This window comes from Hyalella azteca, unplaced genomic scaffold (assembly GCF_000764305.2).
Source record: "Hyalella azteca isolate HAZT.00-mixed unplaced genomic scaffold, Hazt_2.0.2 contig9536, whole genome shotgun sequence".
Classification (NCBI taxonomy): domain Eukaryota; kingdom Metazoa; phylum Arthropoda; class Malacostraca; order Amphipoda; family Hyalellidae; genus Hyalella; species Hyalella azteca.
Genome location: NW_025939605.1, coordinates 65,786 through 128,708, shown reverse-complemented (window position 1 = coordinate 128,708; position 62,923 = coordinate 65,786). Strand labels below are relative to the sequence as shown.

At 40.2% G+C, this 62,923-nt stretch overlaps 1 protein-coding gene across 2 annotated transcripts; it reads right to left on the bottom strand.

Annotated features, from left to right (window-relative positions):
- Positions 1–17,857: 17,857 nt before the first annotated feature.
- Positions 17,858–35,932, bottom strand: LOC108665397 (phenoloxidase-activating factor 1-like). 2 transcript variants are annotated; one of them, XM_047882036.1, is made up of 8 exons: positions 35,816–35,932; positions 28,347–28,464; positions 28,059–28,183; positions 25,301–25,502; positions 24,658–24,778; positions 24,126–24,328; positions 22,624–22,826; positions 17,858–18,653 (listed from the first exon to the last, which is right to left on the bottom strand). In XM_047882036.1, exons 2-8 carry the CDS (start codon positions 28,441–28,443, stop codon positions 18,450–18,452), a joined length of 1,155 nt encoding a protein of 384 aa, XP_047737992.1. In that variant the 5' UTR covers positions 28,444–28,464; positions 35,816–35,932; the 3' UTR covers positions 17,858–18,449. The 2 variants fall into 2 exon arrangements, with proteins under 2 accessions (XP_047737992.1, XP_018007636.1); XM_018152147.2 differs by lacking the exon at positions 35,816–35,932 and having other exon boundaries at positions 28,347–28,540.
- Between the last annotated feature and the right edge of the window lie 26,991 nt (positions 35,933–62,923).

Below are 62,923 nucleotides of genomic sequence, written 5' to 3'. Positions count from 1 at the left end.
ATCTACTACACGAGCCCAGGTCCTACACGAGCCCATCTACTACACGAGTCCTGGTCCTACACGATCTCATCTACTACACGAGTCCAGGTCCTACACGAGCCCATCTTCTACGCGAGTCCAGGTCCTAAACGAACTCGTCTACTACATGAGCTACGGTCTTACACGAGCCCATCTACTACTCGAGTCTAGGTCCTACACGAGCTCATCTACTACACGAGTCCAGGTCTTACACGAGCCCATCTACTACGCGAGTCCAGGTCCTAAACAAGCTCGTCTACTACACGAGTCCAGGTCTTACACGAGCCCATGTACCACACGAGTCCAGGTCCTACACGAGCTCATCTACTACACGAGTCCAGGTCTTACACGAGTCCAGGTCTTACACGAGTCCAGGTCTTACACGAGTCCAGGTCTTACACGAGTCCATCTACTACACGAGTCCAGGCCCTACACGAGCTCATCTACTACACGAGTCAAGGCCCTACATGAGCTCATCTACTTTAGAGCTCAGGTTTCTGCCCGATAGACTTCCTATAAAACCATGAAAAACATTTGGGTAATTATAATAAAATATATTTTAGGAATTTATTTAAACCGTGAAACGAAAGCGAAAAGTTTGAAGCAAGCTGTTATCACACAGAAGACGAACAATATTTACATAAATGTACGATTTACTGGAACATTGCACAATATAGTCTTGCCAGCCTGCTATTTCTGAATGTTTTGGTTGCAGCTCCGCTCCTCAATAATGACAACATGCTTTTCAAGAAATGATATGCACTTCTAATCACTAGTCATGTTCGGGGAAGTACGGTGGCTTGCAAAAAAAACGCTCTTCACTTCAAGCGCAAAGTGAAAAGCGTTTTTTTTAAAGCGAAGTGGAAAGCTGAAGTGAAAAGCGCGCTCTTAACTTCAGTTGTCCTTTTGATAAAAAACGCTTAATTCATAGGCGCATTGCAACATCAATCTATAGATACGTTCTTCAACCGTATACGGGGAATTTGTTTTCATATTATAAATTATCCGACGATCCAGCTTTCCTCGCGATGCATTATACTTGGGCGTTAAGAATAACATCAATTCATTTCACAAACTTTAACTAATCTCATGGTAATTCTAAAACTAAAGTTATTTTGATCATGGATGCACTCGTCCACAACTTGAAGGAAATACCTCTCTACACATCAACCTAAATAAATTTAGAATTGTATTGAATTTAAAATTAAAGTAAAGTTATAATTTTGAAGCAACCCCGTTTAGTTACGCCTCGCAAATCCCTCACTTGAGGTGCAGGGATTATCCCGATACGAAGAAAGATATTCGTATAGCCGCTCGAATAGCTGATGAATATACTGGCACCAGGCTCACAACACGGAAATAAACTCTTAAATATACTATAGATTATCGACCTTGAACTCGACAAGAGAACTGAGAAAAGTAAGATATTAATACTGGGCAGGCAATAGACTTGAACGCAGAAGCTCGTGCAAAATTCACTGGAATATATTTCATGAAAATGAGCGGACGCGGAGCCTCGCTGCTCGTCTAACATTATCAACGATCTTAAAATATCAGAGAAATAGAAACTGTGATCACATGATGGGGTAAATGACAAGAAAAATATGTTGAAAGTAAAAATATGTACGTGGGGTCTGATGTGCGTGGGGTCTGATGTACGTGGGGTCTGATTTGCGTGGGGTTAGATGTACGTGGGGTCTGATGTGCGTGGGGTCTGATGTGTGTGAGGTCTGATGTGCGTGGGGTCTGATGTGTGTGAGGTCCGATGTGTGTGGGGTCTGATGTACGTGGGGTCTGATGTGCGTGGAGTTTGATGTGCGTGGAGTTTGGTGTGCGTGGAGTCTGATGTGCGCGGGGTCTGATGTGCGTGGAGTTTGGTGTTGTGCGTGGAGTCTGATGTGCGCGGGGTCTGATGTGCGTGGAGTCTGATGTGCGTGAAGTCTGATGTGTGTGAGGTCTGATGTGCGTGGAGTCTGATGTGCGTGGAGTCTGATGTGCGTGGGGTCTGATGTGCGCGGGGTCTGATGTGCGTTGAGTCTGATGTGCGTGGGGTCTGATGTGCGTGGAGTCTGATGTGCGTGGAGTCTGATGTGCGCGGGGTCTGATGTGTGTGGAGTCTGATGTGCGTGGAGTCTGATGTGTGTGAGGTCTGATGTGCGTGGAGTCTGATGTGCGTGGGGTGCCACATCGCTAATTGGCATCAGATTGCGCAGAAATTGAAGAGAAGCAACTAGTTCGAGATCTCGGAGTGTTGATAAGTACCGAAGTCACGTTCGATGCCCACATCAAGGAAATAATCGCGCGGAGCCGACAACGGATGGGATGGCTCTGGCGGACATTTCGAACGAGAGAAGCGACACAAATGATTACACTCTGCATAGCCCTCATGCTCCCCAGTCCTGGGTACTGCTGCCAACTTTGGGCGCCGCTCGAAGCGGGTCTAGTGCCGAAACTGGAGTCAGTCCAGCGGACCTTCAATAGTCCAGGATCAGCGGTATGAGGGAACTTGAGATGAATTACTGGGACTGGCTGAAAAACCTGGGACTGTACTCACTGGAGAAGAGAAGAGAGAGTTATATCATATTGTACACTTGGAAGATGATAACCGGACAGGCTCCCAACTTTGAGAGTGAGACCTCAATAATAGTGACACATTACAACAAAAGGAGTGGGAGACTGTGTAGGATTCCCCAATTTAATAACCGAGCTGCGGCCAGGGTACAGACTCTTCGTGAGGGATCACTGTCCGTGGCAGGACCGAGGCTCTTTAATGCCTTGCCAAAAGTGCTGAGAGGAGGGGAGTTCACCCTTGCAACATTCAAGAGGCGACTGGACAAGCGATTGAGAAAGTCCCGCATTGTCCAGTTATGATAATTTACCCTTAGCAAGTGACAAGCAACTGCATCATGCATCAGCTGGCCCAAAGCAGGACAAATATACGGAACAGGTTCAACGTTACTTCCGGGACCCGAGGACCTGCCAAGCGACGACTCGGAGACGGAGGACAACGAAGGCGATGCATCAGCATGACCGGGGACTAAGAAGTCCCAATCTCATCATAAGGTAAATTAAGGTCATGTACGTGGAGTCTGATATGGGTGGGGTCTGTTGTGATTGGGGTCTGGGGCTGGATTATCAAAACTTCGTATCTTTTCAAGGAATTTAAAAGCAAAGAAAACGCCAAGAAAATTCACCATATCGATATTGAAAACGTTTCGGAGTCCAGCTCCATCATCAGTTCGACTAAACTAAAAATGAATAAAATCACTAGAATCACTAGAAATGAATCACTAGAAATCACTAGAAAATCACTAGAAATGAATAATTTTGGTTCCCGTTTTGAATTGTCTAACTACTAACCAGTTTACTGATGATAATACGTACTCCTTTGTTGACCGTTTAAAAGATTTTACCGATGTTCAGCACCTGGCTATGGCTTCATTCGATGTGGAAAATTTGTTCACTAATATTCCTCTTGCAGAAACTACTGAAATCTGCCTCAACTCTTTGTTTAATGATGTGAATGATCTGGAGATCGGTCTTAACCGCAATCTTTTCAAAAAGATTTTGGAATTATCAGTCATGAACTCTTTTTTCATTTTCGCTGGTAAACTTTATAAGCAAGTTGATGGTTTATAGGAATGGGCCTTCCCCCTGGTCCCACTCTCGCTAACATTTTCATGTGCTTTCATGAAGTTTCTTGGTTGGCCGATTGTCCCATTGATTTCAAACCGATTTTTTATAATAGGTATATTAATGATACATTTCTGATCTTCAAGCATCCCTCTCACGCGGGCATCTTCTTTCATTATCTAAACCTCAAACATCCTTCAATAAAATTCACTATGGAATTAGAATCCAACAATTGCTTGTCGTTTCTCGATTGCAAAATCACAAAGTCGGGCGGTCGTTTTCAGACTTCCGTATATCGAAAACCGACATTTACCGGCTTGGGTATGAGCTTCTTTAGCTTCTGCTCGTTTCGTTTCAAATTGAATGGTCTTCAAACTTTGATATACCGTGTTTATAGGGTGTGTTCTACTTTCCATGATATGCATTTGGAATTCGATTTCATTCGTAATATATTTCAGCTTAATGGTTTTCAATCGTGCCTTGTGTATAGTAAAATCAAACGCTTCTTATCTAACAAATTTTCTGAAACTGTTACTGAATGCGATAGTAAGAAAATTATTTATTGCACATTGCCTATTTGGTAGTGCGTCTGAAACTATGTCCAAAGAACTAAAGATGTTGTGTTTGAAATATTTCCCGAATATTAATTTGCATGTTTTGCTGGTAAATAATTTCAAAATTGGTTCTTTCTTCAGGTATAAGGACGTTATTCCTGCTCGGATGCGATCAAACCTGGTCTATGAGTTCTGTTGTGCACGCTGTGCATCTACGTACGTTGGAATGACGTCGCGTAACTTCTACATCCGGGTTTCTGAACACCGTGGCAGGAGCTATCGTTCTAACTTGCCTCTCGCCAATCCTCCTCATTATTCCGTGCGCCTCCATGCTGAACAGTTCGACGAGGCTGTATCTGAGAGTGATTTCAGGATACTCGGTTCCACATCTGGCTGCTCGGATTTGAGAATTTTGGAGTCTCTGCATATCTTCAAACGAAAACCGTGTCTCAATAATGCGTTTAGTTCATATAATCTGGAAACAGTAAATCGCTAGGATTTTATATTCTTGTCGTACCCCAAGGACTAAGTTGTTCTAAATTAGTCCTGGTTATTTCGATATAGTGTTAGGTCTTGTTTAGGTTTTATGTCTGTCTTTGAATTTTGTCTTTTATAGCGATTTTATTCATTTTTAGTTTAGTCGAACTGATGATGGAGCTGGACTCCGAAACGTTTTCAATATCGATATGGTGAATTTTCTTGGCGTTTTTTTGCTTTTAAATTCCTTGTGAACTTGCGATATATAAGCAAACTAATAATATAAGTATTCGTATCTTTTGATATGTACGTACAAGAAGATACGTGTTACGTAAGTACACCCTAATTTTGGCATTATCAAAACTTTCGTATGCAAGCCTCATCAGGATAGCTATTTCCTGATTTCCTATTAAAATTTCCTGATTTTCTATTTCCTATCAAAGCCATCTGGCTAACTGACCAATTAGAGGCTTTGAATTTGCCATTCCTGGCTCCTGTGGACTCAGTGCGCAGTGCGCGTGGATGAAAGGAGGCTGTGTCATGTCAGCAGAATCTGCGTTGACTGACTAGGGAGCATGTGGAGAAATGAGTGAGAAGTCCAAATAGCAATTAAAACGCCTTGATTGCAATTTTTTAATTCAAGGCAAAAAATTACATTATTCCCATTCAAAATTAGAGGACTTTTTAGAGATCTACCTAGAATTTAGAACATTTTGTGAGTTGAAATTGCGACTATCAGCGGAGAAAGAAATTTGTGTACGTAGCTAAAAAAATGGTTGGCTTGTCAACCTCCACTTAATTTTGAATCAAAAAGTCATGAAGATGTTGTTTTAGTGAATGATCATAAAATTCTTAGATATGAATATCAACATTTGCTTCAAAATTATAGCACAAAAGGAAAAGAAATTAGCTGGTGTAAACTCAATTAAAATTTTTTCACAAAAAGCACCGTATAGCACGATCACATATTATGTCTATGTTGGATTATTGACAAAATTCTATCACAATTCACCGTAGTGCAAGTAAATCAATAGTTTTATATTGCTTCGGCACACTCAAAACTTGTACGTAACTCCACTCACGACACCTCCGAGCAGGCGTAGAGCTACGTACGGCTTTTTGTACGTAGCTTCCCGCGCAAATGTGTTGATAATACCGACGCTAGAGTTACCTCTTCATATCAGCACTTACGCCATACGTAAGTCGCTACGTGTACTTAGCGATGTTTTGATAATCCAGCCCCTGATGTGAGTGGGGTGTGATATGTGCGTGTGGTCTGATGTGCGCGGAGTCTGATGTGTGTGTGGGTCTGATGTTCGTGTGACCTTATATATATAACGTACCTTATAAATATAACGTACAGTCTTTTATATGTGACCTTATAAATATAACGTAAGTCACACGCACATCTGTTACAAATTCGAAATTGCGTTAGTAGTATTCCGAAACACTTTTATAGCATTTCAACTTTTCGATATGTATAAAATCATTGAACATCAGAGCATTAGTTATTAATGGTGTTGAATTCCATTTATTGTATTGAAGCCCAATTGAACCTAAACTAACCTGACCTAACTTGATCTAACATAACTTGACCCAATCTAACCTGACCAATCTTAATCTAACTTGAACAAACTTAAAATAATCTAACATAAAATAATGTATACTAATCTCACCTAAATTCTCCTAACTTAACCTTCTCTAATATAAACTGGCCAAACTTAACCCAGTGAATAAAATCACAGGCACATCGGTCTTCCTACCTACTCTTCCATTGTTAAACTACCGCCGCATAATTTACTAATGATTTTTCATTGTAAACACGTGAAATGAACCTGGAAATAGATAGCGAGGTAATTGAACTATTCTAGGCAATATTTCAAGACATAGAAAATGAACGTGCGTGGTGTTATTGTGACAACTCTGACCTCACTATATATAGATGGCAACCAAATTAAATTGAAAAAAAAACTTTTCTATACTCTGACCCCCCCGAAAGTGTTTCTTTTTGATCTAGAAATATAGACAATCACAATTGAATGAGATATTTCAATATTTACTATTTATTTATTCAATATTTACCTATCGTTTAGTCAATTTCACAACTAAATAATAATACAAATATTCAATCAGAAATCTTACCAATTCTAAAGCACGAACAACATTCGTGTAATTTCTGAATAATAAAAAATTCAGTAAATGACGAAAGTATTCTTATGTTCGAATCGCATCGCGCAAAAATTGTGAATTCTCTTTAGAGAACGCCAGCGAGCATGCAACAATTTGTGAGTCACGCCCCAGCGTCCTTTCTGTCCATCGTCGTCGTGTGAACAAATGCTAAGGAAAAGCAGCCAAGTCCCCTAAAGAATTAAATTTTTATAATTGTACTCACAATTTGAAAATAGAATTGTTACTGAATAAACATAATTGGTTCGACGCATGAAATGTGTATTAGGATAATGTTTGCATGCTTACTATGTAGATCTGTTCAATAGCAATGCGTGTGAACTCGCTCCTGAAATATTTCCTGATTGGGGCGGTGAAGAATGACTTGATTTGCTCTTCTAAAGCTCATAATAGTTGAGGTTCAGTTCAAATGCTTCCAAGCCATTCAGCTGCTGCGCATTGAATTATGCTATATTGAATATGGCTGTGTCCTGTGTTTTCTTCAGTCCAATACATAAATCCAGGCAATCCAACACCAATAAAATGAGCCTACCATCACGCCCTCTTAAATACCAATCTACTTATCTATTCTGATTAATAAGGAGAGGGACTATATAGGCAATACGCTCAATAATGCGACATAAAACCCCGTAGCAACCGTCTTTCTTTAGGAAAAAATGATTCCTGGAAAGAAAAAAATATGCAATGCCGCAATTAGCGAATGATCGTGGAAATATGCAATACAAAAAACCTATTTTTAGCGCATTTTCTCATTTATGGAAAAGGCGCTATATTGTGCTCGCAATGTCCGTCCGTCCGTCTGTCTGTCTGTCCGTCCGTCCGTTCGTGACCACGTTTTCGTCGACGAGAAAATGCGCTCTCTGCCACTCACTGCAGTGAGTATATTAATTTTTCTATTCTGTTCGGATTAATTGCCTTCATAAATTCCTGAATAACAGTTTGTTTATGCTTTAGCCTTCAATTACATGTAAAAAATTTGAAAAACAAAAGAGAGCACTGTGTCAGGCCATGATGTCATTAGTGACTATTACGTCACCTTCCGTGACGTCACTATTCGCGGGTCACCACGTATATAAGCTCGGAGAGCGCACTGCCAGTCAGTCGTAGTCGTAGAGTCTCAGTCATTATAGGCAGTCATCGTGAGCCTGCAAACTCTAGACGATCTCACGTCGTCTTAGACTCCGGCACTCGCAGCCAACACGCAGTGTCGTTATACTCAATCTCCAAAATTACTGCACATACTGTGCTTTGATCCTGTAACTTCTATCCAGTGTATCCCGTGAAAAATACTTACGCTTAGATACACGTCTTGTCATTATCCTTCCCTGGCCAATGAATATTTAATACTATTCGGACAATTATAAACGAACCAAAACCTCTCAGGTTTTAAATAATTGATTTACTAGATCAGACAGATCCTTTCAAGGTTATGACTGTTAACCAGAATTATAAACTTGGACAGTGGCACACCCGAACAGTGTCCCTATTATAAACTTGGACAACTGTGCTGGCCATACGACTACGTACCGAGAGATGAGTCGGGCGAGATGATTCATTTATCATGTGTCATAGCCCAGGATGTGTTTCCCAAAATCATAGGTTGTGTAACAGCTGTACAAGGTTGTACTATTATTTCCATACTTCGAGTACCATAAATTCGTAACCCTCTTCCCCAGGGTGTTCTGGATTATTTTGTAAAGAATACGTTTTGCTGCCCTAGGGATGAGCCTCAAACTACTGTCAGTGTTTAGGTTCTTAGTTTTAAGTATACTGGTGTTTGTATACTTAAAATTTGCCTGTGTGGTGTATTTGCCTCTTTTTAATTGTCCAAAATTCAGTCTAATCATTTCGTGTGGGGTAGTATCTTGGGGAGAGTGGGCTTATATCTATATATTTTTTGTGAACCCTATAGTTAATCGAACCGCTACAGCGTCGATCTAATGAAATCTCATGCAATCCAATGCATTCTAATGCCTTCGTCGCTTTTATAGAAAATATTGAACGCGAAATGTTTTACGAATAAAAACTTCACGTCAACTCAGAGGATTGCCCGGGAAGTTGGAAACGACACCGACGCTCCGATTTAAAATTGTGTGCGTCGTTCCGCTGGAGACGCTGTATATATAGCTGTTATATGTTCCCATATTTAATTATAAAGAAACGTGCTTTATTGGTGTATACTTACTAACATCTAACGTGAAATCTTCGTGATTAATGCAGAGCATTAGTGGAGAACATTGTGTTGAGATTAGCTAGCCTTGTTTTTAGCGCATTTTCTCATTTATGGAAAAAATGCACTATTGTGCTCGCCATGTCCGTCTGTCTGTCCGTCCGTCCGTGACCTCAAGTTTTTGTCGACGAGAAAATGCGCTTTCTGTCACTCACTGCAGTGAGTACTGAGCTATTTTTTTGTTAAATAACTTGTGGTGACTGAACTCCATTTGAAAATGTGAATCCAAAGCTCGTTATGAGTATGCCAGCAGTCAAGTGTGGAAAATTGAGTTAGTCTGAGTTCCGGATTCAGACCTACATTGCTCTTATATTTACTAAAAACTTAATAGCAAAGAAAACTCCACAAAAATTCATAGTATCTTTAAAGAAAACGTTTCGGAGTCCAGCTCCATCGTCAGTTCGAAAATTCTAGAACACAGATAAATCAGTGATTAGTACAAGTCAAAAATACAACGAAAATCCTAAGCTGCAAAACCTACCTATTTACAATTTCAAGCGGGTAAGAGCTAAAAGCTAAATTCAAACTAGGCCTNTATGCTGCCCATCTATTTCATTTTATATCATGTTTGATATGCCTGAGTGACATGCTTCTCTTAGTATGCTGCCCATCTATTTCATTTTATATCATGTTTGATATGCCTGAGTGACATGCTTCTCTTAGTATGCTGCCCATCTATTTCATTTTATATCATGTTTGATATGCCTGAGTGACATGCTTCTCTTAGTATGCTGCCCATCTATTTCATTTTATATCATGTTTGATATGCCTGAGTGACATGCTTCTCTTAGTATGCTGCCCATCTATTTCATTTATATCATGTTTGATATGCCTGAGTGACATGCTTCTCTTAGTATGCTGCCCATCTATTTCATTTATATTATGTTTTATATGCCTACTGACATGTTTCTCTAAGAAATGTTTGAGTCTCCTTGATTAAATCATTCAAGTGGTCAAGTGCTAATAAAGTGGATAATATGTAGTAGATTACAATTCAATCAGTATCAGTTGGACAGATCCAGTCAGAATATCTAGAATGATTGAATTTAAGCGAATTAATCATTCAGCTAGTGGACGTGAGGATATCAGTAATTTAACAGAGAAGCAAATTGTATTTTTAATTTATCGTCTATTTTTTAGCTATTTTTTCCATAATGTATGACAAACTTTGTTCTCACGCAGGTATCGATTGATTAACAAAATGTAATTCAATTTTAGTGCATTTCAGAGCCGTCAAAATAACGTGAGTAATCAATGTTTGACCAGGGTGTAATTTCATGTTGAATGCGATAATATTAACAGGAGACCAATTTCTTGTCCAAGCCGATCTAAGGCCAGTATAGCACTCGAGATTACTAGCATTAGTAACATATCATAAATAACTGACTTTTGCCTTTAGGAAATAAAATTTAAATTGGCCTAAGCTGCTAGTTATCACCTATAACTCATGTTTACCCATTATACCCCATATTGTACCTTAGATTTTCGCCCTATTCTGCTGATATTGGCATTGAGAATATTTAAGCTCACGTTGATTAGTGTCAAGACTTGTCTTCATATCTAGGCTTTCAATCGACTATATTCATTGAACAATTGATTTTTACAATTGCTTTTTTTACAATTGATTTTTAGTTGCAGCAGCAATAGTGAACCATGTCCTTTTGAAATTTTTAGAATTATAATTTTATATCTAATTTCATTTGTGTTTGGATTATTTCCAATAAAATACTGAATGTGTAGGGTTTACGGTGGCTTTATAAGGTAATTATTCACTGAAGTATCGACTTTCATTGGTCTTGTACGGAATTGGGGCTATCGTTAGGCAGCTAGATTCTTACATGATCCGAGTAACAAATCGATCCGTGAAAGAAATGACAGAAATAATACAGGCGTTTAACTTTAAGTTAAACTGAGTTTAAGCTCTGCTGTTCCAAGGCGCAAGCCTGCACTCTAGCTTATTCCTTCCGTTAAGCAAAACTCTGCAGTAATGTCAATAGATTTCAATTCACGAACGATAGCTAACAATTAACATGTAACGAAACAACTTAAGACTTCAATACTCAACAGTGGGGACCGAACTTTCAAAACATCGCTAAGTATTCGTAACGACTAGAGTGCAGCGTAAGTCCGCTTATTGCGAGTAACTCCAAATGATGATATCTTCAAAACATTCTGCGTAAAGTTACGTGCAATAAGTTGTAGGTAACTTTGCGACAATTCAGAAGTCATGTAAGTGGAGTTACGAACAATTTTGAGTGAATGACGTTATTGTGAGTTACTCATGTCTAGACTCTACTAGTTTCTAGATTCTAGTACCATACTAGTGTCTAGAAAAAAATTAGAAAAATATCTTAGACATTAGAAAAATATCTTTTTTAAAATCTAAGGAATTAAATCAGTCTTGTATCTGACGAATTTTTCTCTGTACATGTCGATAGAAATCCAGTTTTATTGATGGAGCTAAACAACAAATTCACAAAAACTTTACTCTCGTTGTTCATTATGTCATATTGATCGTTAGCTACTAGTTTTGCTATTTTGGAACGGCATTTAATTGTCATTGAAATTTTAGAGTAAAAACGTCTAGAATTCTTTAAAAAAAAGTTAAAAATATTTTAATAACTGATCACAAAACTGTGGCATGATGTGACTCATAACGTACACAAAAGGTGTAAGTGAGCATCTGATTGGCTAATATGAAACGTGGTTTGATAGTTCGCTTTTAGCTAAGTCTTGTGTACGAGTTCGCAGGTGTCAAAAATTGCTGTGCGTGCGATGGACTTATCTTCTTGAGTGTAAGTATAAGAAGATAAGTACACTTAGCTATGTTTTGAAAGTGCCTGCCAATAACACCAAAAAATGCACTTTGTTTACGTTTAGTTGGTTGAGTTACAAAAACTCAACAAAAGCCGGCAGTGCGGAACAGAGAGCATTCTTAGGAAATTCAAGCATTCTTCTTCGTGTTGCCGTACGTGTTATCTCCATAATTGAAGAAAAGATCCACTACAGGGGCCATACTTTCAAAATTCGCTAAGTGAACGTAAGTACTTACGCTCTATTTTCTTGTCTATGATTGGTGGATTTTGCTTGAAAGGCCGTCAATGATTGGCTGATGAACTTACGATCTCTTAACTTTTTTTTGAAAGTATAGGCCCTGGAAGCGATCATGCACACGGCTGCAAAAGGTCTTGAATAAAGCCGGCTGCCCTATGTTAGCCTTGTATGGCTGACTGGAAGAAGATCGGTAGGACTGTTACTCTCACGGAATTCAGGATGTTCCATACTCTGATGACCGAAGGAAAGGAGTGTAGGCCATTTATTCTGCTGCTTGGACTTGGAGTTTCTGTTTGTGCCACCGTGTTGTTCGTGCGGCTGGTTGGCATAGACCCGACGAAGGTTGGATATCAACCAGGCGATGCAGCATTCTTTACAGCAGGCACGGCATGGCTGCTGTTCTCCTGAGATGGAGCTGGTTTCATTCGATTCCAGACCGGTAATGCATAGTCCAGCACCGGCCGTGCTATTGTGCGATGATGAATTGAAATTAGGTATGACCCGAGGGTTGGTTCGGTTGTAGCGTGATCCGAGAATATTGAGGAACAGCGTAAACGATTATATAGCATTATTTAGGATGTTTGGCTAAAAATAATGCCAGTTTTATTGAGGACATCTTTTGAGTTTAATCTCTCAAGCTTTCTGATAAGAGGTACAGTAATAGGATCAATTAGTCTTAAAATTTGTCCAAATGGAAGGTTAGGTAAATCCTGCGACGCGTTTCGCTCATCACTGAGCATCTTCAGGCAACGAGGTCGAGCAGCTGAGTTGCTTGCGGGTTGGCTGCAGAGTGCGTTCGGATCCAGTCGGAAGTTTCAGAGTGCGTTCGGATCCATTCGTTTGGTTGTCTAGGTATGGCTTTTTCCGTTGAATTAGAATTGCTTCCATTATTTGTAGTCTGTTATATTCTGGTTCGTGATGAAGGATTTTTGTATTTTGTACCAGTTCTTCCCGGGTTAATTTGGTGTTGTGGTTGTCCATAGCGTGCGTTTTTGATCCTCCAGAAACTAAATACATTGTGAGCCGTCTTGATAGGGTTGCAGTAGTCATGCCAATATACGAATTGTTGCGGGGCTCGCACTCCCCGCGGTTACACGTGTATTCGTATATGACTTTTGTTTGTTTCAGGGCTGGTAGTTTTGAGGCTGTGTTGTTCTTTGTGATTAAACTGGTTACGTTAGGGCTTTTGTAGTATATTATCAGCTGTAATAGGTGGTTGTCGTTTGTGCATTCCACGTTGTTTCGAATCATCTGCTTGAGGATTCGTTCGTCAGTTATGTATGCAGATGAATATTGGTTCTGATAGTAGACATTATGGACTTGATACTCGGGGTTTCTTGCATTGCTCGTTGGGTTTCCTGTTTTTTTGGCTGATTGTTGCGAGGTAGTGACTCAAAATATTGTCAAAGAGTGAATTAGAGTAACCCTTGTTGATGAACCAAACATGTTTTAATGAAGGGCTCTATCCTAAATATTATTTAGGATTAAACTTCGGCTTACAGTTTAGGATGAAATAGGGTTATTGTTTGGAGTTTTAACACTGGTGTCTTCGGCGTCCAGTTGAAATAAAGATAAGGCTAGAGTATATCCGCGTGTTCTCGACTCTGACGTTGAGTTGCGTTACTGTCCTGTTTGATATGGACAGGAGCAAGTGGTATACCGACAGAGGTCCTCGCCAATATACATGAGGTTTCAGGGTCTGGGCAGAGCTCATATATGTAGCTTCGCCATTTGACTTCACCAATAGCATGACTTGATAAACAGGGAAGGCTAACACAATGAAATGTTCATGAAACTATCGCAGTGAAGGAGATTGTCTATCAGCTAGGAAGATTTTAATGAGGAAGTATCCAGGGACGAATGGTATTAACATTGTCATTTTACACCTTCCTCCCTACGGGGAAATTTTAGATCGTCCTCGAAATTCTCAAATAATACGAAAGAATTAACGCTCCTGAATTTAGTGCTATCCAAAATGCACATAATGAAATATTGCGGAATGTCGATAAACCATGCAGTTGGCAAGAATTAATAATTAATAGAATATTTCCATAGCTAAGAGATCATAAAAGTAGCAAATTCCCTACGGGAAATTGGTCCCTCAATTTGACATGAACGAATTTATATACTGAAAACATCAGATCAGAGTCTGTGAATCATTTGAATATTGCTGGCAACAGAAATCATATGTAATAGGATGTTAGAAACATAATGGAAGATCATGACAAACAATAAGAATTTCACAGCTCAAAAATACATGAAATCACAAGGAATCGTCGATCAAGATATTCAAATAGGAAAATGTGATGACGAAAATGGAATCGTTATGAATGCGTTAAAAAACAATCTTGGCTGTCTACATATACACAGCTTAACACTTGAAAGTAGTATCAGATCATAATTAAAATTATGTTACAATATGCTGCGTAACAAACTTGATTTACATCAACTATTTGTATCAACTACATTAGATACCGTCAAAGTCGCGTATCTTTAGCACCTATAAAGCATAGAATGTATGCAATCAGACAAACTAATGCTTAGCCTATTTTAAAAATATATATCTCGTCACAGAAATGAGGCCGCTGCAGAGAATGAAAAATATAGTAATACAAAAATTTGGCTCGGTAGCACTGATCTATATTCTATAGTAAGCATCAGCACTTTTGCCGAGCTTGACTGCCTGACTGCTTTGCAAATGCTCCACTCATGGCGTTGGAAGCAGGCGATACTGGTAATCTTAATCTACCGTTTATGATTAAAAAGTCTACATTCATAAATTACATAGACAGGCTTTCGCATTCATTACTATTATTCTTAATACAATTGCGTAGATGAATTATAGAGTATAATTATTGTGTATAGAAATCTCTACCATTATTGCTTTCACCCTTTAATCAACATCGCATTTTAGAACATAACTTGATTGTATTGAAAGAGCAAAGTTATCATTAACGATGTATGAATAGAATCGCGATAGATTCATAAATTCTTAAGTTCCCAATAGGGAACTACTTTATAGAGCTTCAGAACACGGAACCATCGTGGAGCTCTTGCGGCCTGCGCCTGAGGTATGAAAAATATCAGCGCGTCTCTGTGACATACTTAATTTATAAAAGGCGCACATTGTATAATTAATGTGATTGTTTATAGGCTTAGGACTTTTGCGGCCTTTTCTTAGGCAAAAATAGTTTAAGACGTAAAGTTAAGGTCTACCGAAGCCACACTTCGTCTGCCGTATTTGTGCATAAAAATTATTGCTATTTAGGGCCTTTATATATGAGATTCAATAGCACACATGTGTTGGGAGCATGAATGTCTCAGGAAACGAAAGCCTCGGCAATCTATTTTTAAGTCTCACGAAATACAATTATGAAATGGGGGCAACATTTGATAAAAAGAAAAGGTCGCCCATATTATTTCTTTGTAAATGGCTGCAAATAGTTAAATATATATGTTAATAATTAAAAAATAAAACTCATTCGTATAAGCGTCTCCGCAGTAGTTATCGGTTCCGGTAGTTGGATCAATTAGCTGTGATAACTCATGATATATCTATCACTTTCGTGAAAAAATTGTTTCCTTTACAATCAATTCTTATATCAAGGTGAAAACATTATAATCATAAGTTAGCAAGTAATCATAAAGCAGCTTATACGCGATCATACCTTCTTCGCAGTAACAGTTGTACGCCGGTAACATTAATTTAGCATCTCATATTCAAAATGGCTGGATATAATACGGGTTCATTTAATTTCTCATTAAAAATGACACTTTCTGAACCTTTATATGACGTAACAGTACAGATCAATAAAACGTCTAGGTAACCATTTGCTCCAGCATTCAACAATGTACGCTCTGTCAATGCAAATATTCATCCATGCAATTTTTGTAAACGCTCGCATTTGTCAATAGACACATTTGTCAATGTACATATTTATCAATGCGGGTACCCGTCGATACATGTATACGTCCATACACATCAGTCAATGCACGTAACCATCGTTAAAGTCATCAAAGTTGTTTATACAACCGTTTCTGTAAGTGACAGCTTACAATCGGATATAATTTTAATAATAGTATTTATGAATACTGAATCGGTTTGCATCCGAATTATTTGATCATAGTCAAGAAACAGTTGTTCCAACGCGCAATAATATTATTATTATTTAAAATTGATCGCAGTATTGTGTTGATTTTCTAAGGAAGGTTGCAGTATTAAGTTCAATATTGAATTGGATTTTAATTGCATAATTGCGCCCATCAGCTCCTTAGAGTTGACTCGATTGAGATTAACGTTAATGCGTCAGCCTGTTGGCATATATTCATTAGCACGGCTTCCCATGAAGTCGTCGTGGCCCCTAGGATTAATTATAGGTCGACCTAACAGCGAGTAGCTTACATTAGACAAGTGAGGTAGCGAAAGAACTTGTACCGTCTACTTTGCAACTAAACACTTTTAATGAATCGAAACCACTATCGACGTTTGAAATTTGAATGGAAGCACACACGTTGTGGTTGCACAAACTTATGTGGTAATACACTTTTTAAAAACCATGCCTAAAAGAACGTTAATAATTAAATTGATCATTTAGATAGTGTTGTCGTTCACGTTGCTGGTAAGGCTTTACTTTACACACATTTTTTTAAAAAGAATTTTTGAATCAGGCTAATTTATAATGGTATGCTCAGCTTTGCTGCTTGAGGAGGTTCCAGACGCGTACACGCGTAGAATCTGTGGAGTTTTGTGTGGCACGCGGAGATAGATGCGTAGCCTCCTGTGGCACGGACATCGTGGCACTTGGGTTTGCTGCTGTCACTTTCTTTCGGCGTAAGGTTAAAAAAAGTGACGTAGTACAGCTCATGGCTGTAGTACGTCTCTTCGCGCCTCCTCATCTTCTCGTACGCCTCCATTCCACGGGCCACGTGCAGAGAGCGTGATTATGCATGTCGATCGTTGCGCAGATCTTATGGTCGCTTATTGCTTGCGGTTGATGGTGCCCTGTAAACATTGCGGACAGGAGCAAGGGGAATACCGACATGGATAGGAGCAAGGGGTATAACGACAGCGGTCCTCAGCCTAAGACTGAGGTTTCCGGGTCTGGTCAGAGCTCATAAAGCTTCCCCATTTGGCGTCACCAAAGGCGTGACTTGCTAAAAAGGGTAGGCTGACACAAGGAAATGTTTATGAAAATATCGCAGTGCAGGAGATTATCTTTCAGCAAGGAAGACTTCAATGAGGAAATATCCAGGGACGAATGACAATAACATTGTCACCTTACACTAGACCAATTGAAAAATTACCAAACTAACTAGACTACTAAAGATTACGACGTCAGGCCGTTAGGCCTGCCGACGATTCGCAACATCGCAGAGCATTCACAGCTCGTTTCTGTAGCGGAAATGCAACGCACTGCTCCAATTCTGCCGTGTTAAACTGCCCGGCCTCTTCGCCGGTTCTTACCAGACACTGGCGCATAGAGCTGGGATCGAACCCGCAACTCGCTGCTCCAATCCTGGTACTCTGGCCTATTACCACTGGGCCACTTTGCCGAGTGGCAGTATACATATAATAACACGCCAGATTTCACGGGACCGTACACGTAATCCGATAATATAATCTTGAAGGTAAGAATATGGTTTGAAATATCCATGCATTTTATCCAGGACAACTGTGTAACCCAGCGGGTACTGAAACATTTGGGCTGCAAGTATTTTTTAATATAATGAAAGGTTTTATTGAATAATTGCTTGCATTTTAGTCGTATAACTCAGAAATAAATACACATTGTACTGGATTAGAACTATTTAGATGTCAATGCAATGTCATAAATAGGATGCTATCATTACCCAAAGTTGAGATTCAAATAAATTCTATCGATGCCGACCCTTTTCTACCGATGCCGTGTTTTCCCAAACGTCATATATATATGTATATATATATAGTTTGGAACTTTAATCCCTGGGTAAGCATGTTAATTAGGAATGCTTTCTTAAATGCAGCTCGCACTCGTCTCCGTCCAGCCGCAACGGACCTGCAAGTAGCGAGGTCACCCAGCAGACTAATAATATCATAACATAGTACAAATATACTAATAATGATACACTAATACTGTACCATCAACGCGGTATATTCAAAAGCCAGAGATCTGGCTATTAGGAAGTTGTTCCTCATTTGGGTCAAAAAATTTTAGGAAATAATAGTTCCAACCTTCACAGTCAAGCCAAAAAAACTTATCTATTCAAGGTCTTTGGTTAATCCAAAGACACTGAACATTCAGGGTATCCTCCAGATCCTATACCGCGAGGGTCTGGACGATCCAGTCCCGATACTTGTAGACGGCCGTGTAGACTCCGAAGCTGCCGTTGCTGCCGCACCGGTTACGGCCGAAGGAGGTGAGTCCTACGAGGATGAATTGCCTTTGATTGTTCGTGGTCACCAAAGGGCCTCCGCTGTCCCCCCGGCACGTGTCCACTCCCGGTTCACCCCCCGCGCAAATCTGAAGGTACGAGTAAAGGTGTAAGAAGAGGCATGGCTAAGGCAGTTAAGATGTCAGAGTAAATGGTAAGTGCGGTGACATCCAAGAAGGAAAAAGTTTCAAACCATAGTTCGCACCAATTTTACCTTGTTTAAGGGATGATGCTAGCTTGCAGTTGGTATACCGGAATAGGAGGTGAGCGAAGTGACAAGGAACAAGTTTCAGATGGAACAAGTTTCAAGATTGAACAAGTTTCCAGATGGGGTAAGTTTTAAGATGGTTTAAGTTTTCATATGGTACAAGTTTCCAGATGTCCGGGTTCTATCTGACGTCTCATTATATTCATTATAATTACATTAGAAGATATGATCATCTGTTATTGAGACGTAATATTCACTAAACGTGATAGCGGTTGATGGGAAAGTATCTGAGTCAGCGTCTGGAAGCAACACATGATAGATCACACGATAGCCGTGATTCTATAGAAGGGTTGGGAACATTGGTAAGCTTCCCGAAGCTGACGAGTACGCACGCCGCGATGTACCGTGCGTAAGAGCTAACCCCGACCTAACAGTCGACGCAGTAGCCTATATAACGTAGCATAAAGTTTCTTTACAGGGTCCGCCATATTCATGGCAACGCATGTTTGCTATATAAAAATAAATTGATTTCTAGGAGACTTTTCTTTTATAGTGGAGCTTAATATCATCGATTAATTCATCTATTTTATATTGCAGAAGTCTAAGGTGTCTAAATTTACTATTACTTCTTTATTCTTTCTTTCTTTCTTTATTCACACAGGAGCATACAAAAAAATTCATAACAAGAAAATGGCAAAAATTTGGAGAAAAAAAAGACAAAATGCTTCGATGCGAATGCCCATATAAGCTAAAAAGCTTCACAGGCGACATTAGCGATATTACAATCGAAAAACAATAACATATAATGACGATGGGATAAGGGAACTGAAAGTGACTAAATTGAATACATCCTGATAAAAACTAACCTTTAGCAAAACTGATATAAGAATAACTTGAGATCTTGTCACTATCCATAGTCTTAGCACAAACCTTACCATGCCATGCATATACCTTCGCTATAGACTCATTGCATCTCTTCAGCGTTCTTAGCTTGTAAAGGAGAGCAGCTCGTGTTTTGGTCAGGTATTCGTTCACAAATAGGTTGTCAGGCTTCTTTCTCTTCACTGCAATCAAAGTCCTGTTCCTCGCCTCCCTGGTGACTTATGGCAGTAGATAAAAATGCAATTGTAACCCTTCATGAAAAGGGCGAGAGTAATTCAGTCATTGCAAAAAAGCTCCAAATTCGTGTGGGAGGTGGTAAAAAATTCAATGAAACTTGTGAAACATGCAATCGACCTGGTCAAGGAAAGAAACGAAGTGTCCGAACAAAACAATTGGTCAAAAACGCCAAGGAGAAGTTGAGAAACCCTCGTCGCCCAGCTACAAAATTGGCTGCAGAAGCAGGAGTCAGTCAGACATCAATGCGTAGAGTCCTCAAAGAGGACCTAAAAACCTCCCCTTACAAGATGCAAACAAGGCATGAACTAACAGGCCGTCATGAACGGATGAGGCTCGAAAGATGCCAGCACCATCTGGATCTTATATTGCGGATGGCACGCTGAACAACTTGGTGTTCAGTGACGAGAAAAAATTTGACATTGAACTAAGCGTTAACCGTCAATGACAGAGTTTAGAGTCGAGATGGATCCGTGGCAACCAGAACAGCAACACGACGTCAAAATCCTATGTCCGTGATGGTTTGGGCCGCGGTAACTGCCACTGGGAGGTCCATTCTCGTTTTTGTCCCTTCAGGAGAAATTAAACAGTCAGCGATACATTTCGGACATTTTGAAAGCTGTGTTGTTACTTTGGGCCCGTAAACACTTCAACGGCTCACCATGGAGTTTTCAACAAGACTCTGCCCCAACACATGGCTCAAACATGACCCTAAACTGGATTCAGTGTCACATCCCAGCGTTCATTAACAAAAATGAATGGCCCTCGAGAAGCCCTGATTTGAATCCTCTCGACTTTTCTGTGTGAGCTATTTTAGAGAGTAGGGTCTGCAGAACACCTCATGGTCCTTTGGATAGTTTGAAGTATAAATTGACACGAGAATGGGACTTGATCCCTCAAGAAATGCTGGGTGTCTCCTGTGGAGCTTTCCCGCGTAGTTTGGAGGCCGTCATTAAAGATAAGGGTTGTCATATTGAATAAATATGTCTGAGAATTGTTTAGGTAATTCCTGGCTACTAGCTCATCCAATAAAAAAAATTAATGCACCTGTATGTTTCCGTGAGAAATAACAAAAAACATGCGTTGCCATAAATATGGCGGACCCTATATAGTCATGTGGTGCTATACTATATTTCTAATAAAAGTGTCTTGCTGACTGTGGCACCCGAACAATGTGATAACAGCCTTGTTTTATTAAAAATGAAAATCGACTGCTCGACTATTATTGTGAGTCTTTAAATCAGCAACATTGTCGCATTGTGTTTTATTTTCATGCGGTCAAGCCTTTCAACGGATTGTTTCGGTGATGTTAAACTCACTAAAACGTCTGATCAACGGATAATCCAAGAAGACATTCGTTTACTAATCACACTATTTCAGCAGCAACCGAAAACTGTAAGGAGTTTTGCCTGGCGTGCTTTAGTATTTACCTGTAACGTCAAGACTTTCTTATTGAGCCTACGACTGACGCAGAGACAGATTTGAAGCGTTCACGCATTGTTTTCTGCGTTCTTCGCAATCCGGTACGACCATAAACAGATTAAATAAAGGCGGTACTACGGTGGCAAGCGACTCCACGAGCCAGCACCAGCTGAGGGTGACTACGAGCGTTCTACAAGTCAGGGGTGTCGTGAGACAGTGGCAGCGATGTGGCAGTGACTGTCAATGACAGAGAGCAAAGGAATCAACAAGAAGAGACTGATTTACTGGGTCAGTTCATTAGCAGATTGATTAGCTAGAAAAACGCACTGAGAAAGTCAGTATATAAACAAGCGAAAGTCGAATGCAGCGACTGAAAACCCTCGAGCCACAGACAAGGCATCTTGAGTTGATCTACTTGGTTTGGATGGCTTGCAAATTTTAAGCAAAGCCATGAATTCGTTAGTGGAGTATAATTCTACAATTTTGTGAGTCGACCGCAATAGCAGTTAATCGAATTGATTATGGTGGATGTAGCAGAGTATTCCCGACATTTTGTTATATTTTACCTGATCATGTAATGATATTACTCTTTTGTGAGGTAACCTAAGCGAATCTCTAAGTTTTACAATGTGCTGTCAACTTTACGAGTTCCAAGACTGTGATAAAATCCTAATCTGTAATTACAAATAAGTAAGGCTGATAAAAAGTAATGTTCCGTTGTAGCATAAAGATAGGGGAGGTAGAATTTTGAAAATAATCCTGACCAAGTTCATTAAATACCCGTACTATTTAAATTTATTTTCACTTAGAGTATTAATAACATTTTAGACATACATCTAATCATATAACGCATGAACAACGACAATATCTACCCACCGACCTAATGGTCGACGTCTTAGCTTTACCTGAATCGTATCACTCGTGTAGAACCATTCTGTAATATAAGTTCTCTAGATAGTTGGAGTCTTACTTATCTCTTATGACCTTAGTTTCGTATCCTGATCCTCAGATGACACGTAATAATAGAGCGCTGACACAGATGGAACAAGTTTCCATATGGAACAAGTTCCCAGATGAACAAGTTCCCAGATGGAACAAGTTTCCATATGGAACAAGTTCCCAGATGAACAAGTTTCCAGATGGAGCAAGTTTCCACATAGAACAAGTTTCCATATGAAACAAGTATCCATATGGAACAAGTTTCCATATGGAACAAAATCCCAGATGGAACAAGTTCCCAGATGAACAAGTTTCCAGATGAAACAATTTTCCGGATGAGCAAAATTCCGAACCTTAAATTGCACCACCATCACCTGGTTTTCACTTAGGATGCCCAGGTAGGAGGCGTTGCAGCGCTGCATGTCCACCAAAGGGAGCCTGATCTCCTGCAGCACTGGGGAGGAGACAAGTGTCTCAGTCGCCCCCCAGCCTACCGCCAGAGCCATTTGGTTCAACACCGACGACGCCGAGATATTCAGGTCAAAATTGTTCGGGATGCAAATTGGTTGTATGAAAACTGTGGAGATAAAAAAGGTATGAAGATTGCACCCTAAAAAAATTATCGTGTGGGTGCCATTGTCTCATTTCTTAATTTTCAGGAATTTTTTAGAAAAACATTTAAATCAAAAGAAAGATTATTTCAATCAAATTAATTTTATTTAATTCGAAGCAAATAATTAATTTTTTCTTAGCTAGCCTTGAAAGTTATTTCTGATTGCAATGCAATTTCTATCCTTATAACAAAAAATACAATTGTGTTTTGAATAAATAATTTTCACTTTCAGTAGTACGACACTAACCACTCACCTGGGGACACTAACCACTATCTGGGGACACTAACCACTATCTGGGGACACTAACCACTATCTGGGGACACTAACCACTCACCTGAGGACACTAACAACTCACCTGGGGGCACTAACCACTCACCTGGGGACACTAACCACTCACCTGGGGACACTAACCACTACCTGGGGACACTAACCACTCACCTGGGGACACTAACCATTACCTGGGGACACTAACCACTCAACTGGGGACACTAACCCTCACCTGGGGACACTAACCATTACTTGGGGACACTAACTACTCAACTGGGGACACTAACCACTCATCTGCGGGGCACTAACCACGAACCCGGGGGCACTAACCACACATGGAGGCATCTTAAAATCTTTGTAACGAATTTTGCAGTTAGATGCCGGGAGCATTTATAGGTGTTCAGGAGTTATTCTTTATTTTAGCTGGTCATACCTTTCGACGGCTCAACTCCTCGGAGCGGAACAGTACGGCATTTTCAAAGTTCGAGAAAGATAGTTCCAGAAAGATGACGTAGCAGCCGGCCGAAGCCGGCTACTGTCACGGGAGCTCAGCACAAAGAACCTCATGCCTCAACGGTTAGAATAGAACTCCGACGACTTCTTGAACCGCACCATTGAGATTCAAACGTACCGATCACAGCAGAGTCTTGACGTATGATAATGATGACTGAACCTTCCCTGACGTATGATTAAACTGAACAAATTCACCTGAAGAGCGATCGCCATGAACAAACGTTCCATCACAATCTAAAAGACGGTACGCTAGCTAAGCGAAAAGAGTTGAGTCTGAAGTTTAAATTTGTGTATATGCTTTAAATCACTTATAATCACTTACAGTTACGTGACAGATATCTTTACCCGACGGAGCGATTTCTTAGTACTGTGAAGTTACACTTCGATTTCAAATATACAAAACTTACCGGTGCATGATGTTAACGATAAGATGTGCCATAATTACGATTAATAATTGAACAGTTTTTCTGAACTAAACTCACGTCCAAATGTAACAGGCCTGTCAAGCCTGACGACAGCGATGTCGTTGTTGTATCTCCCGTTTGAGTTGTACTGCGGGTGCCAGGTGATGGCAGCGATCTGACGTACGACAACGGGCGGCGCGCAGAAGCTTCTGCCGCTGACTAGAGGCGAAATGCAGTCGGGGTCTGTCTCTGTGTTCCACTCACCGATGTTCGCTTGTGTCCTTTGAGCGAAGACATCAAAGAGCAAGATAAGATGACAGAAATGGGTAGTTGAAGAAACAAGATAAATATACTTCAATTCAACACATTAAGTTAACGAAATAAGCTGAAGGGCAGAAAAATTTATTACATAACTCGGCATCGGAGGAGCCTCCCAACAGGCAGATAATAGGAGGGAAAAAATCACAAGTTGGCAATCAAGATAAAACAATACATTATTTGAAGTACGCTCACGTTTCTTCAGTCAACTTAACATTATTTGACAGTAAATGTTGAATCCAATTATCAATATTTGGGCCTTCGTGACGATACTTAAAATGACAAAACTAACAGGGAGCGGAATCCTAGGTCGTCAGGACGGACGCAATGGGCGGCGGTGACGACGTGCTGGCTCGTCACCAGCGACGCCCCGCACTGGAAACTCAGCTCGAGCTGACCACGCCGACCCGGCACTGGAGGAGGGGGGAAACTATTATAGCGAAGGAACTAATGCAATGGAAGAACTTTTGTAGTTAGGTTACTAATGATATGGGAACTATTGCAGTGAGGGACATAATGCTATTGCGAACCATTGTAGTGAGGTGACTAATGTTATGGAGAACTATTGTAAAGAGGTTACTAATGTTATGACGAGCTATTGTAGTGAGGTTACTAATGCCACGGGGAACTATTGTAGTGACGTTACTAATGTTATGGGGAACTATTGTACAGAGGTTACTTGAGGTCGACATCACCAGGACTGATGACATCAGTCGAGGTGATGTCATCAGTCATGGAACTATCTCACCATCATTGTACCAGAATCCGTATTTGATTCCAGGAAATGCCACATTTTAGAATTGATTTCAGAGTCTGTAGACAAACTTATCATGGCGCCTTTTAACAGTTCATACAAAATTCACTTCAAAAATAACCATTTCATCATATTTTAATTGCAGCTATCAAATGTTTTCGCGTACAAAATAGTCACGTACCCATGTACCCCAAGGCAACCATCCAGGGGTTGCTCCTCAGGGGGGCGTTCTTTCCCCCTGTAGTGAATGTTCTTTCAACGAAAAATTGGTTGCCGCAGGTCAAGGGCAGGTCGGTGGGGTGCCCGCCCTTTTCCCCATCAACTCCAGCAGGAGAAGAAGTATCCTCTACAGTGGGTGATGGCTGCCCTCCCTCGCAACACACCTGTGGGGGAGGGGTCGTGACCTTGTTTGCAAAGTATAGGATTTAACATTTTGTAATTTCAGTTTTCAGTTTGTAAATGCGGAAGTTAGATTTTTAGCTTATGGTCCGTGTTAGTCAGTCCTGCATTTTAACCCAAATAGTCTATGTGTGCTTCACCACATTGAGTGCGGCACGACCTCCCAGAACTGGCAGATGGCCTAAAAATGACCAATTTCGCGGATAAAAGGCCCTATTATTCTAAATATACTAGTAAATTTGTAGGTTACGGCGCAATAATTAAATAAATTTTTTAAATTAGTTTTTGAAGTCTAATGTGGTAGTACTGCCATCAGAAATATTTGTCGACAGACGCGATTGAAAAAACTAAATCGCGGAATTTGTCCGGAAAAAATACCCTGCAACCCACCGGGGGGGTCGTGCCGCACTCAACGTGTTTACCTGGTTATTTGTTTGTTAATTCGTTCAACACAAGAAGTTTTATTAATATACGCGAAGTGCTTATTCATACCTTGTCTTTCGTTCATTTATTGTTAATGCAGGTTACAGATTTAAGAGAGTGGATTTGCGGAAGCGTCTTTTATTGCACGCCTTTGTTGTGTTCCATGTTAAAGTATTTCAAGTACGGCTGACCGAACCTGGGGGACCTGACCGAACCTGAGTGACACCAGCAACATAAAAAACATATATTACATTCTACATCAGTCATCACCAAGACTGATGTCTTCACCATGACTGCTGTCATTGCCAAGACTGATGTAGTCACAATGACAGATGACTGGAAAGACTGGAAACCCATTTTCCTAGAGTTTGGAAATGCCGTGTGGTCACCAAAGCTATTAGAGGACAAAAATTTAGTGAAGAGTGTTCAAAGACGTGCAACAAGGATGATTCCGGGATTAAAAAGCAAGCCCTATGAAGAAAGATTAAAGATTATTAAACTTCCAAGCCTCTGTTATCGACATCTGCCTGGTGACCTCATATAAGTATACAGGTATACCCACGGTTTATACAAGGTCCCAGTGCTGGGGGACTACTTCTTCGTCAGTGTACTCGTATCTTGACACGGTCATGAAAGGGTTTCCGTTTAGATAAAACACTGAGTATTCACATTGTATTTAGTAAATCATGTCTATACGATTGCGTTATGCAGAGCAGCAATCCTTTCCAGCTCGTGACTAAACCATGAAAGAATGAGTCCTGGATGTTTGCATAACATAAAGTATGGAACGTTCTAAATGAAAATGGAAAAATTGTTACTAAGAAATATGGACAAATATATGGTATTCCCTAACACCAGAAGGAGCCCTAAATTTAGAAACAAGAACCAACACCAGGGTCTAAGGCTATAAACTAAAAAACTGAGTTGTTACATATCCTTGCGACAACATTTCTTCTCGCTTCGAGTCACGGACATCTGGAACAGTCTCCTTGATGGCATCGTTGACGCTTCTGGTATGAACGCCTTCAAGAACAGACTAGACAAAGCTATGCAGGAACATATGTTCAGCCTTGAAAGGCCTAGCACCTTACGAACCTTGCAATAAGTCCAGCAGCTATCCCAATCAATAGTCAGTTATGGAAAGATCGGGTTAAAGAGGCCAGACCTCTTGTGAATAAAGTCACGTAATGCACAAGAATCGGCAACAGGCCATGGGCCAATTTCTTTAGTCCTATTCAGGCAATGGGCCTATTTCTTCAGTCCTAGAAATAGGCCGTGGGCCTATTTCTTCGGAAATGTAGAAATAGGCCATGGACCAATTTCCACACTTCTATTTTATTCTATTCTATTCCTGACTAATGTCATCACCTTGGCTGCTGTCATCAGTCATGGTCATGATGTGGGAGTTGTGAGTCAAATTCAAGGCCAGATCTGGTGCTGGTAGGACACTGCCTTAGTATGCACAGGTCTGGTAACACTAACCAACTAAAAGGTCGCTTGAACAACCCAAGTGCAGAAGGTACACGGTGCACTAAGGGACTAAACAATTCGTATATACTTCGAAGCGCACGAATCAGCTTGTGTGTTCTCATGTTCTTATCTTTTATTAGTTTCTGGTAGCTCTTTGGTGTGGCTCGTACCTGCATCACTCGCACATTTTTGTTGTATATTGATGCTCGTATCCTCGTCTGTATGTAATAATTATAGCTCGTATTTTCAACGCTTCTGACAGTATTGCAAGTCAGCCTGATAGAGAAGACGATTGTCTGGGAACATTGAATATGAAAAATGATAATTATCTATAAACATATGCTGTCATTGTAAGAAAACTCGTGTAAAATAACAGGGTATTACCAGTATACGCCGGACAATAACTGTGTTCATTTCATCAATTTCATCCTCAATCAACGCTAGAATGTCAAGACCTCAACTAAAGTGTCTATATCTCTTTAGCCTCTAGCTTGATACCTTAGCTTTTTCACTTCGTGGGGAGTTTGATGTACAAAATTTGCTATGTATGAAGTTACAACTCACTAACAACAATAACCCAACTCGCTGGTAACGAGAACCCACCATGCGGTCATCGTAACCCCCCTTCTGAGGCAACCACAGCTCACCTTGATGGTTCGGTTAACAAAGCCGCATCTTCGGTGCCGCAGGGCCGCCGCTTGCACGTACGATAGGCGCTGGCCCATAGGCGGCAGAAGCTGACGGCAGTCCGTAAACGGCACGCAGTGGCACCCTGAAAGTTGGGGGGTGAAGCTATGTTGGGGTGAACTTCTATCACAGAGCACCTTTCAATCCCTAAAAATAAACAGTCATTTTATTCTAACCCATATTTTTTACTGAAAAACAACAAATAATTCAAACCTTATAACAACCTATATTCTTATCCTCTCACTCGCCTGAAGGCGTTGACTCTCCGAAGACGATAGGTCGTTGCGCCTCGCATGCAGGCAGGCCTAGGTAGGCAAGCCCGAGGATTAGTAGGCCAGGCTGCATCTTGCCTTATAGCTGGGCTAGCTATCTTTGGGAAGATGGGTAGGTCTAGGTGAGCTAGCTCAGGCTAAGTACACTTAAAATAAAAACCTTACCCTTTAAAAATATAAATATTTGTTAGATGATAATTATTTTATTTTATGTGTTCCTGATATAGGACCATGCAAAAATAAAAATAAAGGAAACATTGGAGTTTACGATTGAAAATCGCTAATGTTTTCAGGGATATGATCAGGGTACAGCCAAACCACTGCTGCTAGAACGTAGTTTGAAGTTTGAAGAAGTATTCACTGCTCAGCAACCCCTACAGAACGAAAACCAAAGAACGAAATTGAAGTCCCTCAGGAAATGCTAGGGGGCATGTAATGCGGTTGAAATAACTGACCTATAGCGAAGTAAACAAAAACTATCGGCTTTTCCGGTTTCGGCGCCGATTTCAGCAAAACCGTAACGACTCGGCGCCGAGTCCTTGCGGTGTTGCTGAAAAAGTGTCAGAGCCCTGTAGGGCCAATTGACATTGCGCTAGTATAAATCATCTGGAGAATAAAACGTCTCCAGTAAACTCATAGTCGAGTTGATAACTTCAATCTACAAAGGGGATACAAGGGACTGACACTTAAATTACCGGCATTGACATCACATATAACTAAGGTGTTACATGTGATGTGTAACTAAAAACACAGCCAAGAGGTTAGTACAGTAAATAGAAAATGCTAACTTTCTGAGCAAGATACAACATGGTTATCAGCGAAATCGCTTCTGATTGTCCCAGTTATTGGAGCATCACCACACTAGTTGTCGTAGAAGTGTATTTAGACTTTGCGTAAGCCTCGGACTATGAAGTTGACTATAGAGTACTTTTTTATCAAATTAGGATTACAGTTGAGAGTCGGACCAGACCTGATATCATGGATCAATAACTTGCTAACCGACAGACTACAAACAGCTGTTGTTGGAGGATCAAGATCAGGTGAGGCAAGGGTGAAAAGTGAAATACCACAAGGAATGGTGTCTGGTCTGATCCTCGCTCTCATCGCCGGCATATACGTGGAAATGTACATCGCCTGTACATCGCCATATGCGTACGACTCTAGGGTGCTGATGACTATTACGGACAAGAAAGATTTCAAGATGTTAAAAGATGGCTGTCTGTAATGGTGGCCAGACATCTCATCTTACGAGACATTTCATCACTATAGCAATTCATCATTTGGGACATTGCATCATTGCAACAATTCACCATAAAATTCTATTACGGTAACATGCGGCAGTGGCCCCCCCTTTTTTAAACTAAATTTTTGATGAAGTTTTAATTGATACGAGGTGGTTCTTTGTTTTGTTTAAAGGTACAACTGATGAGGAATGTATGATGTGAATTCGACGCCTATAAAATTATTCAATTTTTAATGAAACACAATTTTGTAAAAAGTGTTGAAATAGGCCCATTGCCCCGCCCCTGGGGCAATAGGCCCGTGCGCTTGGGGCAAGGCGCCCACCCTTGGTCCCTTTATCACAATTGCATATTTTTCGTTAAAAATGATAAAATAAGAAAATGTAATAAAAATATGACATTCTTTCATTTATTAACAACTCAAAAAATCGTATCCTTAATTTGAAAAAATATACTCTTGGCTTTAAAAGTCTATCACTGATGTGGAAAAAATATTTCATTGACATAAAAATATATATCCTCGACTCGAAAAATATATCCTTGCGATAAAAAATTCGTCCTTGACATGAAAAAATGTATCCTTGACTAGAAAAAATATATTTAGTTGATCAGAAAAAAACTTCGTTCCAGTTTCGTCCATAATCCAGATATTATGTGCAGATATTTTGTACCTAATCGTGATTTCAGCCAACACCATAAAAACTTATTAACTTTTGGCTCATTGGTGTTGACTGAAATCAACTTTTGGCAAGAGTCAATAACTCGATAAGTTATTGACTCGAGTTATTGACTATCGAGTTATTGACCGCAAGGCAAGAGTCAATAACTCGATAAGGAGTCATAAATACGCATAACTATAAACTAAACCTGCTGCTTTGAGGCGGCAAATAAAAAAATCATGCAATATGAAGTGTAATTTGTAATTCCAAAAGCTAGTCATAGTTTTGAAAAGGTCATTGAGACAAATCTAATGATGTAGGGGTATTTACTGAGGGGTATTGAGCCCACCATGGGCGCTTTGCCCCGTGAACGCATGGGCCCGTTGCCCCACAAGGTATCATATAATTTATATCGTGTCAACATTTTATTTTAAAAGCTAATAGTCTAAACTTGATCTCAAAATTATCTCCAGAAAATTTAACTTTCAAAATATAATTCACAGTAATTTCAAAAGCTTCATCTACAGTAATCGAAAACAGTTTTATTTGGCAGCAAAAAATTTGTATCTGGGCTAAAACAGTTATTCAAAAATAACTTAATAACGCGAACTCTTAGCAATACGTAAATCCGTAAACTTCATCCCAGTCAAACTGTCGACCGGCGGTAGAGAACACGGACCAATATCTGCCATACTTAGCGAGAAACCCGCTATGGGCCTTTGACCCGCAGTGGTCGTCCCTTTGTCCCATGTTACCCTACTGCACAAAGTAAATTTTTCTAACATAAGTAGATGTAGGTTTGGTTAAGTTAGAATTAGTGAAAGATTAAATGCTGAAATGCTGAAATGTCTATAATGAGGTGCCAGGGAGCAATCTGCGATACCTGATTAGGCCTGAGTGAACAACAGGCAATAGAACGAAACCACGCTCGAGGTTGTGATATACAGTATACAGAGTCGGTAAAGTCGGGATGTAACACCGCAACCTGTCATCGGATGGCATTCAGAAGAAGCAAGCTGTTATCGACCATGGAGTATAGATGAGTCCTTAACTCATATATAGTGACGTCATAGGGCAATAACTGCAAGAGCCACACGACAGGTGGGTTGAATCTTGCAGAAGTTCAGAACATGGGTAGCAAAATTTATGATCACATTTTATGGAGCCTTTGCGATCCCTCTCTTTGAGTACTGCTGCCAGTAAAGAACCCCGTTTAAACTGGGCGCAGTGCGGCAATTGGAAGTGATCCTGCGAACCTTCACATCGTTTAGGATCAACGGAATGGAAGAGCTGAATTACTATAAGGGTGTCTAGAGAGCCTAGGTCCGTACTCACTGCAGAGGAGATGAAAGAAGTATGTCCTTATGCACATATGAAAAATAATAACCGGACTGGCCCAGAAATTTTGAAGTTAGTCGTACAGAATCACGAAAAACCACGGCGAGAACATTGAGAGACAGTACGTGTACAGGTTACCTACATTACGCAACAACGCCTACGTCAGAGTTCAATGCCTTAGGGAATGGTTCCTTCCGTGGCGGTTACGACGCAGTTTAACATCTTGTCGACGAGATTGTGAGTACGTGAGTTCACCCTAGAGTCTCTCATAGGGGAGAAGGAATTTCAATCTAGAGCCTCCATGGGAGAGGGGGAAATGCACCCCGTAGTTTCTCATTGGGTAAGGGAGAAATTCAGTTTGTAGCCTCTTGTGGGATAGGGAGGTTGCAAGAAGACCTCTCTGCAATATATAACTAGGCCCAAATCAACAACATGCAGTTCAACGGGACCAAGTTTGAGGTTCTGTTGTACAGAGGTACCAGAAGAGCTGTACCCAAATAAAAATTTGAGGTGGCGCATCGATGATTATCAGTGGCTACAGGTGGAAATTATAGGTGGAGCACCGATGGCGCATCGATGCGGCATCGATGGCGTGTCCGGCCTATGTTCCACCTATGACCTGCCTATGGCCACCCATATAGTATATGTAGCTGTGTGGTGCAGTAGTGAGAGACTCTGTCTCTCGCACCCAGCGCCCGGGTTCGAGTCCCACTGAGGACAAGTTCTACCGGGAAGCTCAGCTCATGGTCAACTCAGCCATCCATCCAACTCTGGTTGATAAATGAGTAACTGGCTTGTCCAGGGGGCTGTGTAATGCAACCAAATGGTTCTAGCGGATCAGCGAGCCAGTGATGGTCGTGGAACTACCAGTGGCACCGAGTGCCCGGAAAAACTGACCTATCACCCCCCCCTCCCTAGTCGCCACTGCCAGGATGGGCTATTACAACAACAACAATATGAATTCGTTGAAATTACCGACCCAATTTCTAAAACAATTTTGAAAATTGAAGACAGAATTAATAACTTCGAGCGAAAACTTAAAGATTCTTCTGCCTTTTCACCGGAAACTTATTCTAAACTTTACACATCTGGTTCATGTCCTGGTACTTTATATGGTTTGCCCAAAATTCATAAATCCGATTTTGCCTCTAAGTTTCAATTCCGGCCAATTTTTGCCGCTTACAATACGCCTAGTTTTAAACTTGCTAAGTTTTTGGTACCTGTTTTAAACTGTCTCACGAATAATAAGTATACTGTAGACAATTCTTATACGTTTGTGGACCGCTTAAAGGATTTTACCAACGTTCAGGACCTAACTATGGCCTCTTTTGATGTTGAAAATTTATTCACTTTAAGCATCCTTCTCACGTTAAACTCTTTTTCGATTACCTAAATTTGTGGCATAAATCTATCAAATTTACTATGGAACTGGAATCTAACAATAGCCTGTCCTTCCTCGATTGCAATATTACTAAATCTAATGGCCGTTTTCAAACTTCTGTATTCCGAAAATCGACATTCACAGGCCTCAGTACCAGCTTTTTAACTTTTGCTCGTTTCGATTTAAGATTAATGGGATTCAAACACTTTTGCACCGAGGTTTTCGTATTTGTTCTACTTACAATATTCTGCACGCTGAATTCGAATTTTTACGAAATATATTTTCGCTTAATGGATTTCCGACTAATCTGGTGTTTACCCAAATAAAGAAATTCATGTCCAAGCGGTACCATGAGGTTGCTCCCGAGCGCGACAATAGGGATGTTGTTTATTGCTCTCTTCCATATTTCGGCCATACATCCGAAACTATGTCAAGAGAGCTAAAACTTTTGTTTTCTAAGTATTTCGCAAATGTTAATCTTCGTGTCATATTGGTAAACCATTTTAAAATCGGTTCTTTTTTTAGGTACAGAGATACTCTCCCTGTGCATATGCGTGCGTCCCTAGTTTATAAATTTAGTTGTGCACGATGTGCATCTGCGTACGTCGGGATGACGTCTCGCAATCTTTATTCTAGGGTCGCAGAACATAGGGGCAGGAGTTTTAGAACTGGTAACTTACTGTCGCGCCCACCTCATTCGACTGTGCGGGTTCACGCCGAGCAGTGCGATGTTCCAGTTTCTGACAGTGACTTCACAGTTTTAGCTTCCAGTTCCGGTGTTTCTGATTTGCGCATTTTAGAATCATTGTATATTTTTAAACAGAGGCCTAGTTTGAAATTAGCTTTTAGCTCTTACCCGCTTGAAATTGTAAATTGGTAAGTTTTGCAGCTTAGGATTTTCGTTGTATTCTTGACTGCAATAATACCTGATTTATCTGTGTTCTAGAATTTTCGAACTGACGATGGAGCTGGACTCCGAAACGTTTTCTTTAAAGATACTATGAATTTTTGTGGAGTTTTCTTTGCTATTAAGTTTTTAGTGAATTTGCGATTCAAGCAAACGAGTGATATTATTACCAACAACAACCCTACTAGGAAAATCTCTTCTTCCACCAATAACTGCCCATTGGCACCGCGGTGGCGCATCGATGAGCCACCGATGGCCACCTTTAAAATGAAGTCGATAAAAAAATTTCCTTTAGCTTCACATACGATGCATTTAAATGCACTGACATTGCTCCAGACAACCATATTCTGAGGACTACGTATGAATATACACCCTGGCAGTACAATTAACAATGTCAGACATGTAGCAGGAACAAATTATCAGAGTACCATACTCATATCGTGTGAGAAATCGACTTGAAGAAAGTCCCAGCCTGCAGGATTCGAACTCCGATCTCCCCCACGCGAAGCAGACCCTCTACCGTTGCGCCATCGGAGAGGACATGGCAGGCGAGTAATTTTAAAAGATTTAACTGAGGTATTGCATATATTAATTTCATCGAATGATAGAAGTTAATGCTCCCACCGTGATGATTAGATGGTTCCATTCTCCATTTTATATGAACATGCTGCTATAATCGAGAAAGCAGCCGCTGAAAGATACTTCGTTTATCCATAACGAATGATGGTTCAGCTCAGAGCAAAGGCTACAGGAAAATGTTTGATGAGTATCGAAGTTTCATAATGTGAACATTACACCAATTTTAACAGCGGCTCGATTTGAAATATTTTCGTAATTATCACTCGATGATTTTGAAAAGTTAGGCGTGAAATGCCTTCATCACTTCGTCTCACTATTTTTCTGCAGCCTAATGTTTAATATTTTTCGTTGGAAAGACGTAGACTCCACTTAATTAGAAATGTAGACGTAAACTCAAAATAATTATCTGGCGGTTTACGAAAATTTCCCCAAAAATAATTAAATTTCACTATCGAAGTCAGCAATAGAAAACCGAATTTTTACTCGTATCCCTCTGCGTAAAGAGGATACTATTTTGACAAGCAAATTACCCGGAAAACACGTATTCCAAGCAGGCCGTGTTAATGATTAATGAGAAAGAAGCTCAACGCCGACGTGCTCCAACCCAACAGGTATGAACGTGTACACTTGTAGCTGCTCGCTGCGCTTTAGAGATGCCGGGCCGCTGTCAACTACGTCAACGTGGCTTTTGATACAGTAAATGCGTCAACTTGAAAATAATATAAATATCGTGAAAACCACATAATCGAACCATATAATTTATACTTATTGATACAATCAATTAGTCTCAATTGATCACCATATTTCAAGCACAGCATATATGGAGCCTACACAAAATTCGCAATAAATTTACGCAATTCGCAATTTACGCAATCGGCAGAACCGATTGATCAAGTCTTGAGGCGAAATAAAAAGTAATGGAGTTACATAAAGAAGAAAGTTTATTTTCCTTGAGGTTAGCAATACACATGAAAAATTGAATTCGCCATCATCTTTTGGAAAACTTTCATTTTCGCGACAAAATTTTCCACTGCTACTCGGAAAATTTATATCAGGAGCAGTCCAATACATTCCCAGTTACTTCACTGTAGCATGAAAAATTTGTGAACGCCCTACAACTGTCCGTCAGTTTTACTCGTACTTACCGAATTCACGCTAAATTAAACGTGAATCAAAATCTTACAAGCCAAGCACGCAGAACGAAATCATGGTTTCATCTGGAACTCGAATGAACCGCAACCTAATAACTCCTTTCTACCTTGGATAAATCACAGTGGCAAATTCCTTCGTGCTCTGTGCTGTTTGGGAAAACGGTTAGCGGTGGTTTACAAGAGATTTACCTGCAATGTGCCATCGATGATTCTGATCCTATAAATCATCGATGATTCTTCGATGACTGCCGCCTGTACTCGCCACACTCTCGATTTATTGGAGTTTTATTGTCGATTTTTGGCAGATCTGGCCACCCACCGTTACGCCACCTGTAATCTACCATCGCCACCTATAATAATCGATGCGCCACCCTTAACTTTTACTTGGGTAATGGAGCACCGCTACCTGGCACCTGACAACTCGTAAATCGAAGAGAAGCGACTAGTTCGCGATCTAGGGGTGTTGTTGAACACTCAGGTCAAGTTTGGTGACAAGGAACGGAAATAACCGCATGAGGTAGGCGACAGATGGGGTGGATCTGGCGGACGTTCAGAACATGAGAATTGGAACCGATGATCACACGCTTTAGAGCCCTTGTAATACCAATCCTTGAATACTGCTGCCAGCTTTGGACCCCGTTCACACTCGGCGCAGTCCGGCAACGGAAGGTGTCCAACGAACTTTCACTTCCGGGATCAGAGGGATGGAGTTTAACTACAGGGAGAGGTTGGAACGACTAGGTTTGTACCCACTATAGAGGAGACGTGAGAGGTATGTTATTCCATACACATGGAAAATTATAACCGGAATGGCACCAAACTTCGAAATCGAGACCTTCAGGATTGAGATATACCATAACGAGGGAAGGGGAAACTGTGCAGGACCCCCACCACTACGTAACATATCTACGATCAGATTTCAATACCTGCCGGAAGGATCACTTTCCGTGTCATGACCGAGGCTGTTTGACGTTCTAGGAAGAGTAGGAGGAAGAGTTCATCCTGGAGACCTTAAAGAGACGGCTGGACGTGTTCCTAGGCACAATCACTGATCAACTCCTCCTGAACCACTACCAATGGCGAGAAGCAAGCGACAGCATCGTGCATCAGCTTGCCCAAATGAGGGCGGATGCGCAATAGTCACCGGAGGCGATCCAACGTGACCTGGGACTGCTACGCCCGAAACAAATACTTAGGATACTAAGGAGGAATTCACCCTGTAGCCCCATATGGGAGAACGAGGAATTCACCCTCTAACCACTTATTCACCCGAGGAATTCACCCTGCTCCCCAGCGGGAGAAATTCGCCCTCTAACCACTTATGGGAGAGAGTGAAATTCACCCTGTCGCCCCATATGGCAAAGTTAGGAATTCACATTCAAGAAACGACAGGACCATTAAGCGTTGGATCAACGAACAGATGAGAGTGTGTTGGGCACACAACCTCCCCCTCATGCGTCTCGGGGAGAACTGAGGTGCGAGTTGCCCCAACTCCTTGCTTGGACAAATGAAGGGCTTCGTTGCCAAAAGTTTATCACGATTCAACACAGAATTTATTTGCGTTTTTAAAAACCTTACGTTTGCAAATGTTCAAGTTTATGCCTCTTAGATTGCTATCCTTATAGCTGATTAATGAAATTTAACTTTATGGTTTACTAGGTAAGAGAATAGTTAAATCGTTGAAAAAATACGACTAAGGGTTTACATCAGTGACGCTGATTAGCCTGCTTGGGAATCCCGTTAAAGCTTCTGGCCTTGACATACGACCTGCGCTTGTGATGATAACGGGACGGCGAAGAGTGCAATGATAATTATTTATTTTCCAAATGATGTAATGATGTGGCACAGAAATTTTTAGCTGAATTTGAACTCGTTAATATTACACATTAAATATTAATTAGATATATTCACGATATACTAACTAAACTGCACACAAAGCCTACAAATGCGTCTCGTAATTTAATATGCCTATTTAATAACTACTAAACCCTTTATTACGTTCATTTTTTGTTATCTCCCAGTTTCTTTTTCTACATGCGAATGTTTTTTCTGGTATTTCTACAGAGCGTTGATGGTTTTTAGACCTTCAGGTCAGTCTGTAAAACATGGTAACTTCCAGTGTCTGTCACAATTTTTAAGTGATTTATACGGCAATAAACGAGCGGCACTGCATCAAAATCGATTATACCTATATTAAAATGTTTGTTATAATTATATATTTTGATCATGACTATTTTTTTCCTTGGACAGAATTTCTGGTCCATGAAGCAATTGGCACGGGATGCGTATCCTGTTTGCCGACTGAGACGCGAGAAGAGGTCCTTATGATAGATAGCATTTATCTCACTTCCTGTAAAACACGGTGTGTACTTGAATATTTTCATATTTTATAAGCCATTATAAGGGGTTTAACTATTGGGAATTTTTTTGCAGCAGTTAATTGAAATAAGTGGAAAAGCACAATGATGAATTTCTTGGTATTTTATTATTACAACACTTCTCTTTAACTTCATTTGTTTGTTTGTCAGCTACAAATTTTATAATCGATATTTAACACACTTCTACCTGTTCAATCGATCAAAAATTTTGCACACTTGGCTAAAGTCAAAGACTATGCTTGAATCAATTGAAAAAATAAATAAATTTAAAAATACCAATATTAATACAAAAATTATTTGAAAAATAATTTCTTTTTAATATATAAAAATAAAATAAGAAATTCATTGTACATGTGTAATATCGGAGACACTGACCTCTTTTGAAGTGTTGTCTTTAAAAAGTAATTTTTAAACGCATATTATTACTTATTAACTAGCGTGGAGTGTCAGTGCAGTGGGTTGAGATATACAGTATTACGTGAAATTATAAGTTTGAGTGGAGATAATGGTCGGCTTCAAACTCAATGATGATCTATAGTGACTTCAATTGATTTTTTAACTATTTAAACTTCTTTGTGAACTTCCTTAGGTCGTTTATTACGAAGTTCAGTAATGCATTATCTTTACCATGTAATTTGCAACCATTACTCCGCCGATGCTTGCGATGAAATTAATGTATATAAATGTTCAATCACTAGATATTTCTGTATTTATTATCAAATATTGATAATACGGAAGTTGTTCTTTTGTGGTAAAACGTCGATTGAACATACAAGTGAATTTCCGTTCAATGTATATTGCACGATGCAAATTAGAATATAATTTTGGAAGAGACCCTGGCTGAGAACCATCAGCCAGTCTGCGTTTTTTCAATCGTCATATCTAGACTGGTAATAATGTCCAGCATAAATAATTAAGACTTGACTCGGATCTGATTGTGTTAACTTATTACTTAATGTACCCTGAGGATTCGACTGTGTCTACAAATCGGGTTCAAATTTTCAATTTTCACAACGAATCAGACACATCCAAAGTGTTGGGACGAGCAGTAATAAATCTTGTATCATGTCAAATATTTGAAAGTGAATATTGAATATATGAAACACCGTTTTCTGATTTAAATGCCATTTGGTAACCTGCTTTTTGATCTGCCAGCGTCATGCAGTGAGAAGTTTTTTCGGCATTGAATCTAAGAAACAAGCTTAAAATATTTTGAGTTAGATACCCAATGTAGGAACATATATCAGACATTATGTTTGATCTTACCCTAGAGCAACTCTGGCATTTTGTCTTAAAACTGGTGTCTGACATTTGCTATTCGGTTGATACTCCAGATGACGATTACGTATATCAAGCATAACATTCCCAACCTATTACTACACTGGAATTGATTTTTTAATTGTCATAAAATGATCACTTTCAACACATTTGAATTACAACTTGCCTGAATCTCATAAAAAATCATGACACCGAAATTATGAACGAGCTTTAAAATGCGTCTACACAATATAAAGAACATGTTGATGAAACGATAAGTGTAAAGGTTTGGATTTAGGAGTTGCATCGTTTGGATTGTATTCATGGGCAGTACTGAGCATATTAGATGGGATAATGAACAATTACGAGCAGACAAGTTCGACAAAGGATACCATTTCAGCTATTTATTCTTTCTTTGGATAGAGGCAGAAAGATGGGCGTATGAAAGACACTACAGACGCTATTTAACTAGATTTATCAAGTATCTTCATCCGACCTCAAGAATCCTCGTTTTTCGACGTTAGTTAAACAGTCTCGAATGCTATCAACGAAAAGTTGCATATGAGGCCGAAAAAACGATTAATTGACGTCGATTCATATAAACGATACTTAATTTAATGTCGGATGCCTGATGAGACCGGGATATTGGTTTAAATTTAAACGAAAAAAGATACTAAACGCTTGTATTTCACAACGATGTGTAATGATATAGAACAGCAAACAGGTGTGAAATTTTCATCCAAATTTGATGTCACGCGGTCATCTTTTTACCGGCACCAAGTATAAGATCTTTGAATAATAAAACCGACATTACATGGAGAAATTGCCCGCGTGTGGGTCATCCTGACCCAGTTTGGCCTGGCAAAATGGTGCATCAGAGTTAAGCGCAGTGGCCTGTCGTTATTTGGACTAAATCATTCATTCATTTTTTAATGTAAGTGTGAGATCGAGACCATGAAATTGGTAAAAATGAAATGGGTTCAACATTACTGTGAATGAATCCAATCCAAAATCAAACTAACACAGCTTAGGAGTTCGATGTGACGATTCGAAAAATCAACTGTGCGTGACCGGCACAAGTAGAATTCATCCAACTAATGATTTGAATCCTAAAATCCGGTACTTTAGTTATAATGGAAGATTGGTAGTGAAAATAGTTATGTATTATTCCAAGCGAATTGTGCATCGTACGGGCACTAATACACTGCGGATGGATATAAGTTTTATTGCGGGGAAAGAGAGACTTAAGAGTCCCGTGGAGCAGTCGCTGAACGCAGCATCGAGACCAAACGACATAACGCGGTTAAACTTCTCGCCCAGGCTGCCTTCTAACGTCGGCATCCTACGTCTGGCTGCACATTCCTCTCCTCCACTCCCCCTCCTCTACATTTTTAATCAGCGAGCGACAAACTACTAAACGAAATTTTACTCTATTATCAAATTGGTTGTTTTCTTACTGATAACCCTTGTTGACAAGACGTGTTCATAATTTACGGCAATGCTGTGTCGTGATAGCACAACCAAGTTAACTTAGGCTGTTTCATAAAAGCGCGTGTAAAGATCGCTCGAGCATAAATACTATGATTTCATGTCAATAGAAATGCATATAAGTCACGAAGCATCAAGAGTAATGTGCAAAAATACGTCTCGTGTGTCACAAAAATGTGTGTCTAAACTCGGCACTCTGGGCGAACTGAGGGAAATTTTGGCGGCAGCGTCTGGCAGCGTAGTGACGTGGCTGAGGCTGCGCGAGAATAGTGACGTATGAACTGCACTAATAATTGTGCATGTATTTTTTTAGTTACGTCGAGGCATGCAATTTCATTACTATTTAAAAACTCTCAATTTCCAGAGTTACCGCAAAATTTCTCATCTTCTTATCTCAGCCGGTTATCGTTGTCTCAATACCGATGCCGAGGGATGTGGTACGGTATCGCCGTACCACATTGCCACGGCATATATAGGGCGTTGTAAAAATACCTTCAAAAGTTTAGCAATAAAGACTTTAAAAAAATTCTATATACAAATTATATTTTACAGTCGCATTCGCGGCCTTTCAAAGTCCGCGCTACGCTACCATATCAGAAGTGCGTGTAGACTCGAGACAACAGTGAGCCTTGTGTTCCCGAAGACAACGGTTGACAGGATGAGTGGGGAAGGGGAGGGTTGAGGAGTTATTTATTGCTGTTAGCCGATGACCGTGTCAGAGTGCGGTGCCCAGTAAAAATTAGAAGCAGTGTAGGAGCTGGGCCGGCGCTGAACCAAGAGCATGATAGAAGCATGAGGGAAGCAGGAATCCAGCAAGGATGTCCGCTTATTAAGGGTTTCAAAACGTTCTGCGTAAGGCCTTATTTGGGCGCTGGCGCTCGGCTTAGATTGGCAGAAACGCCGCTTAGAGTATGATATGCTAAGGGCTTTATGCTCTATGCATCATTCAATCAGCAATAACACATTTATGAACATTATTGTATATTCTGGTACAACTATTTCTGACAAAAACTCAGCAACATGTTAAGACACTGAATATACACACATCAATAATGCAAAGGGCAGAGCAAAGCGTAAAAATAGGATAAACACAAATAATGCAGGAGTCTTCAATCATAAGTCATTTAACGAGATTAAACGATGGTTATCTCCTTCCTTAACCACAAAATTCACAAACCCCCATTAACCGAAGTAGCGAAAATCTTATCTTTATTCTTCGATGCAAGAAAGGAAGATTCTTCCATTCAAATCGAAACGTATTCGAGGAACTAATATCAACCTAAGTTCAGCGTTACCTCACCCGTCCTATCTGTTAAGGTAATACGTTTCAACAGCTTCAAATTAATGTCTGAATCGAGATAAGAATAGGCTATGGCCGATTTTCATTTGGCATTTTTATCAACACATTAATTGAAAATCGAGAAATCCTCATAAAAATCAATAAAGTAAGGCGATGATTAAAAAAACACATTTGATAAAATAAATAAAAAAATTTGATGGTCAAATTCATACTCGATTATTAATCTAATACCAAAGAATACAGCATGAGCTATCACGTTTACTAGACACGACATTCAACAAACGAGAAAAACTGATGTAGGCCACTACATCTCGACATTGGAAAATTTTTTAAAAATACGAAATACAAGTATTTACAACAGCTGAGTGCTATTTCACCGATTTAAAATTTATCATTATCTTGCACCACGTGCCAGCAATTCGTAATTGGATACAATTTAATTATTTCCGGCTTGGTGACGAGACGACACTTCTGAACAATATATTTCACCCAATGCCAGCAATTTGTAATTGAATACCATGCAATTTTTTCAACAGAACTATTATTCTGCAGTCACCGTATGCCAACTAGGCCCCGTAGTTTTCAAAATAAACCAACATTTTTCATACATGTTCTTCAAAGTACCGTCTATTCAAGGTTGCGATAGTGCTGTCAGTGTTGTACGAGGTTGTCACGCATGCACTGACAGAGGTGCCTCTGTTGGCAGACGTAGAAGAGTAGCTGCAAGGAAGGGGTGGTAGGTGGTTGTTGAGTTGGACGCCAGATAGGTCGCCCCAGCTTCCACGCGGCTATCTCACCGAGAAGAGGAGGGCCGTTGGGGAGGAAAGGCTGGCGAAGATTATCCACAGTAGTGCTGTCAAAGAGGCCTGCGAGACAGAAATACTGATAAAACTAAGCAACAATATAGCAAGGAGCATAAGATGAGTTGAAACCAGCGAAACTCCATAAACAAAAAATTGAAGTTGTTGAACTACTAAGGTACAAGTAAATGAAACTTTCTGTCTTAACACATTTCCGTCCTTTACATTTCATGTACACAGAAAAAAATTTAGGATGAAATATTGTAAATTTCAATATTGTTTTGATGCCATTTTCTTCTTTATTACTACATGTAAAAATAAAAATTTGTTACTCATTGCTTTTGTCAATCAGATGAATTATTAGAATCAAACCTGAAAATCAAGCAAAAATTATGAATGAACAGAATGAATTTCAAACTTCAAGAAAGACCATCAATTATTACAATGTACTTACTGCCCTGGACAACAGCTGACAATTCTAACGATGGGTTGCTGCAGCCTCCAGTCCAGCTTCAACGTGGGGCTGCACCACCCAGGTCATAACATGGCCTTCTGCCTCACGCAGCTCTGAAATGCCATCCAAAATTAACAACAAGAATTGGCTCAACACAATAGCCATCAGTGCTTGGAATTTATAAACTAGAGGAACATTCAAAAGAAATTCATTAAACTGAAGCACATAATATGAATTTTAATAAATTGGTGCCAACAAGTTTCAGCACTGCACAGAGGCGTCACGTGATATCAAATAAAAAATGTTACAAATTCTTACTGTAAGTTCTTTCTTAATTATGTCATTGATACTACCAGGGTTTCAAGTGTCATTATGCAAGCCTGCACAGAATTTGCACTTTATTAAAATAAATATTCTTCAAATGGAATTTAGACCCACTACCAAAAACAGAATCCATTTGCCAAAAAACACTTTGTAAACAGCTTTGTCAATATTTAATAGGTTAACAAACCAAGAGAGTCTGCAAATAATATTGGATCACACTTCACAAAAATCATCAATCACCAATGTTATATCATGTCAAAGCTTAACACATTGCACGATTTGAAACCAGCATATTCATATTGGATACTTCACTAATATTTTTAAATCCACAACAAAATCATGATATTTTCAAAACAAATTCTTCCATTACTGCGTTATTTTATTGAAAAATTGTGTTATCAGATTGCTACATTATGATAAAAAATTATTTAAAAGAATTTTTGTTTAAAATTCATGCTTTACCTTAGTACACAGCAATTCATTTGACTTTGTAGCGAGGCCTGGCTGGAATATCTGCAGGAATTCTGCATTGCTGCGTCGAGCTTCCTTGGACGATTCCCCAACTGGCAGCCAGGAACTAGAAATTTAAAAAAATTAGGGGAAGTAATAATGCAGTTATTCTCATAATAATTGAAAGCAATTACTGTTCTCAGCACAGAAATAAATCACAAATAATAATTTCAATTTCAGTCATAATTAATATCTGCAGGCTGAACTTCAAGGAGCTCAGCAAACTATACCTAGGTAGCTTTTACAATGTCAGTCTCACTCAGTCATTTCCAGTGAAGGCAATGTGACTGAGGGACTTTTTGTTAAAATAAATTCAATTTACCTGAACACATATATAAATATAAGCTGGCAGCATCTTGTTTTATGTTTAAGCATTTGCTTCTGAATGGCTGAGATTTTCAATATGAAACTAGTTAGGAGTGCATATGATAGGATTGGACATGTGGTGTCACGGTGGAAATTAACAGTAGTAAATTTTATGCAGTCCAGAAGAAAAAAATGATCCTTTCTTTTAAAACTGGCTGATACTTCCAGTTTTGGATCAACAAGTGACCTTGCTGGTCCGCTGGATTGATTTTGAACAGAGGCAACCATCACTACATGCATATATTGGATATATGAATGCTTATTGAATAGAACGAAATTCAATTTGCATTGTTTATTCCATCAACAGAAGATCAAGTGACATGCATTATTACTTTATTAGTAAAACTACCTGCAGTCTTACCATCACTAGACGAATGATTCAGAAGCCATCAGTCCCGCACTGCTGCAACTCAACTTCAGATGTTCGAACTATGTTCGGCGGACCATCAACACTTACACAACAGTCACTATACTAGACTATTGACATCTTTGTCAATTCTTACAGATAACACATTCAGTTTCTAATGTAGTATGGTAAGCATTGTGCTTGTTCACAATTCCCATCATAAACGATGAATAACGTTCATGCAGTTTGAATCCAGAGGCACTACTACACGGCAGTACACGCTAATGATGCCATGACGAACTCGGACAAAGAACGCCGTTTGGCATTCGACTATTTTGAAGCATTTTCGCCTTGACAGGGTAAAATGATAATAGTCAAATTTCTAGAACAGTCGTTCAAAAATGCTTTCTTGAACTGAATAATTCAATAAAACACTGAAAAAATTATTTGACGTCTGACCACACTATGTAAATTTAAGTTATTGTCCGAACGATTGCTCAGAATACACCAACACACTCTGAAATTTTAGGGTAAATTTTAAAATTTTCACTGCAATGCCTTCTTACAGTACGATTTGTGCCATAAATTATTCTACTTTGGTTAATTGGAAAATTGTGGAGAAGAATAATAATATTCTGAGCACAATTAAAAAAATAATTTTACTGACTTATTCGGAATATTTTTGATATATATTTCCGATCAATATTTAAAGTTTATAACCTGTAACGAACTGTTTGATTTATTCCAGTATATCAGAGTTTTTCAGAAGGAACATTGATCATTATGAATACAATATGGTATTATATGATAAACATCACATGTGAAATTCCTCTCTCTTTACGTTACTATTCCTCGTCTACTGCTTATCTATTCTTTGACAAGAAAGTTTTTTAATTCATTTACTTGCCACCGTATAATATGACGTACAAATCGAGAGAATGTTAGTATGTGCTTTGCCATTGTTATGACGTATAGTTGTGATGCTATTTCAATAAATATAGTATACAAAACGTTTAAGTAAACCAGTTGTCAACATAGAAACTCATTCGCTCTCCCACTTCTTACCAAACCCCCAATTCTCCCCTATTGATGTCCTGCTCTCACCATGCCTCGAAACGGACACGGACGGCAAGCCGTTGCCTATATATATGACGCTGTGAAATTCTTGCCAATATGCGGCTGCTCCCTGTCTCGATTTTTAACAAGGGAGAGTGTCCTGAGATTCCTGCTGCAATGCTGCTGCTAAACTGTTCTTATGCCGTGAACGGCGCAGAATGCGTCTCCGAAATTTAACTGGGTGTGTCACCTCGTCCCCTCACCTACCTTCTATAACTAGACATAACTGTATAGTGTGTATAGTTATACTATATCTATATGTATGTATATGTTTGTATACTACTATATGTATACTACTATAACTATACATATTAATGGACTGACTGACGGGTATCATTCATTGATAGATATTGTAACATAGCAATGTTACCTAATTTATAATTTGTAACATTGAAATGTCATCGTTATTTGAGTATATACTCATGGATTAATGGACAACACCATCGTTAATATCGCTAGAAATACTTTTACTAGCTGCAAACTGATTAGTTTGTTATGATTTTATTCGATATTTAATTTGAAGCCCTCCCAGAAAACATCAATCGCAATGTTAGGTGCGATAAATTTCAAATCATAAAATATGGTAAAATTATGGAGAGATGTTCAGGCAGTTTGTTGATTTGATTGTCACCTCAGCCTCCACAGAAATTCGATAGGTAAGGTTATAAAGGTATCTGTTTTCCCCTCCGAGCTCACTCTGTCATCATCTACCCGCCACAATTGTAAACAAGCTTGTGTTTTGAACCGCACTGACATTGATAGTGTTTTGCGGTGGTCCGTTGAAAAGATGGCACTTTAAACCCTACCCCTCGCCCCTCCTCCTTACGCCCAAACACAGAATGTCACTCTACATTCATGCCTATAGTCCATATGAGTGTAGAATGTTGAAACGGTAAAAAAAGCAACAGTGCAACAGTTTAAAGATTATTGGTGCCTAAAAAGCAGTGAAAAGGTTAGAAAAACGCCAGTGAAAATGAAAGCTTATACTGTAATCACTTACCTCGTACAATGTACTGATGCTGGTATTTCTAATTCTTATATAATTTTCACCGGAATTAATCGACAGTTATTATGCAAAAAATCACAGAGTAATTGACCGCTAATGATTACTCTGACTAATAATAATTAATTATTGGCGCTAAATTGACCGTTGATGTAGTAACGGACCTCAAATTTTTAATTCGTCTGGTATTCTATGATATAATATTCTTTTTATTTCATGACATGAATATTCTCTCACTTGTCATTTATTATAATGAAATGCATTTTATTCCTGAGTATTTCGTGCAATGGATGTGCAACCGATAGAAGTAAAGCTAGTATCATATATTAACAAATGACAATTTTTAATTTAGATTATTTACATAATAACATTCAGTTCATAGTGAACAAAACACAAGACCCGTATGCAAGCTGTTTAATTTTTACCTATCCCTGTTATTGACGAAACGAGGTAACAGATTTTGCATGTAAAATGATTTGAGGCCCTGATTGAAAGCCGAGCGAAAGAAGACCAAGTATATCGAAATTAGGAATTTCGATATACGCGCATGCATCGTTGTGAAAATAAATCTACGGAGAATGAGACCTTCTTTTCAGGATCTCTGCAATGTCCTTGCCCAGTTTCGAGCGTCTGATGAAATCATTCTATCATATTCTACTCTTCCGGTCGAACCCTGTCTAATCCATGGCCGCCTCCCTACCAAAATTATGAAAACTATATTTCTCCGTCACTATCTGACTTCAACGCTTCTCTCCTTCACAGCGGAATTAGTCACATATTTATTCCTTCTACAAATATTTATCACACGATTTATATCGGTATGTACAATCATCATGAAACTAAACTCATTTTGCTCTCATCTCTTTCGAACTCTGGTTGAAGAAACTGCGAGTCGCCCGCCGAGATTCGAACCTCTGCCAGGACTGTAGTCGAGTGCGCGCGACTATGCCTTAGCCCACTGAGCCACGGAGACGGCATGCAGTCACATCGAGTCGCAGTGTTTGCTTAGTCTTGCGCGCGGTACTACCAGAATAAATCTTGGATTTTAAGATCAACTTATTGTGTGATAGAATGGTATAGACGTCGTTCGTTAACATTACTATTGACAAAAGAACAGCAGTGAGTTGAAACAATCAACAAAATTGAGCTGCGACAATTGACCGTATGTAGTGTAGATTCGTGGCATTCATGAGCGGCGGCTCCACACAACCTCCTCCTATGAGAGCACTCGGCGCACTGACCAATGGCCGTGCGGCGCACTGACCAATGGCCGCGCGGCGCTAGCCGCACAAATTTAAGTGCATCGAAGCTCGAAAGTGCATCACCTACTGAAACGCTTAAGGGGCCGAAATTTTCTCTCTGTGCTTGGACCAATTGTCTTTGATATGCGGAACCAAGTTTGGCGGCTCCTCTAGATTTATAGACATCTTCTTTCAAAGGTTTATGAAAATTCCTTATGGTGTGATTTCGACATTCAATTTTTTTAATCTCATCAGGAGCATAGGCCATGATTGTCAACAGTATTGTATAGACGCTACTGTCGCCGTCACCGACAAAAATAAGAATACTTCAAGCCATGTGTTTCAATACTTGTCGAGATGCCTTCAACGAGGATGTCCGCCTCCATTGCTGCTGGACTTTCAGCCCAATTTAGACCACAGGGATGATCTTTGGGAGCTTTATTATTGCGTTTTGCGTACGCGCAGACCGAGCAAAATTGATTTCGTGCGCCCATAAATAACACTTTTCGCGTTTTGTAGCCAACGACTGCTGCATGTCCGGAGAGAATAGAATAATTGTGACCATACGATCGTTTGACCAGGCTCCGTCTGCTGTTACCATAATTTCTGCAATTCCATTTGCATTAATTCTGTTCTCTTGAATGGCCAGTTCTTTTTCTTCTTCAGCGGCCATTTTCATGTTATCCATCGCTGCTTCCGACCATAGCTTACTGACGCGTTTTTCATATTTATGAAATGTCTTTCGAGAAAGATAAGGAATGCCAAGTGCACCTAAAAACTCTGATGTCTGGGTTTTGCCAGTTACTATTGAAAGGGCTCAAAATACCGCAGAGTAGTTGGGTGAATGCACTCCGTGTTCATCTTTTTCTTCCTCAGTTCGGATTCTCATTTTCAATTTACACATACTACATTGCAATTCACAGCTTCCAGAGAGTCCTTGTCGTATTTCTTTTACGAAAATAAAATTGTAGAATGAGCACATGTTAGCAATATACAGTGCCATTCTACACACATCCGTAAACAGCGTTTTTACATCAAAGATCCTCCTTCCAGATAACGTCTCTAGCGTTTTTTCAAATTGCCCTAGGATATCATTATTTGTAGAAAAGTGATCTTTCGCAACATCCACGTCGCACGGTTCCATCATTGCGTTTTTCTTGATGTTTTTATCGAGGTTTGAATTTAATGTTTGATCAATATTTGCGACGATACTTTCGCTTGTGGCGGTATTTTGTAGACTTCTCAGGAGCTGTTGTTGTTTTCTGCAAACCAAACAAAGGAGAAAAATTAAACATCGAACAGTAAAAATATAATATGAAGTACGAAAGCAACCATTTACATTTACGTTTTAATGTACATGAAAAGTATAATGAAATTACTTAACGAATTTTCAGTACCAATAAATTGTAACAATCATCAGGTTATACAGATATTTTTTCAATACGAGTAATGAATGTCATGAATCTTACCTCCATGTTTTTAATTGTAGTCCTTTATTTATACGTCTTGCTGAGAGAATCAGCCTCGAACTTTTATGTTGCTTGCTAGAGAACCGCATGTTCTCACCAGTGTCGCAACTGATGAACTAACAACCGAAGACTGTTATTCAAACGTCTCGGGCCTTTAAAATCACCCCCTCTCAAGCATTTGGGGAGGGGCATGGAGGAAGAGGGTAAAAAAGGGGGTAAGGAATAGGAACGTCCTTCTTGAACCGCCGAGTGATAATATATAATTGGAATGTGGGTGTAGCGGGCAACCACTAGCATGTACTGGTCGTAATCGAAATGTAAATACCGGAATGGAGGGCAGTGAAAGGTCTGATGCAGCTTATCTTAATACAAGGATTCTGGGCACAAGTAAGTGTCAAATTAAGCATCGTAACACGTCGGGAAAATGAGCCTAATTTTTTTATAATAATAGATACATAATTTATTATAATAATAGAAATTTATTATCATAGAAATCAGCAATTTTACAATCATGGTAATAATAATTGAAATCAGATATTCAGTATGAGAGTAATTTAGTGGGCATGGTCTGATATTAATATAACATTTTATAACGCGATGTTCAATGCATTGTTACGGACTACTTTTTATCCTTGAAAAAATTTTTGCAGGAATAGAACAACATGAAATGAAGAACATTTCTTAACCGTATTTATTAAATTTCTGACATCCAAAATTTACACATCGAGTGGAATACTCCAATGATTACATAGAATCCTGAACGTATCGATTTTAGTATGCTATTTTCTAGCTAATTTAATTCAAAGATGTGCATTAAAATAATTGTTCATGTGGTAGCAAATGGAAAACTTTATACTAAATGTGATGTTCTTGCATTCATTCTTTTCATATTTAAAAACATAATTACGCTCATAAACGAACATGACGCTCATTATCCAGACTGCGAAGTGGGCTGGGAAAGAAAAGTGCACGTTTACCTTGAAGACAAAATTTTTTGCCTGCGCCTGCAGGCAAAGTATAACAACCAAAGGTCTGGTCGCGCTTTCATCTACGGAAGTTTTAAATACCTTTGGGCTTCGAAAGCATATATCTAATACAAGAATAATAATTCAGAAATGATTGGGGTAGCGATCAATGAAGAATAAATAGATAAACCAACGTATATCGAGAAAATGCTAGAAAAGTCACACGCTTTACGAACATCGGGGTGCATAATTTTATCCTCCCTAATAACAGTTGAAATAAAAAGTTTACATAAATTATCTTAATGCCTGCGTTTTGAAAATAATTAGCCATGACAGCATTCCAAATTTCAGACTTGTATCTTATATATGAGGGAAGTTATTGCAGTTCTAAATAGCTAAAAAAACTCCATAGCGACTATCGCGTCTGAGCGCGTTGATGCCGAGTCCACGGGTCTCTTAATGTCCCAGTCATTCCCCCATTTGGCTCAATGGGACTCCAATTACTGAGAATGGATGGCTTTAGCGGAACGCAGTAGAGTTATTGTTGGTGGCCAAGCACCTTTGTAACGGTTTTAGAAGGTGGTCTATAGGGCGCCTCTACTACAAGCTTCGGCAAGCTGTTCCACGCGTCCATCTCTCATAGTCCTTTTGATGCCCAAGCGTCAAAATTCCCTCTGTCGTAGATAAACATTTCTCTGTGTGACGCCTTAGAGCACGAAGCTCCATTCTGTGTGATGGCTCTTCCTCAGCCTCTCACCAGCCTAGATCTTGTAAAGTACGTTTTCTTCGTTGTTTAAAACCAGGCCCGAAATGTTTGCTATTTGGACATCCCTAAAATGGGTTGCTCTCTGAAATGCAGAAACAAGAAACTATCTCGGAGTTCTTCGAGGAATCTGGAAGCTTGGGGCTATCAGAACATGAACATGAGGTTGCTATGCTGCTCCAGCCGATCTTTGGATGATTTACATCTCCTTAATCACAATATGTTTGAATATCCTGTTTGACTCATGATTGCCCCTCACACCACATTACTCATGATTGCCTCTCACACCACATTACTCAAGATTGCCCCTCACACCACATTACTCATGATTGCCCTCACACCACGTTACTCATGATTGCCTCTCACACCACATTACTCACGATTGCCTCTCACACCACATTACTCATGATTGCCCCTTACACCACATTACTCATAATTGCCCTCACACCACATTACTCATGATTGCCCCTCACACCAAATTACTCACAATTGCCTCTCACACCACATTACTCATGATTGCCCCTCACACCATATTACTCATGATTGCCCTCACACCACATTACTCAAGATTGCCCCTCACACCACATTACTCACGATTGCCTCTCACACCACATTACTCATGATTGCCTCTCACACCACATTACTCATGATTGCCCTCACACCACATTACTCATGATTGCCCCTCACACCTCATTACTCATGATTGCTCTCACACCACATTACTCATGATTGCCCCTCACACCACATTACTCACGATTGCCCTCACACCACATTACTCAAGATTGCCCCTCACACCACATTACTCACGATTGCCCTCACACCACGTTACTCATGATTGCCCTCACACCACGTTACTCATGATTGCCCCTCACACCACATTACTCATGATTGCCCTCACACCACATTACTCACGATTGCCCCTCACACCACATTACTCACGATTGCCCCTCACACCACATTACTCATGATTGCCCTCACACCACGTTACTCATGATTGCCCCTCACACCACATTACTCAAGATTGCCCCCACACCACATTACTCATGATTGCCCTCAAACCACGTTACTCATGATTGCCCCTCACACCACATTACTCATGATTGCCCCCACACCACGTTACTCATGATTGCCCCTCACACCACATTAATCATGATTGCTTCACTGCCATTACCCTCCAGAAAACTATCCCTAATAACCCTGCTGCATCCTTACTTAGCCATCTATCCTTGAGCCCACATAGGATGAGCAGGTAAGTAACCCTACCAGGCTAACCACACATAAAAAACAGAGTCACAAGTATAACCCTACTTCATCATGGTTACAAGTATAACCCTACTCCATCAGGGTCACAAGTATAACTCTACTCCATTAGGGTCGCAAGTATAACCCTACTCCATCAGGGTCTCAAGTATAACCCTACTCCATCAGGGTCGCAAGTATAACCCTACTGCATCAGGGTCACAAGTATAACCATACATAATCAGGGTCACAAGTGTAACCCTACTCCATCAGGGTCACATGTATAACCCTACTATATCAGGGTCACATGTATAACCCCACTCCATCAGGGTCGCAGGTATAGCCCTACTCCATCAGGGTCTCAAGTATAACCCTACTCCATCAGGGTCACAAGTATAACCCTGCTCCATCAGGGTCGCAGGTATAACCCACTCTATCAGGGTCGCAGGTATACCCTACTCCATCAGGTCACAAGTATAACCCTACTCCATCAGGCCACAAGTATAACCCTGCTCCATCAGGGTCGCAGGTATAACCCACTCCATCAGGGTCGCAGGTTAGCCATATATAGCCCTTCCAGGATAAGCACATAAAACCTCATCCGGTAAACTAATCATTACCTACCATGGTAACGGCGTATAATACAACAAGGGTAACCCTGAATAACCCTACCCGGATAACCTTGTATTACCCTCCCCGTGTACAAGTGTAGTGAACAAGTGTAGTGTACAGGCGTACACTACACAAGTGTCATACACGAACATATAATTATTTGTGTATGGTAACCCCGTATATCAATAGCTCGTTAACCCTGTATAACCCTACCAGGGCAAGCCTGTATAACCCCACATACGCCTGGCAGGATAACCCTGTATCACCCTCCCCGTGTGACCCCACATAACCCTGCCAGGATAACCCTGTATCACCCTCCCAGTAAGGGTAAGCTATAGCTTAGATGCAAACCAAGAATGAGGTACTGAATAATCAACTATGTAAATTAGGGAGCATGAGATGGGCCAGCAGTAACTGTTGGAGAAAATAATAACCCTAATTAATACATTGACTAGGGAGGCTGAATTCCGTTATAAGTAATGAAATTAAGTAAATTACAAATAATAATTAGCACGCAATATTCATCAATTTACTTTAGTAGTAAACAAATAAGGAAAGAGAATCGAGAGGATATGATACACATTTGCAGTAAGTTAGGTATGCAGCTAACCATAGTGAAAATAAATAAACTATCCTAAAATAAAATGAATAAACCTTTATCCATGAGAACCTTAAAGTGGTGTGACTAACTCTGAGTGTAATAGCAACAATTCAAATTGCAGTAAACCGGCAGTAAATAAAGTTAGTTTATCACAGAAGTTGGCTTGATAGATGACGCATTACTACAAAGAAACTCGTTACAAATTATTGTATCCACTGTTCACTAAATTTAAATCTTGCTAATTAAAATCCTATCCAAGCACTTACCCAAGCACTTAGCTCTTCTTAGCACCAGCCACCAGTATAAAGTGGTCCGCTTGGTGGAAGACACCGCGGAACTCGGGTCCTAAATCCCGGATCATCTTAATATGAAATTACATAATACAGATTTGATTTGTTGCGAAAGTGTCATGGTAACCTCCGGTTACATACCCCCCCCCCACCAGCTCAAACATTTCTGTGCTTAGGGGCTGCATAAGGCTAACTGAATACTTTAGTAAAGCATTGTGACGGACTGCAGGTGTGCTCGGGTTCATGCTCACAATAAAACATTTACATCCTAGTTTCAAGATTACAATGGTTACACCTACGCATATACACACAACACAATACATTAAAAGGTTAAAGATTTATTTATTTGCATTAAAAACAAGAAAATCTTGTCTTCGTTCCCTACCACCATATATACAATTAATGCTGCAAGAATGCTGAAAGGAATACAATTTTTATTGCACGGCAGTTGAATATAAATTGATTTCCTAATTTTTATCATACATTTTTACAAATCAGAACATATTACATCTTAATTTCCTAACGCTTAAACATATACGTAATGCTTAAAATTACACACTTATTTATACACTTCCGTTCGTGCCTCTCTCCTCCTACACAATGAAGATTATTCAGGGTCATCGCCACCCTTAGCTTCGTCACTTCGGCCATACATGTCAAACAATACTACGAAAATACCGTTAACCCGCTGCACTGAACGAAAAGGCACATCTTGCACGTTAAGAACATTGCTACAATTTGTACAAAATCAATGCATTACTAATTAATGAGAGTAACCGAAATTAGGCTGTGTCATAAGACTTAGTTCTAGCTTTGTACTCAAGGGCTTTACTTTGCACGTTCGGGTAATCAGGCACTGGCCCTTTTGATCTGGTATGCCTGGTTCTGCCTCCTGAATCGCTATGAATAAATTTGTCAACAATTCTTTTCCTGAGAGCACTCAAATCAGTCAATTGAATGACGGGCAACCCTCCAAGGTCTTCACAATTGAGCGTAGGAGACTGAGGAGCAACCTTACCAGCGTCGACATCTAAAGGTGCAATATCGACTCCATTCCCAAATACCGAGAACGATGCAATGCCATCCAACACGAGTTCTCTATCACTGTTAGAAAATCGACTGTAAAAATAACGTTCTCTCTGGCGTTACAGTGGCCGGTTATTTACCGTTAAATTAAACGACGGGAACGTTTTCCCGCACGAAAACGGTACGCCCGTTTTGTACTTTACGGCTTCCTACAGTTTCTTTCATACAGACTATTGTAATCCGACATAGCCATACATAAGAAGACATAGCGAGACATAAGGAGACAAAGCGAGACATAAGAAGACATAGCGAGACATAAGGAGACATATCGAGACATAAGGAGACATAGCGAAACGTGAGGGGACATAGCAAGACATAGCGAGACATAGCGAGACATAGCGAGACATAGCGAGACATAAGGCGATATAGCGAGACATATGGAGACATAGCGAGACATAAGGAGACATTGCAAGACATAAGGAGACATAGCAAGACATAAGGAGACATAGCGAAACGTGAGGGGACATAGCAAGACATAGCGAGACATAGCGAGACATAAGGCGATATAGCGAGACATATGGAGACATAGCGAGACATAAGGAGACATAGCGAGACATAAGGAGACATAGCGAGGCATAAGGAGACATAGCGCTACATAAGGAGACATAGCGAGGCATAAGGAGACATAGCGAGACGTAGCGAGATATAGCAAGACATAGGGAGACATATGGAGACATAAGGAGAAATAGCGAAACATTAGGAGACGTAGCAAGACATAAGGAGACATAGCAAGACATAAGGAGACATAGCAAGACATAGCGAGACATAAGGAGTCATATGGAGACTTAGCGAGACATAAGGAGACATAGCGAAACATGAGGAGACATGGAGAAACATATGGAGCCATAGCAAGACATAAGGAGATATGGCGAAACATACTGAGCCATAGCGAGACATAAGGAGACAGCAAGACACAAGGAGACATGGCGAGTCATAAGAGGACAGCGAGACATAAAGAGACATGACGAGACATAAGACATGGCGAAACTTAGAGAGATATAGCGAGGCATGATGAATAATAATGCGAGGAATTAGTTCATATCTTTATTGGTTCAACTGAAATATTTTTCGGAAGCTACATCGCAGACTGTATATGCATGCAGGAAAAAATTCCACGGATATATAAATGCATCTTCATTAATAAAAAATAAAGAAACTGCAGTTTGATGCATCGTGAATATATTGATAAGGAGAATATTACTGTTACATTACTATTCCTAACAAATGAAATCAGTAGAAATTAGTTACCACTCCAGCAAGAAATTTACATTATTGGCAAATTGAAACTAAAGTGAATTAAATACAATTTTTCATCCGAATCCAAATGGCGTACGGGTGCTGATAACAGGTCATCATTCCCGATATCAGTGATTAGACCAAATCAACGCAAGTGAGACGTAATATACTAAAGCGGTCAGGGACCTTAACATTGAAATAAAAAGCACTATAAAAGAACAGTCGACAGATGCAAAAGATTATGAAAATCACAAGGGACCCGTCTCAGAGAAAATCTATATAGTTACATGGGAACGTCCGTTGTAGGGAGAGGCAGTCGAAGAGGTGCTCAGTGGAGCGGAATGGTTCCCCCACACTCCAGACAAGCCGCGCTTGCGAAGGGCCCCACCCTGAATGTGAAGAACCCAAGGTGCCTACAAAAGCACGAACGGTGCTGATCCAGCTCGGAGTGGTAGGGGCGCGGGAGTATTGCTTTCTCGGGGGCGCCCTGGAAAGGTGGGGGGGCCAGGATTCATGGGAGGTGATGCGGTCGACCCTGGGGAGTTGAGGCGGTCAGGACCCTGGAGAGTTGAGGCGGCAGGACCCTAGGGAGTTGAGGCAGTCCGGAACCTGGAGAGGTGAGACGGCCTGGATCCTTTTGTTCGCGGTGGTCCCCGCGGTGTTGGAGGCGATGGCCCTGCTAAGGGTCCGTAAAGGCCCCACATAGGAGCCTACTGGCAGGCAGCCACCTACCAATACTTTGGTAAAGAAATGACCAAAGCGGGACAGCAGAGCCATCTTCACGAGTCTATACTGGAGGGGCAGAGACAATCGGGGAAAGAATAAGCGTGGGTTTGGAGGGCGCGTGCCAGAAACTCAGCAGAATCTTCGGAGTGGGGGTACCCAGGCTGCGTGCCACTTTGCTTCTGTAGGTTCCGCGGTCGGGCCAAACAGCAGACATTCCCAGTCGACACCTCACCTCATGGTCACTTTTGGATGCACTCCTGTGGATCGAGAATTTTGGCTCGTAGAGTACATGCAAAAATTATTTAAGTTAGTTCAAAATAATTGCATTTATAAAAACAGATGGAGCCTCCACCTGGAAAAAGGACAACAATGAATTTCAAATCAATGAATGGAGGACCTGACGCCTTAGTATGACCAATGTATCATAAACAGTAGATTGGATGAGCACATTTGTGAGAGCTGTTGCCTCAATTAGCAGTGAAATCAGCGCCTCGATTCGTTTTATCAATATTTGAACTCATTAAATGCCTAGCTTGTTCAATTTGGCGATTATGCCCAAATGATTAAAGTTTTAAATGCCTGAAATTGACTTTAAAGATACCTACATTAAAATACGTTAATGAAGCAGAAACTGCCGATCCTCAATATACAGAGGGAATCAAAAACCTCTTCAGATATCACAGCTGCGCTGACCGCATTCAGGTTTTCGTCGTCTGTGGTGTAGTGGGAAGCGAAAAGCGTCACCAGTCCGTCCACGAGGCTGGACACCTCGCATTTGCTGATGGAACGACAGCGCTGATCTGCGTGCACTAATGACGGTCCTGAAGAGGCAAAATATAGAATTAATACAATCACCATCTGTTTTAATCATTAAAGCAAAATATTATCCAAATATTGACGCAGAACCAAGTCGACAGTTTACTAGCATATTTTTTCTCAGAGCTCAACTGATTTTCAGTAAATAGTGTCAATAAACTAGTGACATTTTTGACAATATGCAGAATATATGCTAGTAAACTGTCGACTTGTAAACTTGACACACGAATGAGAGACAACGAAACACACGAATGAGAGACAACGAAACACACGAATGAGAGACAATGAAACACACGAATGAGAGACAACGAAACATAACACACGAATGAGAGACAACGAATCACACGAATGAGAGACAACGGAACACACGAATGAGAGGCAACGAAACACACGAATGAGAGGCAACGCAACACACGAATGAGAGACAACGAAACACACGAATGAGAGACAACGAAATACACGAATGAGAGACAACGGAACACACGAATGAGAGACAGCAAAACGCACGAAAGAGAGACAACGAAATACACGAAAGGGAGGCAAAGAAACACACGAAAGAGAGGCAACGAAACCCACAAATGAGAGACAACGAAACACACAAATGAAAGACAACGAAACACACGAATGAAAGACAACGAAACACACGAAAGAGAGATGACGAAAGGCACGAATGAGAGACAATGAAACACACGAATGGGAGACGACAACATTTTTATCTTCACTGGCATCCGCAAGACGCGCAATCCTTGGTGACGCTGGCACTGTAACTCAAGTGTAAGTGAGCTGTAAGTGAAACTGTTGAGTGTCAGTTTCAGTTACATTTTTACTAATCACGTGGTAATTCAGTGATCGCTCCCACACCTGTAAATGAATATTCTTGAAATAAACTTGAAACAGCTGCCCTGTACAGTACATAGTCAACTGCTGAACAAATAACTGCATTGTCAAAACCAGTCAGAATTGTACATAAATGTACAAATGCATGTGTAGTGCTACAAGAACTAGCTGATGCCAGTAGTCTTCATAATAACGGTAGTTACGCTGCATGTACAATATAAACTGTATGATAAGTTCAGCTCTAACCAAACTTAAATAACATGTATAGCCTCTATAGTAGTGCGCTTAGTTTGGCTATAGTTCATTTGTAGAGCGCTTGTGCATTAATTGCAGTGCTAGCGACGTTGACTGCAACGCCTACGGCACGTTAAGTGCAACGCTTACAGCGCATCAACTGCAACGCCTGCGGCACGTTAACTGCAACGCCTACGGCACGCTAACTGCAACGCCTACGGCACGTTAACTGCAACGCCTACGGCACGTTAACTGCAACGCCTACGGCACGTTAACTGCAACGCTTATAGCGCGTCAACTGCAACGCCTACGGCGCGTTAAGTGCAACGCTTACAGCGCGTTAATTAATTAAATAAGGGGTGCAACGCTTATAGCGCGTCAACTGCAACGCCTACGGCGCGTTAAGTGCAACGCTTACAGCGCGTTAATTAATTAAATAAGGGGATCATGTAGGTCCAAAATCGACAGTTTTGGCTTTTCCGGTTTTTAGTCTCATCTTAAAGCTGACATTCTGAGCCATCCAACGGTACCATTACCATCTCTGTACGTTAATTTATGCGTTCACTATTGATTCCGCAAGGGAGGGAGGTAGGGGGGTCTTCAAGTAATAATACAGGAGAAAATTCGCTGCCCAGCCTATAAATAGAGTCTCTAGTCGAAGGGAAGCTTAGTTACCCTCCTGTCGTTGAACGGGGAGGTGTATATGTAGTCGCTCCCACCATCCCTGACGTGTAAAAGCTCCAGTAACGTTTAATTTCGTATCCTTACTACATTGAGTGGCTATTCGGATGCGCGCGGCACTTTGTCGGGCTGTACTAAACGTTCACACTTTTTGTCACGGCAAAGTTAATAACTCCGAGAGAACTGAAGTTACAGCAATGAGACATATATACCATTCGATTTGCAATTGAAATGTCTAGCGATTCTCGACCCATTTTTTTCGATTTCGTTTTAGTTTTGAAAATATTTTGAAAAAAGGGGAAAAATTCGAAAAATTTTCGGAAATTCGAAATTTTTCAGAAAAATCATCATAACAAGCGAACTAAGAAAAAAATTGAGAAAGTGGCCCAATAATCGCTAGATATGGTTTTTACGCATCGAATGATACGTGTCTCGATGTTGTTGCTTGGGAGTTGCAACAGTTATTAACTTTTTAGAGTGCCCCCTATTTGGCTATTTTCTATGAATTTCATGTTTTCTTTCATTTTTTTCGAAAAATTCACATGAACAAAATAGTCGTCATTTCCGATTTTACATATGTTTACCAAGTTTGGAGATGATCCTTCCCTAAATATAGAAAATTTATTTTGACCTACATGCTCCCCTTATTAACTGCAACTCCTACGTACGACGCCTTAAACTGCAAGGTTAACTCGTCAACGCCTACGACGCATTAACCAAACTGTCAAGGTCATCTTGCAATTGCGCTTTATTTGAAGCATCCTTCACTGTATTATAAACTTTTGTGTCGTCGGCATATATGGAGCACACGCTGATCGTTTATAAAAGCAACGAACGAAATAGGTCCAAAAACGCTTCCTTGTGGCACGCCACTGCGCACTGATGCCCAGTCTTATACGGTTTCAACAGCCGCTCATGCGGAACACTGTCAAATGCTTTGGCACAATCGAGGCACAATGCATCCACTGGCTACCTTTTGTCAAGCAGAGGAGTCCAATCGTTCAACGTAGACAATAAGTTGGTGGCACAGGATCTACAGGCAATAAAATCATGCTGACAATCTGATAGGGGATGGTGAACAGTCAAGTGATCGATAATCCTATCACTCACAACAGATTCCATTAGCTTACAAACAACACTTGTCAGACTGACAGGCCAATAGTTACCGGGGCTGCCTTTATCACCTTTTTTGAATAATGCTTTTACATGAGTATTCTTTCCCATCGGACGGATAAATTCCTTCGTTCAAGGTTTTTTAAAAATATACTGTCAATGGGCTGGCCAGAAATGTTGCCAATTCTTTGAGCAATCTGAGATGGAAGCCGTCTTGTCCACATGACTTGATGGGATTTAGAGCTACCAGGCGCTTGAGAACCTCTTCTTCGTGTATTTCAAAACCTGTCAGTTTCGAGCCGGTTTGGCGTTTGTATCAGCTGTTCAAAGTTGAGCTCTAAGGAGTACTCATTTCTCCAGAAATCTAAATTGCTTCATTGGTTTTGCCGTGATTGCTAAAAACCAACTCTTGGTGCTCGAAAAAGAGAGGAGTTGGTGGAAGAGCACGGCAATGAGTCGAAATTGTTGAATGATGTAGTAAACTCCTTGAGTGAGATGGTGCGCTCGCTGAGTGACAAACTGAGCTTGCTATGCAATGAGCCTGTCTCTTATACACATCTAGATGTGTATAAGAGACAGAGATAAAGCTATGGAAAAATATATGTTCAGATTTGAAATGCCTAGCTCCTTATCGAACCCGGTGGAAGTCTAGTAGCTACTTCAAACTATCGCCAGTCATGAAAAGATTCGGGCAAATAACACGATATTAGATCTTCTGTGAACAAGGCACGAAAAGGAAAAGAATCGGCGACAGGCCACATCAGGCCTACACTTCAGCGCCGACATCACTATGTTATGTTATGTGGAACACTGTTCAAGTCCTTATCTGTGAACTCACTGCTGAAGAACTGATTAAGAACGTTAGCCTTGCCCTCATCAGAGGAGATCTTTCGTTGGTCTACTTTCGAATCAGATATACCGTCCTTTGACTTACACTTCGAACTAGCGTACAAAAAGAAGGCTTACGGATTCATTTTCGCATTTTTAGCATTTTTTTTCGAAGTTTTTCCATGCAGTGCGACAGATTTTCAGCTTGATTTCGAGCTCTTGCATACAGGTTATAATCAGAATCGCTGCGAGTTCGTAAATAGCGCTTGTAGGCTTCATTCTTGGTCTTTAGCTGAGCTTTAACTGTACTGTTCATCCACTGGAATTTTTTGACTTCCCCAAGCGTAATCTTAGGTACACAGGCATCATTTGCAGACATAACCGTATCTCAAAAATGACCATGAATCAGCCGCATTCATGTCCTCAATACCGTCCGAAATATTCACCGCTTCACGGAGTTTACCATAGTCGCCTTTCGCAAAGTTTAAACGTTCACTCTTCCGAAGCGTGTTATCTGCACAGCACTTAATACCGAAAAGCAATTATTGGTGGTGGCTCATGCCCAACGGATCTTCGTGGCGAAGCTCATCTATCATTGATTCTAAGTCTCCGTTCAGCCGTAGTCGAGAGAGGACACTCGTGTTTGTGGTCCCAAATTTACAAATTTTTAACTTTTACCGTGCCGTTTTCGGAACTCTTTTCGCATTTTTTTATAATCCGTGTTAGAGAATGGCCGATTTTGAGTGATTTCAGTAAAAGAGAGTTGAATAGAAAGAACAAGCCTATAGTAAATGTCTTTCCGTTTTAAATAACGCGGACTTTTAGAGTCAGTGAGGAACGCTTGCTTGCGAGGGTAACGTGTGATGGCCTCGCCCACGCGGGAGTCGGACAATACAGCCTTTCTTTTTTTGTCCAAGCCTAACCTTTCCCTGAACACCCAAGCCGCTGTGATCGTCGCTCTCTGAAAGCCGCTTACTGTCAAGGCTGTAACACAAATTTTCACAGCACTTTGGTAATTTGCACAATTTCTACTACACCTGATTTCAATTTTAACTTTTGCTTATTTAGCTCTTGCATTTCAAGATGGCTGGCCAGAGAGAAAAGGATTAATTGAAAAGGCCTCCAGTCCTGCTAAACCGAATGTGAAGATCAAATCGCAAAATGCGCGAGTTGAAATTCGTAAATTTTGTAAGCTGGTCAAGTGCAAGCATGGTGGTT

Excerpts from the sequence above, each read along its gene's own strand:
- LOC108665397 (XM_047882036.1), bottom strand. The coding sequence starts at position 28,443 with ATGCAGCCTGGCCTACTAATCCTCGGGCTTGCCTACCTAGGCCTGCCT. Across the intron at positions 28,184-28,346 it reads CGGAGAGTCAACGCCTTCAG|GGTGCCACTGCGTGCCGTTT; the intron begins GCGAGTGAGAGG and ends CCCAACTTTCAG. Across the intron at positions 22,827-24,125 it reads CAGGCCTGTTACATTTGGAC|TTTTCATACAACCAATTTGC; the intron begins GTGAGTTTAGTT and ends TTATCTCCACAG.